General features: G+C 46.5%; 1 protein-coding gene and 1 long non-coding RNA gene across 2 annotated transcripts; both read left to right on the top strand.

The window, feature by feature from the left end:
- The first annotated feature begins 20,911 nt into the window (after window positions 1-20,911).
- On the top strand, window positions 20,912-53,883 carry LOC106923883 (BCL-6 corepressor). Its single transcript, XM_088003850.1, is given in 15 exon segments — window positions 20,912-20,967; window positions 22,783-22,795; window positions 22,797-22,865; window positions 23,398-26,523; window positions 29,086-29,142; window positions 29,690-29,864; window positions 30,923-31,210; window positions 33,011-33,298; window positions 35,369-35,694; window positions 36,778-37,056; window positions 48,595-48,761; window positions 49,676-49,821; window positions 51,490-51,567; window positions 52,468-52,621; window positions 52,720-53,883. Coding segments are annotated over 15 exon segments (5,553 nt in total). The 3' UTR covers window positions 53,051-53,883.
- Window positions 39,144-43,292, top strand: LOC148160387 (uncharacterized). The gene is made up of 2 exons (XR_015764626.1): window positions 39,144-41,085; window positions 42,954-43,292. It is a non-coding gene; the product is annotated as an uncharacterized LOC148160387 (long non-coding RNA).
- Window positions 53,884-58,459: the final 4,576 nt, after the last annotated feature.

Here is a 58,459-nt window from a genome sequence, read left to right as displayed (position 1 = left end):
CATCTTACCCCTTCTAAACCTGCCTCCCTTCCGTTGTTGGCAGGATAAAAGCAGGCCCGACTCGGTAGCCATAGTAGTTCAATGCGTCCAAGGTTGTTGCTTATAAAATATTCAGAATACGTTTAATATTGACTGGAAAGCATTTAAAAGTTTCAACTATTAAATATTCAATCTGTTCCCTTTTATATTGTTTAAAGAGGGGTGGGGGGGGACAGTTAAAATGCTTCTTTTAGTCACACAAAGATTTCGGGCAACTAGCGTTATTAGCCTTTTGGAACTTTCTATACCCGGAACGCTGCCATCTGTAACCGACAACAAACACAGCACAACACTAAACGCAGCATCTCAATATATGGTGGTGGCAGCGTCATGCCGTGTGGACGCCGTTCAATGTTGATAGGGAGAAAAACGGATGGAGCTGAATAAAAGGTCATAAAAGGCAGACGAAAACCCGAAAGAGGCTCTAAAAGAATGGTGACCGCGGCCGGAAAGACCAAACCTGCAAAAGAGCGAATCGGGGTGAAATGACCAGCATTCATTCCGCCCCAAGTAGCAGCATGAACTCTTTAAACTCCCGTTTTATTCCATCATTACTTGTTCGTGGCTCTCTGGCGTCGTTTCATCGCCGCTTTGGCAGCTAATTCGTGTTGATTAAAGCTTAGCGGTAGCTGTTTGCCTTAATGGGCATGTAGAACACGATGATGACCATTAATTTAAACTATGTGCTTTCATTTCATACGCGACTTAAACACTTGCACATTTCTTCTTCTCTTTCCGTTCTGACGGTGACCTTGAGTTTTGTGTTGTGCTGCAATCAGCGGGACTCCACATTCCGAGTTGGGATGAGTGTGAAACATCGGTTCCCAAGTAGCAGCTAAAACATTTCCGTGCAAAAAACAAACAAACATCAGGAACAGTCTATTCGTTTTGCGAGGAAAAAGAAACAGCAGTGAATTATGGCGCCTTTGTCTGGCGGATGCTACCTGTTGAAGGACAGAACACGCTGCTGCGTTACACCTCATTAAATCTAAGTTTAAATCATTGCAAAATACGGATCACATATGGAAAAGCTGTTTTTTTTCTGTCAGCTGAACCGATCCTGAAAAGGACAGCGTGGCCTTTTCCTTTTCTTGCGCACAATTAATATTTCGGAATATTTCAACTAAATATACTCGGACTATGAAACTAAAAGCCGACAAACGTCCGCGCACGAGTGTGGAATAATGCCCCCGTCCCTTTCCCCAAATTTCCAGGCGCAGGCTTTCAGCGTGCGTCGTGTTTCTCTGTCCCTGTATTTCCCCAGCGCGGCTGTTTTTCTGCCAGAGCGCAGCAGCGCAGCGGCTCTTTCAGCGCTCCGATCCGCCCCCGAAAGGGTTAAATTAATCTCTTTCTCTAGCTAGCCTCTCTCCCAACACATACACAGACACACACACACACAGACACACAGCCTGCCACCGCCCCAGATAACAGAGGGGCGCCTCTCCCCAGCCAGCCAGCCTCCGCTAATCGCAGTGGCAGGAGGGGGGGGGGAGGGGGAGAGAAGGGGGAGTGGAGTGCCGGCGGCCTCTCACAGCGCTGGGCTTTTTATTGACGCTGCCTGCATGTGTGTGTCATTGCAGCGAGTGTGTGTGTGTGTGTGTGTGTGTGTGTGTGTGTTTGTGTGTGAGTGTGGTGGGGCGCATGCTTGTGTGTGCGTGGCGGAGCGAGAGAAGCTATAAAGAGGTGTGTGTGTGTGTGTGTGTGTGTGTGTGTGTGTGTGTGTGTGTGTGTGTGTGTGTGTGTGTGTGCGTGCGTGCGCGCGCGCGTGTCCCTCTCTCTGTCTGGTGTGTCTGCGTGTGTGTGTGTGTGTGTGTGCGCTTCCCTGCCAGCAGCGGAAAGCAGGGAGAGGCGGGGAAGTGGGAGGGTGGGTGGCGAGGTTATGAGCGGAACTCGACAGAGGCCGACAGACGAGAGAGAAGGAGGGGAAAGAGGTGGAGGAGGGGGGGAAACGGGAGGAGGAGGGGGAGATGGAGGAAGGGAGGGAGGGGGGGGGCAGTCTTTCTTGTGCTGCGCTGAGAGCCGCCGCCGCTTCTCCTTCCTCTCAGATAAGCTTCGTTTGAAGGTTTTCATCTTTATCCTCTAATGAAAACCGACGCCGCTGTTCGGTGTTTCTGCCCTGCGCGTTTATGATCCCCCCCCCACCCCCTTTTCCTCCCTCCCCCTCCACTCCCCCCTGCAAGGTCGGAATAAGACAAGTGTGACTGATCGCCTTGGTTAGTTTATGTCACGGTCACACACATACACACACACACTCGCTGATTGATCGCATCGATGAATTTAGCAGCCTTATTGATCCGGGTTTGATCTATATAGGTCCGCTCCTCTCAGTGCTCCAATTATTGGAGGCTATCTCTCTCTCGCTCTCTCTCTCTCTATCTCTCTCTCTCTCTCTTTCTCTCCGAGTCTCTTCTCGCGAGCGGCGGCGTTTGGCTCGGAGCCACGCTCGCCCTGCCGAGCCAGGCTGTAATTATCCCCGGTGAGGCCGCGCTAACGCAGCGTGGCGCGCCTGTGGGGAACCGGTTAGCCCTACAACACCGGTGGGGGCGCGGAACCGCGCGCGCGCGCGCGCGCGCGCGTGTGTGTGTGTGTGTGTGTGTTGCTATTGCTCCAGCAGCTCCTATCACAGCGATTTCAAGCCCGTTCTTCCATGAATACATTAAAAATCTGAAATAACAAGAAGTCACTCCGAACTACCTTTAATCATTAAGGTGAACAAAACAGCAGAAGAGTGCGCTTTTTTTTTTTTTTTTTTTTTGGTCTTTTAAGAATGTGTTCTGCAAGCCATAAATCTATTGATTGCGCACATGCCCGCGCGTCTGGACGTGCCTGAGTGAGTTCGGGCAAGTTTCTGTGTGTGAGTTGCAGTAAGCGATCCATAACGATCTGCAGGTGGATTGTGCTGATTAGTACCGGCTGCTGTGGACTGAGCTGCGTGCAAAGAGCTTCCTGCAATCTGAGCCTGCCGACCGAGAGACTCTTTTTCTCTGTGTGTGTGTGTGCGCGCGCGCTGTGTGTGTGCTCTGTGCTCGCTTGTGTGTTGGCAGGCAGCCCATATTTTTTTTCCTCTAAACGTGAGTCAGTCGGGGCTGTGCGGTTTTGTCTCTGTTTTAAGCATATCTGACGAAACGTGCACGGAAGGTGCGCGCGCCTGTTTGCGTTTTTGAACTTGCCATGCGAGCGTGTGGGTTTGCCAGACTTCTGCTGAAGCGTTTGAATGCAGCAGCAGATGGCTGGATCGCTGAGTGTCTGTCAGCGGGGTTTGTGTGTGTTCACGCTGACAGGACAATGAAAGCGAGGAAACTGGATCCTGGCTTTTAAGCACGTGTGAAGGCAGTTCGCGCCGTTTAAAAAAAACAAAAAACAGTAGTGGTAGTATCATGCTGTGGGACTGCTTTTCTTCACAGACAAATTCCCTGGTAAGAGTTGAGATGCACGAAATTTGGTGGTGGTGGCAGCAGCATGATGTGGGGATGGATTTTTAATCAACAACAACAAAAAATAATAAAAAGAATTTAAAAGAAAAAAACACGCTAATCAGTTGAGGCCAGTGTAGAACTGAAGCGTTGGAAACCTAACACTTCACATCACTCTGATCACACCTTCACCATTGTGAAACACGGTGGTGGAAGCATCATGCTGTGAAGACGGATAAATACAGAGTAATTCTGGAGCGGAATCTGTTAATGTGGTTCAACAACAACTCTGAACATACGGCTAGTGCGACGATGGAGTGCTTTATATGAAAGTATATCTATGTGCGTGAGAAAGGCTCAGTCAAAGTCTGGTTGAGAAAAGATTGGTGTTCAAAGGTGCTCTCCTTTCAGACTGACTGAACTCGAGACAGAAAGGGTTTGGGGAATCTTTCAGTATTAGAGTGTGTGAGTCTGTGTTGACAGAGGTTTTGGTTTTTACGCACACACGCGCATACGCACACACACACGCGCGCACACACTCGGCTTTATGTATGAATCATCGACACACAATGGCAGCAAGAGGACGGGATCCCTGCTTTTAAACACGTTTCTCAGTCACCGGTATCCAGTGTAAGCGTTTTCAGAGCCACATGCTGTTCAGGGTCTGGCTTTTCTAACCGCAAAGTTCACACACACAGCCAAAAAAAAAAAAAAAGTGCAGCACGATCATTAAAAAAAAGAAAAGAAAAAAAAAAAAAGGTCTGGTCGGGCTCTCCTGCCTGTTTCTGTGCCCCTCTTACCTCCCCTAATTTCCCGTCCCTTACACACTCTCAGCAAATGTGTGTGTGTGTGTGTGTGTGTGTGTGTGTGTGTGTGTGTGTGTGTGTGTGTGTGTGTGTGTGTGTGTGTGTGTGTGTGTGTGTGTTTATTCTGAACTACGCCGGTGTGTTTTTTCGCCAGAAATCTGGTTTGCCCCTTGGTTTCTGGGAGCAATATTCATCTTAATCCAGTTTTCCGTGAGTGATGGGAAGGGCCGTCTGGCTTTAGCGCCCTTGGAGGCTGAGCGAAAAGGGGAAGAAATGAGGAAAAGGCCTGATGTGTGCTGCAACTTCTTTTTCCAACACCTCTCTGACCTTTCCGCATGATTATAGGTGGGTCATTAGCAGGAATTTTGTTTGAACCGCTCAAGGCTGTTTTCAGTAAGTTACTTGTGAGAAAGCCTCTTTTGGTGGACTTTGAGCTTGGGATTAAATTGTTGGGGTGTTTATATATATGTGTGTGTGTGTGTGTGTGTGTGTGTGTGTGTGTGTGTGTGTGTGTGTGTGTGTGTGTGTGTGTGTGTGTGTGTGTGTGTGTGTGTGTGTGTGTGTGATTTGGGTGCATTTATTGCAACACAGACAGATGGTACAAGTGGCACATGCGGAGCTGGTGGGTTGAGCTAACATGCGGATATGTAAAATTATAGTGTTATACTGAAAAACGTTTACACCAAAATAAACATAAAGAATTACAGTAAAGTTTAAGATGCTCCAGTTTCAAGTTTGTGAGGCTAAAAAGCGCTTAGCTCTTACTTTTGTTGTTGTTGTTTTGGTTTTTTGAGTCGATGTTGCTTTGTTTTAACGCCAGAATCTTTAGCATATGAAGTAATACATATAAGAAGCGGCCTCAAGAAGATACATTCTGTTAACGCTCTAATACGCCAGGGTACAAGTTACCCACAGCATGTGCAGTAATAAGAACACTGGACATGTGTGCTGATAGTCTGGTCTCGATTAAACCTTAAAAAAAAAAAAATTCTTTTTTTTTCTGTCTTTTACAAAAATGAATTTCAAATGTTGGCTAATCGCGCCCAGCTTGTTGCCGCTTTGCCTCGGTCTGAATCAAAATAATTTAGGTTCAGAGAGTGCAGCGTTTCTTGATCTTGTTAACACTGGTCTCCTTTTTCCTTTGTGGTTGGGTTCAAACTTGTATTTTTCGCTCTCAACAATGAACGGTGTTGACTGACAATGGCTCTCTGGATTATCCCCGTGTCCGTGCGAGGATTTCCACTCGAGAATTGCATCTGATTTTAATTCGGTGTTGCCTCGGGGCCTTAGGTTAAGAGAGAGAGAGAGAAAAAATAGAATATCAGGGCCATTCACTGTTGTTTCTTCCTGGCCTTGTCTTGGGTAAAGGGACTTCTCATGAATTTCCAATCACTGAATCCAATTTTTTTTTTTTAAACAAAAAAAAAAAAACAGAGTAAAGCTTTACTGTTTGTCTTTGGTGCAGCAGCAGCAGCAGTAGCAGCAGCAGAGGACTTTGCAGGTTGATTTGACGCCATCACAGCTTTTTCCAGGTATTGTCTATGAACAGTTTTCTGTCTTGGTTTGGGTTTTGTTCCCCGTCCACCCCACCGATTCCTCTATAGTGGGAACCCCCGCTGCGGAAACGTATTTACGCAGCAGGGGGTTTTCACTGGATTCACCGGAGCTAACGTCACGCTGAAAGCAGAACTGAGTATCTGATCAAAGTGAGGAGTCAAGCTCGCCAATTCAGGCTTTTCTTTTGCCTGAAACAGAAATGCAAATGAAAAATGTTGCAAACAAAAAGTTAGTAGTGTTTCTGAACAGATGTTGCCTGGAAATTTGTGGTTATTAATAATTAAATATGTGTGTAATCGATTAAAAATTCAGCTGTATGCTAACCCGATGAACGTGCCCTGGAAACTTATTTAAATACCTTAAACTGTTGGGAACGTTTTCATATTCTAGTCACAAACTTCAATATATTTTACTGGGATTTATGTGGTAGATCAACACACACACAAAAAGCAGCACAAAATGGCGGAGGTGGAAAGAAAATGATTCACCATGAGATTGCTGGCAGCATCATGCTGTGGCAGTGCAGAGGCAGAGACAGAGACGCTTAATACATGACAGGACTGGAAGAAAACCTACAAAAAAGCCTTAAAAGAGTTGGGACTTGAGGATGGAGCTTCTCCTTCAAGTCGGACAGCAACTCCAAATAATGAAATGGATTAGATTAGGGAATATGAATATTGTCTCTTGTGAGAATCTGCGGCTTTGATCTCAGAAACTATCACAGTCTGACTTCGTTTGAGCCGTTTTGCAGACCAGAACCATTTAAAAAAAATGCACAGTTTCTAGATCTGCATGGCGGCAACCCCCACAAAGCTGCAACTGAAATTGCATGAAAATATGACTTTAAAACTCCCTTTGACGCATAAAACTGAACACCACAACAATAGCGAAAGGTCACAGGTTCAGACATGTTGTACTCCATCTTGGTTTATCACAGAAAAAAAAGTGCAAAAGTTCAAAGAGTTTTAATAATCCGGTAAGGCTAATGGGAGTGGATTTTAGTTTTTCTTTAACGAAGCCCTTGTACGCACGTTGACCAGCAGTGTGAGTATATAACTCCCCCCATCCCCTCTCTATGTTGTGGTTTAGCAGCTGTGGTCAAAGTGAGCGACTCTCACTTGATGAAAGGTGAGGAGAGGGTGGAGCTGAGCTGAGCAAACATGCCCGCTAATTCACCCTGGATTTGTTTAGGTTTTAGAGAGTTTTTGCTTTAAAATCTGTGTGTGTCAGAAACTCCGTGCTGTTTCTCTGCGGAGTGGAGGTTGATGTCGGGGCGGTGGGGAGGAGGAGAGGGGAAGAAAGAAAACGGAGCTTTTGTTCTGGATGCAGGCGGACGCCCATCATGCTACCTTTCCACTGAGAGAGGAAGCCCTGCGCTCCACTTCCACCGGCCTCCTAATCCAAACTTCTGGACAACCTGGCCTTCAAGATGAGCTTAGCTTTTTTAAACGCATCCATATGCGAGTGCTCTACGAGCTTTGTGTTTATTTGTGTATGACTGTCTGGTTTAACTCCCACTTTCAACAGCTGCGGCAAATACAGCCAGACCTTCCACTGCCAAGGCTCCTTCTTACTCCTACTCTGCTTCTGTCTGCCTCCAATGTCTGTCTGTCTGTCTGTCGGCCGTCTTTCTTTCTTTTATTTCTTTCTCTTTTTTCATGTCCACCCCGCCAATCTCCCCCGACCACTCCCCCCTCAATTTCTCCAACACACACACACACACACACACACACACACACACACACACACACACACACACACACACACACACACACACACACACACACACACACACTCAAGCACATGATGCACACACCTCAGGCTTGATATTCATAGCCTCCTCCTCCTTTGCTTGACATGGGAGCTTTAACAGATGTGCCCCAGCCTTGAGCTGCCCCCCCTCCCCCCTCCTGTCCCCCGCGCTCTCTCTGTGTCTCTAGTGTTTCACAGAGATATCTTTAGGCTTGAAAGAAAAAAAAACCGAGAGAAGTAAACAGAAATTGATTTGAAATATATTCCCTAAGTGTCAGCTGAAAAGGTTGAATGTGGAGAACGGTTAAAATCTGTGATGGCATTAAGTAGTTCTGTTGTGATGCTGATCGAGGTTCTGATAAAGACAAAAAAATAAAACATTTTTTGTTGTATTTACTTAGACTATACAGAAATTTCACTTATTTGTTGAATATACAGAGCCAGCCTGAGGCACACATGAACGAATCTGCTGCTTATGTCCTCCAGGCCTTCAGGGGGCAACCAAGAGCACTCGAGTTCTCATGTATCGAGCTTAAAACTTAACATTCCTTTTACATATTTTCTTATTGAGCGGTCAGAATGTTGCTGGTTTAAACCTTTCAGCTGTGTGTGTGTGTGTGTGTGTGTGTGTGTGTGTGTGTGTGTGTGTGTGTGTGTGTGTGTGTGTGTGTGCGCGCTGTGTAACTGCTAACCAATCAATAATAATCCAGACGCAATCGCCAGTAGAAGAAATAACCTTATTTTCACAATTACTGTTTATTGTGTCCTGATTTACTACAATATAGAGAACTCATATTTTTGGTGAATCAGTTCAAAATGTGAATGTTATGTAGCTTCATTCTATACATAGTGATATATTTCCAGCTAATCTAAATGATTATTGTGTATAAGCCTAACAAAAATCCAAAATTCAGATTTCAGGAATTTGGGATATTACATGAAAACAATAAAATATATATATCCAAATAGTATGTTAGTCTACGTTGATAGAATAGCAATGTTCTGTGCACTGTCTTCAAGCAGTATTTTTCCACAAATTACTGCATCGGTGCTGCGCAGCGTGGACGTGATCGGCGTGTTGCCGAGGCATTTAAAGATGGCGGCCTTCCGGTCATCTGCGTTGTTGGCTCTGGTGCCTCTCGCCTTCCTCTTGACAATAACTCCATAGATTCTCTGTTAGGAGTTAGGTCAGAGCAGTGAGTGCTGCTCACTCGAGCACAGCGACACCGTAGCCAAATATAGCAGGTACTAGTACTTCTGGCAGGTGCCAAGTTCTGCTGGAAAAATAAAATCAGCATCTCCGTAACACTTGTCAGCAGCGGGAGGCATGAAGCGCTCTAAAATGTCCCGGTCAACAACAAGATGATGACACGGCTGGAATTCAAGCAGCCCAGAGTCGGTGGCTCTCCGCTCGTCCTTGACATTGACTTCAAATCAAATTCGAATGAAATGCAAAACCTGCTTTCATCTAGAAAAGAGGACTTTGGTCCACTGAGCGGCAGTCCGGTCCTTTTCTCACCTCGGTCCAGGTGAGATTCTTGGCAGATTGTCTCTGATTTAGGACGAGCTTCATGAAAGAGGACGTGACCTTTAGTCTCCATGGAAGCTCCAGGTCGAGTTGCAGTCCAACAGTTTGAAACTTTGTCATTCATTCTTTAATGGGTCTCACTTCCAAATGCCCTAAATGCTTGTTCACCATTGTCTACCACATTTTTTCTCCTTTCACTAAACTTTCCATCCATATGGTGGGAAGGATTGGATAGAGTACTATATGATGAAAAGCCAGTTTTTAAAAAAATATATATATACAGGTCAAATCATCACATTTCTTTTTTCTTTTTTTTCTTTTTCTTTTTTTTAAATCATATTGTTATTGGTGTCATCTACATTTTCTGAAAAATTGCATTTTGGGAGGGAATTAGTATTTCTGTAGCGAATCTATACCATATATTAATTTCACTTTTTAAATTCAATTACCGGAATTAATTAACATGTCGATGACGTCCTAATTAGCTTAGACTGGGCTGGTGTGTGAATTGAGATTAGGGACCCCCAAACTAAATTCTGCTTGGAGCTCCATACAATCACGGGCCAGATATATTTGTCACATAGCCAAAAAAAAAAAAAAAAAAAGAAATTATACTAACTTAGAAAAAAACCAACCGAGATTTGACGCTGCTTTCTAACCTCACGTCGTCTTTCATATTCAGCTTCTATTTTCTATCAAATTATCCACGTGCCTCATTTGCCACCTAATGTGTGTTTAAACCCAGCCGAGCGCTCTTTAGGACTTTCAGCGGAGCCTTCTAGGTGTGTGTGCTTCTCTCTGAGCGAGTGTTTGTGTGTGTCTCCGTGTGCGCGCGCAGCCAGTGCCGTGCGCTGGAGGCTTATGGTAATTGCGGTCTCCCGACTGGCCTTCTGGGTAGAGTCTGCGCGAGTGGGAGTGGAAGCGAGTCGCTCAGTCTCGGCAGCGTTCATCCATTCTCTCTCGCTCTTTCTCGCTCTCTCTCTCCCTCTCTCTTTCTCTGTGTGTGTGTGTGTCTGTGTGTGTGTGTGTGTGTGTGTGTGTGTGTATGTGTGTGTGAGTGCGTGCGTGCGTGCGTGCGTGTGTGTGTGTGCGCGGCACTCCCCGTAATCACACAGCTCTGTGTGCGTCCTCGGTGCGAACCGAGGGGCTCCCGACACGGGCTGTTCTCTGCGACTCTGGAAGCGAAAAGAGAATCGGAGCAAGAAACAGAAGGAGAAGAAGAAGGGGAAAGAGAAAAGAGAAACTACTCGGGATAGATTCTCTCCGAAGCCGCCTTCTTGTCGCACGGATTCCGCTGTTGGAAGCAGGGAGGGTGGGGGACGCGCGGAGCGGAGCGCAGCGACGCAAAGCGGGAGGAAAAGGGGCTTTTTCCGAGCACGGCGTGCTCCGTTCAGACCCAACATGGCGCTGCTGCGAGGTACGGACCAGCTGATTTAATTTCTCCGCCAACCTCACCTCACCACCTGTATCCTCTAAGCGGCTCGGACCGAACAGTTTTTCTTTCCTTCTGACTGGTCGGATCCTCTTTTGTGGATTTTTTTTTTCTTTCAGGTTTTTCCCCTCCGTCGCTCTGTTTCGGCGCAGGATCTTTTTGTAGCTCTATGGAAGCTCCTAAAAAGTCCGCTTGAAATAGAGAGTAAAGGATGAGAGTCGGCTGTGGACAATAGAACACACATTGAGGGGTTTATTTATAAGAATTGCCCCGTTTCGTGACAAGTGGATAACCTGTTAGACACTTTTTTTATTCTTTATTTTTCCTCCTCCTGGCCGGGATCGTCTGTCTCCAGCAGACAGGACCGCAACCGGGGGCCAGTCTACGTATACGTCCACGCACTGGGAAAAAAACAGGACAAAAGACTTGAATCGGACTCTACGGAACTTGCACCATTTAAACAGGTGAGCCGAAAACAAAAGACTAATCTGAATGTGTTTTATTTCCCCATCACCATGTGTGAAATCCCCCTTTTTTCCGGAGCCCCTGAAAAAAGAAAGAAAGAAAAAGCCAAAAAACAAAAAACGTGCTCCGCTCTTTTTTTTTTTTTCTTTTTCTTTTTTTATAATTGTGCCCGTAACGGTTTTGGCTGTTTTACATGTTTCAGTGTGATTTTCATGCGAAGAAAAAATAAAACAAAACAAACAAAACAAAACAAAACAAAACAAAAAAAACCAGACTGGCTGCTGATCGCGATGATGTGCGCAGGGACTGTGGGAGAGGATCGGACCACTTCTAAGAATAGCGCATAGGGTGGTCTTTGTGCGTTTCGGCGGGGCAGCGGCATGTGGTTGATAAACAACGCGCACACACCGCACACGCGCGCGCACGCACGCACGCACACACACACACACACACAGCCTGGGCTCCCAGCGTCCTGTCAGCCGGACGGAGGTGAGAAGGACGTCCCAGAGATTAGCGAACTTGAAAGTGGCGCCGTCCTTGGTTGGTGTTGGTGGCGGCGGTGCCTGCTCGGGCTTTTCGCACCCGTTGTGTGTGCGTGTCTGCATATGTGTGTGCGTGCGTGTGTGTGTGAGAGAGACAGAGAGAGAGAGAGAGAGACAGAGAACACAGAGAGAGAGAAAGAGTCTGCCTGTGAGGGGCTGGTGCGAGTGCTCGTGCGCGCACACGGAGCTTCTGCGCTAAACAAGGTTACAGGAATCCAGCCTCGCCCTGTACGAAAGGCAGCGCGAGTGCCGCTCCGATGAGACAGTCCGGTTCAGTTGGAGGGCATCCCCCGCGGCGTGTGCGCCCCTGCTGCCCCTGCTGCCGCTGCTGCTGTCACCGCACGGCGTGGAGGTGTTGGGGGGCTGGGGGGTGAGGTTAAAAGGGGTAGAGGGGGGAGGGGGGCTTTGTTTGGACAGATCGGACCCTCATCTGTCCCAGAGGTAGTGTGAGGCGTGTGTGGTTGTGGACCGCTCACCTTCCTGTCTATATAAGTTGATGGAAACCGCTCTGGCTGCGTGCCACCCCCCCTCCCCCCAATCTTTCCTCTCAGCTTGTCTCGCAGGTGTTCTCGGGTCTGACTTTGCGCTGCAGCGTGTTGTTTCTCTTCCCCTCTTTTCCCGCACGCAATCTCGCCCCGCGCGGAGGATTAATGGACCCCCCCACCACCACCACACACACACCACACCCCGCCACCCCCCCCCCCCCCGAGCTCCGATGCGCGGTTCCTTTTTCTCTTTATATCCAAACAACCTACTTTCCAAACAGCCATTTATCACTGCCACTATAATTTCCCTAATTGCTTGGTGAGTTTCGCGTTGTTTCCACACCAGTCTCGTTTTAAATTATCCTTTTTTTTTTCTTTTTTTCTTTTTTTTTTTTGTCGCCGTGGAGCGCATCTTGCAGCCTGAAGTTGCAGTTTAATTGAAATAAGAGCCGCAGGGCTTGTTGGATGCGTTCCAAACTGAGAGTTTAAAGCTCATCTGCAGGCTACGCATACTGCTTTCCGACGATACCGTTAAGCAGGGGATCTTTTTAAATTATTTTTTATTTATTTCTCTTTTAGGATCGGAGTCCCGGTCCAATAATTAAGGGGACGCTCTGCTCTCCTCTCCTCTCAGGGAGATCGATGCGCTCCCATATTGGCTGGCTTCAGCTCGCTGGCTGATTTTAGCAGCGACAGAAATACCTCTTCATCCTCCCCGGCGGCCAATCCGCGCAGATCAGACCGTATAGGCTGTATAGAACATCGCGCATATAACGCGCGAACAGATTGGAGGAACAGGATCAGGACCTCGAGTTTATGGGACGTTTCCAAGGAGCAGAGAGGAGGGGGGTAGGTGGTGGGTGGGGTGGGGGATTAACTAGTGGGGGGGTGGAGGCTACTTCAGTGGGCTTTGATGCAGAAAGAGAGCTTTGTTGTGTTCGGATTAAACCGCGGTCTTAAACCTACCAACCCAGACTTTTCAGTAAAAATCAATCAAACTGACTCCAGACGTAGTTCGTCACCTGAACGTGCCACCACCGGACCTTTCTATTTATTCTAGATGTAAATCGGTGTTTAATCAAGATAAAACATACCAAACGTGCCCCTGATGATATCACTTTAGGTACAACAGTTCTCTTTTTTTTTTCTCGATTTGTCCTACTTCGTTTGCCCGTTTTTAACTAAATTTCCCCGTCAGGGGTGTGTACTTGTACCCCGCACGTTTGAATTTCAGGAAAGGTTGGCAACAATGAAACAAAAGAGGAGATTTTCAGGAGCCTGGGGGGAGGAGGGACAGACCGGAAAAGATCTGGTCTCAAATCCTACGTCGAAATCTGTTTGCCCTGATGTTTACCGCTTTCCTTCCAGCTCACATCTTGTACATCACGTGACGTCATCGGCCCAGATGGACCTAAGTCGGAGTTAGGTTTTTAGTGCCCCCCACCCCCACCCCACCCCCCTCCATTTCGCTTTTAAAGTTCCTTGCATTTTGTGCAACTCGGCTTAGAAATCCATGCTTTTATCACACACTCTGTTTTGTTAGTGGAAATAAAGTACTTCACCCGACTGTGTGTTTTACTGGCGACGTGAACGTCACCTGGGAACCCTGAAATGTTGTGGCAAAACAAAGAACACGCTTCATTCCCGAAGTTGTACACTTTAATTTGAACTCTGATTGATTTGCTTGAAGCCGCCCAATTATCGGTTTTCCGCCACATAAAGCGCGTCTTCGATCACCTTCCATTTGAGCAAACCTTAAATAAATTAATTAATTAAAAATAAAAAATAAAATAAAAACAACTCACAGGGGCTCAGGCTGTTGACACCCCAAAGCACAACTCTTCACATTTTGTGTGGGCCGGGTTTATTTTTAGCGCAGCCCCGTCGGACTGTTTTGCGCGTCATTTTTCCACTGAGCGCGCTGTGAAAGTCGGTGCGGGGACTGATCTGTTCTCCAGGTGTTGGAGCACAGACGGGGAGGGCTGTTTTTACTTTCTATAGTATTTTATTTCTCTCCCCTTTCACGCGTTCGGGGAGCTCCGTACCAACCCCTGCCATAAACGGTGACTTTGATTACCCAGATATACGTTTGTCAGGTTTCATTTGTTTCTAATTTGGATGACAGGGAATCCTCACGGATCGCACTCACCTGTGGGCATCCTCAAAGTTTAGCTTCATGGGAGCTCGTCTTAATGGATTTGGGGGAAATTTCAGAAAAGGGAGGACGCAGTTTCCAGCAGCTTGTTGGATTTGCATGGTTGGGAGGGGGAGAAAAAAAAATCACCTGAAGGCAGCTCCAGCTCGGCTCCTGCTGCTGGGTGTGGGAGGGAGGGCTCATTGTCATGGTGAGTGATGTGTGACAGTGGTTGTGTCAGCGTGGTGCTCCGTGAGGACCTGCTGCGTTAAAGAGAATGGGAACAACCACACCGCCTCCATTCTAAACCCATTAGCCTCCTGTTTGTCCCCGTTTTTTCTAATCTGGGATCAATAGGGACCACGGCGGGGGGAAAATTACGCACGGGGAGAGTGCGTCGATACAATCACGGAACGGCTTTTTGCTTATCAAACCCATTGTGTTAGAATGGGTGGGCGGGAAGTGGGGGGTGAAGAGATGGGGGGGGGGAATAAATTAGTTTAAAAGAACAACCGATGTTCTGTTTTATATCCAGACGGAGTTAGGAGGCTTGTTTTTTTTCTTTCTTTCTTTCTTTTTATTGTTGCCGTGCTTCTCTCTTCTCCTTCACTCACGCTTGGATATAAAACAACAGTCTCGTCGCTGCCGGCGCTGCGCTGCGCTGTGCCGCGCTGCGCTGCCGAGTCGAGATGCGTGTGAACAAAAGCTGAGGCGCGACAGAGAGCCGCGGTGAGATCGGTTTTCCAGGCGCTGCGCTGCTCCCGGAGGAGACGTCACGGTTTGATTGAAGCTATGCTCCGTGTTGGCCTCCCGGGACTTGGCGATGAAACAGGAGAACCTCACCCCCCACCCCCCTCTTCTCCCTCCTTCCTTCCTCCCCCACACAAAGCCCTCAATCTCCCTCCTCTTCCCTCCCTCCTCTTACCTCCCTCCCTCCCTCGGCGCTCCACAAAGCTTTTTGTTTCGACGAGGTCTGGAGCGCACGGGTCACTTCCCCGCAGAGATGTGTCGGGGCCCCCAGCGCTGCTGTTTTCACCCACCGCACTGGGAGCAGGGAGCCAGAGCGCATTATTCACGAACACAGCGGCGCTGTGGCATTTTCAGATCAGAAAATACAGACGCGCATGAATTTTATTGTCACTCCCCTCCAACACCACCACCACCACAACCACCATGTATGAATGCGTTAAAACAAAAGCCTTAAGACGAATTCAGGTTTTATTGCCTGACTTCATTAAGAAAAACTCAAACCTTTTAATTTCTGTGCCACGTTTCTGCCAGTTGGACAGCGTTTAATCTTTGCTGTCAGAGCGATCTCTTTAGATCGTCCTGAACCGCACCACCCCCCCCCCCCACACACACACACCCGCACCTCACCTCACAGGGTCTAAAGGATTTAGGGTTTGGGTTTGTGGTGGAGATGGAGGAAGGCTGATTCTGTACAATCTGACCCATTTTATCTTCTTAGGATCACAGTGACCCAGTGAAACCTATTTTCACTTTTCTAGCAGAGGCCTTCTGGTTTGTATTTGTAAATGTCCCGGTGCTTCACAGAGTTCTTGGTGCTTTGCACTCCAACAAGGTTCTTAGTGGCTTTTGGAAGAGAAGCAATCCCACAGCATCATAGATCCTCTCTTATGCATTGATAAAGTGCAAAAGTGTTTGTTGTTTGTTCTTATTTCTCTCATTACTAAAGCACGTGGTTGCAGTTAAAGTTGAGCTCAGCTTACTGAATGTTTGCGTTTGTGATGGTAGGACAAAATAAAGGCCTCTTCAAACTGCTGTCTATGTGGATGGATTAGGTTTTATGGTTCCTATGGAGACTTGGTGACCCTGGACATGCCAGCAATCCTCTAGCATTGGAGCTTTGGAGATGTTTTCTACCTCTCTTCTTGCTACTGCGCCCCATAAGCAGTGCCATTACTTTATACCCCAAAGTAGCAACAAGCTACTTGATTACTAATCAGAAGAAGTTAGAAGAAACTCAACTCAAAAGATTAAACGTGCAATGCAAAATTTTGGTTAAGCTTATATTTAAAGAGATTGTTTTGTGCCACCTTTGTTAAAAAGCCAGCTGCTTCTTAAATGAGTGAACCTGCTTGAATTAAAGGTTGGATTTTCAACTTCAACACGTTTATCAAAGGCGCCACTGCCAACAAATCTGTCCGAGTCCGTCAATTTAAGTCGACCTTCAAAATGTTAAGTTCTCCCCTTCTTAATCCAAGCACCAGAAGGAAGATTTTGTTGTTGTTGTTGGGAAATGCCAGCTGCAGGGATTGGATGTGAGGAGACTACAAAGGCTGTAAAGAGAAAACCTAAAACCTCCCCCTAAGATTGCGCTCGGCTTCACCGGCCTCGCTGTGGCCTATCGGAAGATTGATTTGGCAGGAGAGCGCTGATGACATGCATACCTCCCCTCCTCTGAAGCCCGTGCAGGCACAGTCTTGATCAAGGCTCCTGGTTTGTTTTTAGACCTCGGTGCCTCGGGCATCGCTGACGAAACCCCACGGATTTTTTTTTTTTTTTTTTTTTTTTTGGCAGCGCAGTGGGGAGGTAGCCAGAGGAGTTTATTGCACCACGTAGCCTTCAAAGCAGGAATGTGCTATCTGCCGTTTGGCTGGGGTTCATGTTGGCTGCAAAGCTTTTGACCTGCCGTTCTGGGGCCTTTTTTTTATACCACCGAGTCAATAGGCTACCTATAGGGTTCACTTCGGAATTGATAAAGTATACCTGGGTTTGGCTTGAGCATCAGAAATACGGTGTGCGGGGGGGGGGTTAATTTGTTATTTCAACCAACAGTAAAGCTACCCTGAACTGTTCTCCCTTTCTGATCCTAATCACCCCAAACCTTTTAAGGTGCGTGTCCACCGCAGGAACGTTTTCCATAATATAGGGCAGGGTTGTTTTTTTTTGCCCTGTTGTTTCCGCTACAGGAACCAGGGCTAAATCAGATAACCAGGGTAGAAAACCTTTGAAAACAGCTCTGTCAGAGAGGTCGTACTTTTTGAATGTATTTGCCCTGAGCTATGAATGAAGATATTTTACCCCGGCTGTTTGATGTTCACGTTTTGAACAACCGAGCTACTTATGTAAATTACTTCTGTAATGACTGGCGATACAACGTTGGGGGAAATGTCCCTCCCTATTAGAAAGGTCTGGCCACCTCCCGTGACAAAACTTCTCCAGAAAAGGTTGGGGAGGGGAGGGGGGTAATTAAAGGGACAACTATCTTCCTATTTGGTTGTTTTCATCAAGGAGTGTTTTGCCCTGATAATGACGTTTATAACCGTTTCCTGTACTGAAAAGGACCCAGAAAACTAGTCTGGTTCCTGAAGAATAGATTGGCCCTTCTAGTTTAGAACGCATTCATCTGCCACCTTGTTTAATATATGTCGGATGTCATATGGTTAGTATTGTTCCTATAGCACATCATGACAGCGAGGCCAGCTTCTGAAAAAAGCGTCAAACAAGCTCCGGTAAATGCCGGACGACTTGTGCATGCGCATCTCTGTTACAATCGTGTCCTTTGGTGGCATAAAGAGCCATTTAGTCCCCCATTTGGCCCGCGATGAATAGAGCCAGTTCAGTGGCCGCCACCCGGGCCCCTGTGACAGCACCAGGGGTGGAGGCGGTGCGACGGGGGTGCGCACAATGTCTCCGTTGTTGTCGACCGTGACGCCGAGGGGCATGGATTGAACCGAGCACCGACTTGCATGCGGCTGTGTAGCGGGCTCCGGGGAGGACGCATGCAAGCGGCCCCCCTCACTTGTTTACAACTCGCTCGCTAATAATGTGACAGCTGAAGAGCCGCCATCTCCATCCAGCTTCTCCGCCCCCCTCCGTGCGTGGTGCGCGCGCGGGCGTGTGAGTGAGTGTGGACGCGCTCCAGCCCCCCGCCCGCCCCCCCTTCCCCGCCCCCACTTTTGGCCCCTCTGAGCTCCCATCTAAAATGAGAAACAGCTTGTCAACTTTTCACAGGGTCTTCATTGTGACGATCAGTCGGACCATTTGGCACGCGTCAGCCTGATAATCAATAACAATTAAAATTGTGCCGGCGTTCTGTGCGCCTGAGCTTTTTGCTCATTATGATGCTGGGTGTCGGTGCTGGTGAGTGTGGCCCGAGGCGGAGGGTAGTTTGCAGCCAGGCAGCACTTTTGCTCCTCGCTCGCGTTGTTGTTGTTTTTTTTTTTTCTTTCTCAGATTTGTTCCCACCGCTTTCCGTTTTGTTCACCTGCAGCGGTGTGCGCGAGTTTCCCTTTTCTCTCTCGTGTGTGTGTATGTCTGGGCGCGCGCGTGTGTGTGTGCGCGCGCGGTCGTGCTCGCGTTTAATCCATGTTTATCCTCACCCCACCCTCGTCGCTGCGGAGATTATCCTGCGTCACAGTGCTTTTTTTTTTTTTTTTTTTTTTTTTTTTCATAGCTGATCGGAGCTCTGCGCTTCAGAGAGCCTGCTGGCAGCGCTCCAAGGACAAAGAGCGAGAGGGCGCGCGCAGTTAGACCTACATTCCCCGGTCTGCCGTTATTCTAACGAGCTTTAAAACAGGACACGGCAAACGCTGCTCGTTTGCTGCTTATTTTACTCCGCTTATGCATTCCACTTGGCGATCAGATCCGCCAGTATAAAGATAAATAAGGCTCTAAATTGTGGATCGCATGCATGAGCTGCATGCGCGCGCGCTGCGCAGGGGACACACAAAGGGCCTCAGCCATGCAGGAGGAGATGATAAGCGGAGCCCGGTGTTTGTTTTTTGTTTCCACACCGCGGGTCACTGAGAGTTCAAGGCGCTGTCACCAGGTGGAAGAGACAAAGAAAAATAAGCATTGTGTTTTTTCTTTCTTTCTTTCTTTCTTTCTTTCTTTCTTTCTTTCTTTCTTTCTTTCTTTCTTTCTTTCTTTCTTTTAATCTGTCAGTTTTGGACTTATCGTTTTTAACGAGAATCAGCGCAGAAATCCAAACCTAATTACGTCCATAAAGGCTGGTGAATGCTGCAGCCCCCCTCTGCTGTTACTTCCTTCAAACCGCCGCCTCCTCCTCCCGCTGCTGCTGCTGCTGCCGGCCGTGCAGTGACGGATTGGTTGGCCCTCGGGAGTTGTTTGTTGCCCCAAACTATTCTTAGCTCGCAGGGATGGGCGTCGACGCGCTCCCTTTTCCTCCCTCTTCACCCCCCTCTCCTCCCCCCCTACCCCTTCATCTCAGGTCTCTCCTTCCTCCCCGTCCGCTCCCCTCGTGGCGCGGTATTATGTTCGGATTTGGACCCAGAAAAATCCTCAGCCACCAGACTCACTGGCTTCTAGCTGCAGGCCCGTTTGATATTTGACACCCTCTGCAGGCCCGCGGCTCCCTCTCTTTCGCTGCCTTCACAGGCTCCACATTATTGACGTGAATGTTTGAGGGTCAATATTTCCCTACAAAAACAGTGTTGCTCAAATTATCGACAAATAAGTTGGACATTTTAAATAAAAAAAGGCTTACATTTCAGCTTGGTGATTAATTAAAAAAAACACTTGTTTTGCGCATGCTCTGTTAAATTTGTTATTTACTCAAAGTTTGGGTTAAACAGGACATTATTTAAGATTACTTAATTTTTCTTTGTAGTTAATCATATGAGACTTATGTAAATTTTTTAGTTCAAAGTAAGAAATGTCGCCACGACTCCAATAAATAATAGGCTCCAATAAGAGGACTAGTTATTTTAGTTTGATGAGGGTAATAAAAGTCATCTGGCAGGTTATTAAGTAGCTGTTATACAGTTACATTGAATTATGCGCGAGGTTTGAGCATTTTTATGATAATTTATGTCAAGAGTTCGAGGAAATACTCAATTGAAATGAATATTTCATAGAAATGCTATGGTCCAAGTTTGTTTACAGGTAAAAATTGGAAGTAGGACCGATATGCAAAGGTTACACGGCAACGCAGTTAGTTTACAGGCTTGACACGGTAAGTGTCTGGTACGAAAGGAACAAACTGACCCAAAGCCCTCGTGCCTACAGCTTTCCATTTCGAAACCATGTACATTTACACATTATAGAAGTTTCATCATCATTTCTCAAATCAGGAGACGTAGAAAGTTACAGTCGGAAACAGATGAAACCAGAAAGTTTTTCCGTCCTCTTAATTCATATTTTTATTGTTCTGTGCTTTTAATTATTATTATTATTATTTTAAATCACAGTTTGTCTAAAACGACAGAAGGAACAGAATAAGTGAATGGCTTAAGGTTTAGTTTAGATTTTTTGATGATTCCTGGTGTTCTGCGCAGACTTGTCAGCGCATGAGGAGCCGTTGCCTGCCAGACTCAGACACACAGAGAAATTGTGTGCATGTGACGCTTCACGCACGCAGCACAGGAAACGAGAGAGAGAGAGAGAGAGAGAGAGAGAGAGAGAGGGAGGTGAATTCTCAACAGCGTCTGCGCTTTCGGAACGGAGCCGAAACGCACACGTGGCCCCGCGCACACGTTCATCCCGCGCCAGAAAAACTCACGCACGCCCGCACGCACAGCTCCGTTTCGGTTCCGTCAGATGCGGATGTTGTTGAAGCAGAACGGACCGACCAGAGCTGCTGGGTGAGGAGAAGTAGGGGGTGGGAATGTAGAAGCGGAGGAGGAGAAGGAGGGGTCTCTCTCTCTCTCTCTCTCTCTCTCTCTCTCTCTCTCTCTTCTCTCTCTCTCGGCAGGCTGATTAATGTGCTCCGGGTCACCGCAATAAAAAAAAAGTGGTGTGCCAGCGGCGCGGCGGCGAGGCGTTTCACCGCGATGATCGAGGAGCCGAGCTTCTCTACTGCTCTCAGCTCCGGAGAGCTCCGCGGAAGGCTCACTCTTGCTATTTAAAGCAATTGCTGCCTCTCACTTTGCTCCCGTGCAGGCTCTTCCAACCGGACTGCCTTGCAGAAATACCCACATACTGAAGGTAGCGTTCAGACTTTTAGCTCAGGGCGAGCTGTACTTTCCGATCTCCTCGCTGCTGTTTTGATGAAGCCTGTAGAAATTTGGCGAACCACTGAGGGTGTGAAGATGTCACTTAAAGGCTCATAACTGTTCAGTAATCCTGCGGTTTTGTCACTTAGCAGATTTATGAGTAACTAATTGCTGTCTTTTCCACTGGTGGCTTTTTTCTTCTTCTTTTTTTAAAGTTGGAAGCATGGCTCACTGCCCAGGGCGGCAACAGATTTAGCTGCTGAGATTAACCTGAACAAATGTATACTTGTTTTTTTCTTAACAGATCTAATTAAAGGTGCACAGACCAGTAGGCCAGATAAAATGGTGAAATCTTTTGAACTTATTCTTTGTTCCCATTTATTGAATCCATTGAAACTAAGGCCTCCCACAAAGTTCACTCTATTAACGCATCAACCAACAGCAACATCTTGGAATTGCGTCATTTTGGTTAGTTTCGAAGCTAACTTCAACATATTTCCCCAATCTCTTATCTCTTATAGTTCTTCAAGTGAAAATCGGATCCTTCAGGTCAGAGCCCCAAATAGCATGGAAGTTAGTATTGGCCAGTGGAAGCTTGATTGGTGCATTGCTAAAGTGCACAAATGTTGGAGGCATAGTGAGTAAAAATGGACTGAGGTTTGAGTAGAGAACAGCCACTGATCTGACCCAACCCCCGATCTCCGGTTTGCTCTCCCATGAGGACGTGTCATCTTTTAATCAACGTACAAGGACATCTTTTAGCAAGTGTTCGTTTATATTACCACATCAATGCGAATACAGATGAGGAAAAGGGAATCTGTCCACTGCAACCTCTTCGGTGTGTACAAATCTAAACTGTGTGAGTGAAATCACAGGTTCGGGGAGCCAGTTGTGGAACTTATTTCAGAAATATGTAGAAATATCTAATCGATTTTCTCTGGACTTATTTCAGAACATATAATAAGACTCATACACTGAAGTGTCTGACAAGAAATTCAAACTTATACAAACACTTCAGGATTCAGGGACATTTATTTGTGCCTTGATGGGTTTCTTTTTTTTTTCCTTCAATTTTTATTTATTTATTTTTTTAACAAAAGTCTTTTCACTTAAATCTCCACCTGTTTTCTTGCTTTGCTGTTTCAGCCTGAGTTTATTCCCCTCTATATGTGGCTTCTTTTCTCCTACACGCTCTACCTCCATGCGTGTTCTGGTGCGAGGGTATTGTTGATCTGAGGCTCTGTGTTGGCGGGTGGTAAATGGGCTCCCGCCGAAGTGCTCTGCGATGCATAATCTTCCCTCGCTCTGCTGGCTGAGGCAGCCGAGAGAGCAGGTCAAAGAGGGCACAGAGGAACCGGTGTGTGTGTGAGGGGACGTGACTGAATAGACGTGGCCCCACAGGGCTCAGCTAGCAAGCCCCGCTTGGGGGCCGGTGGGAGGAGGTGGGTGGGGGGTTGGGGTGGGGTGAGGAGGCGCTATAAGGATGAAGGGGTGTTGATGGATGAGAGGGGGCAGAGCTATTGTGGCTGTCCGCTTTGCATTTTCACCCCGTCATGTTTGACTGTTTTTGGAATGAAGCTCAAGTAACAACACACTGTCTGTTTGAGATTTTGTGAAATGTAAGTGGCGGTGTCATGGAATTGCGTTGGCAGTGTGTTCATGTGGCAGAGCCAAGGCGCTGACTGCTAACTGTTTGCTCATCTCCACAGGGCAACATCTGTTTCGTGATGTCGATGCTGAGACACAAACTAACCTGGCACTAAGACGAGGAAACGACATCACACAAAATATGGCAAGTTCCCGTGGTTGTCATTTGTCACTTTGAGAACAAAATACGTGGTTAAGGTTGGTTGGTTAAAGTCTGAATGGACCGTATGTAAAAAAAAAAAAAAATCAACTGTCATATTTTAAGCCTTTTTTATATTTAAAGGTACTAGCCAGACTTCCTAATTAAATCAATCAGATTTATGTTAAAAATAGTAAGTCATTTATAAAACCTGTCATAGTTAGTTCCTCTATTTGTTATAATGTAAATTCTGCCCTCATAGAAACAAGCACATGCCTTTGTTGACACCACAAAAGGCATAAAGAATCTCATCAGAGTTCATTTCCGACATCCCAATTTTTTCTTGTTTTTCTTCCTTATTTGTGTTTTTAATCACATTATTTCACTCTGAGGTGTTTACTATACAGCCACAGGAAAACATTTGAGCTTTTCGGCAGAGCATTGCATTGACTTCATATGTTTATGTCATGTCATTAAATAGTATCTGTAAGTGATTAAGCACAACTAAATGCATTTCTTTTCCCTTTCTTTTTTCCAGGTGGATGCAAGGTTGACGCCCCTGGCTGCGATGGGGCTTGACCGAAGCACTCTGATACACGACAGCCTCCGTCTCCATGGTGGGGTCGTATACCCAGGGATCAGAACCCTCCAAACGGAGAAGAGCAGAGAGACACCCACCCTCCCACTCGCATACAGTAGGGATGGTCTCCCAGAGCTAATTTACAAACCCGACAGCCCTCTGGACAGTCGTAAGCCTGCAAATGGTTACCAGAGCCTCTACAAGGGCACCCACCCAAGCCTTCACAAGCCTGTGCTGGTTGCTGGAGCTGAGGGCCTTGGCTTGGAACGGCGAGTAGGGCCCGGAGAAAAAGTGTCAGAGCTGGGGCTGGCTGGGGCAGGTGGCAGCTACCTCCGCATGCCTCTGCTGAGCCCATACCCGGAAGCAGGCATGTATCCCTTTATGGACACATCCAAGTATGCTGCTTTGAACATATACAAAGCCTCCCTGCTCACCCAGCCCAGCCCCTACCTTCCCCAGCACCTGGCCTACCCACCCTTGTGTGCAGCCCAGGGGGCCAATGTTACATCTGCTGCAGCTGTTTCTGCTGCTGAGAGGCTCTACTATATCCCTCCCTACCCTCCATCTCCCATTTCTTCTCCTCTGGTGGCCCCTCCCATGAGGATTCCTGCGGTCACAGTGACCCCTTCGCTGGTACACTGCCAAGACAAAGGGCTCGGTGTTACATCTCCGTTTTCACAGCAGCTTCATCAACCCTCTCCTCATCCTCAGCACCATCAGGCAGCCATGGAACGAGACCGTTCTCCAAGCAGGAGCAGCAGACCAAGCAGACCTCCGTCCAGGAAGGGCACAACCAACAATAGCACCAGTAGTACCAGCACCAGTGGCACCACTGTCGGGAATAATAGTCTGCCTGCTGATTCTTCCCACATGTCCTCCCGCCTCCCCCAGCCTCCCCCTCTGCCTGCTCTCCTTGACAAAGCACTGGATTTGCAAAGACCAGTTGCCAGAATAGGACAACCATCCGCCTCTTCTGCGGCTTCAATATCTGCATCCTCTGCCTCTACGCAGTCCATTGCTCACCCTTTTTCTATTAGCAGCATGGCATCAGAGCAGGCCTCCTCTGGCAGACCCAGCCCCCATAAACCCAGGTCACGAGACGGGGCCTCTGAGAACAGAGGTGCAGGAGTGGAAAAAGTACGCAGCAGGTCCCCTTCATTAGTCAATTTTGAGAGGCCAGCTAACCAATCTCAACCAACCAAAGACTCTGCAGAGAAGCCTCTGGATTTGTCAGGAAGAATGATTGAGTATGGGCTGCCTGCCAATGGTTTCTCAGTTAAGATGGACTCTGTGTCATCTGGCACCCGTTATGGACTTCCCTCCGGTCGAGAGCTTCTAAATGAAAATGTATCCCTCTCCCCTTCCTCCCATCCTCATTCTGTGGTCTGCAGCACTTCTTCAAAGGTCTCAGAGAGACCAGAAATGATCAGCACTTTACACTCATCGTGGGTTGTACCAAGCCCATCTCCCTCACATGCACAGCACACGTCAGGTTTGCCACCCTCTCCGAGGTCAAATGCAGACCTGGGCCTTTCACAAGCCAAAGGCGCCTCGCCCTCTGTCATCAAGAACAAGGGCCTAGAGAGGGTTCTCCCTCAGCAGCGAAGCTCGTCCTGTCCAAGGATTGGAGAGCCCAACCTCAGTGTTCCCTCCTCTCAACATTCTGGCTGCTCTTTGGTCAGCTCCAGGGCTCTTTCCCCGAAACCTAACGGTGAATGGGTGAAGCACAGCCCCAGCCAGTCAGCGCATCACAGAGAGGGAACAGAGAAGTCCGCCCAGATGAATAAGAGAAGTGAACCAACTCCAGACCTGTCATCATACAAGAGGCCATGTTTGGAGAATGGTCACCCTCCTCCCCACCTTTTTCTTTCTCAAAGTGAAGCTTATTTGAACCACAGCTTGGCTTATGCTAACAGATATCTGCAGTACCCCATCCCTGATGGCTTGGCGCTACACTCCGTCCCAATTTCAGGGAAAGGCCCGGTGTACCCTAACCCCGTTCTGCTTGGCAACAACGGCCTTTACTCAGCCCACTTGGCTGGAAAACACCCTTTAACCTACCCAAATCTCCCAGCTGGTCCGGGCACAGAATACCTCACTTATAACTCACAGGAGATGGCCCATCCGCTGATGCAGACACTCTCTGACAGCAAGCTGACAGACAGGGCAGATGCAACACTAAAACCCCGGGGACAGGACAGACCACGGGGAACTGTCGAAGAAGGCGGGAGCCACAGAGATCACAGTGCTGGGAAAGAGACAGGCGAAGGCAACCAAATGAAGCATGATAGGGAGGTAGGCGTGCAAGGACAGGGTGGCAGTCAAAGCAAAAACCTCCACTCATCTGCGGCGTCCAGAGAAAAGATTGTCTGCATTGACCTTGTACACTCAGACACAGATATCGAGTCTACCCCAGCAGTCTACAAACAGCCTTCTGCTGAGACTAGCAACAAGGGGAACCAAAATGAATGTCATAGCAGTCAAAACCTGACAAACACTGACAGTGAGACTAAACACCAAGCACATCTAAGCCACTCTGGACAGACCCCCAACCTGAAGGTGAACAACACTGATGGGCAACAAGAAACTTTATTTGGGAAAGGAAAGATTCCCCAGGAAACACCCTGCCTTGTCGAGGTATCAAGGACATCCCAGACTAGACCAGAGCTCTCCGACGCAGAAGAGAGCACAGAGGAAAGTAGCCCCAGCCCAGACCCTGGGGATCAAGATCAGAGCACTTTACGCTGTGCCCGCACCTCGGGGGAGCGTAGCTCTGGTAAGGACAAAAAAGATGGGGGCAGCTGCGCTCCTCTTGCACAGCACAATACAAATGCAGTAAAGGAGTGCGAGAGGGAGGCTGAAAAAGAGGACAATATTGTTGATCTTGGGGAGTCCCAAGCAGAGGGAGATGATGAAGAGGAGGAGGACGAAGGTACCCAGGCTTCATCTAAAAACTCTCGTAGGTCCAGCTTGGCCAAACGGATCGCAAACTCCTCTGGCTACGTTGGCGACCGCTTTAAATGCGTCACCACAGAGCTGTATGCTGACTCTAGCAAACTGAGCCGCGAGCAGAGAGCATTGCAGGTAAGTCCACAAGTTTATCTTTACACCACATATTGTATTGGGTTGTTGTCATGTCATGACCAGACATTTCAGACTTAAATGTGTAACCACAGAGAATAAACATCCACGGGCCACTGCCTTTACTCCCTTTGCCTGTTGAGCAAACCTTGCATGAACTTTGCAAACTTTGCATTTACGGCCCTGTAGAGAATAAATAGTCATGCTACTGTCTTGGCCATTGGTTTGATCTTCCCTTTAGTTTATCATTGGCTTGATTTCAGGCACTCTTTCAGGGATTGTCGGTTCAAAGTTTAAACAGGACCGCCATTTTTGTATGTTGATTACCGAGCAGCCATCGTAAAGGTTACTCTGTGTGTGTTTGTGACTCCGTACGTGCCTCTCCTTGTGTGACTGCCTTCAGGCTAAAGCATGTAGTGCTGACTGTGCTCTAGACAGTGGATTCAGAGCATGACCGTGACAACCTCAAAGATCACATCGCCTTTGGCTGTGCTTAACCCCAAGTTTAGGAGACATAGGGTCCTTGCAGGATGCTTAACAACCAACAGCTGCCATTTTTGAGGCTCGTTTAAAGCCGTGGTTCTCAAACTGTAGCCTAAGTGGAAATCACAGAGCTGCATTTGATGGTTCTCAGATAAAAAAAAATTATATTAGTATTCATTTAATAGTAAATAGTAAGTTTAGTAAATATGAACAAACCGGCTTCTTATACAGTTTCATTTACCTCTGAAGTCAAAACCTGGAACCTTTGATGATTTACTAATTGATTTGCCAGTGATCAGGATAACTGATATTAGTAGTACAGGAGCAGCGATTTTGCTCTTTCAAATATTGTAGCAATATGCTCACCAAAAAAAAAAAAAAAGAAACAGTACAGATCGTGAGAAAGAGCTACAAATACTCAAAAGTACAAATAAACAAAGGTCTGTATGCCGGACGGCCTTATTAAAATGAGCAGTTTGGGTAGGTGAGAAACTTGACTTTCACCATGTCTAGGGACTTTTCTATGTATTTGTCTAACTACAAATTGGGATGTTAGAACTTCTGAGCAAAAATGAAATGTCGATTGGAATGCAGTTTAAAAATGCCCATCGGTATCATGATAATTGGGAAAACTTCATATTTACTGAAGTGGTACTTAAAATAAAAAGCTTGAGAACCACTGCTCTAAAGCTGTCTGCATGCCCCCTGTCTGCCAATCACAGCCCTCCCCCCTAATCCCACCTTCTCGTTGGCCTGAGCTGCCCTGCCTGGTCTCTCCAAGGTCATAATCCTCCTCACCCCACTGGTTGACATGCCTAGTCTCCTAACACGCATCATATGACCTCTATAAAAGTAAAATTGCAACTACTCTCATCCTCTATCATCTAGGCGCACAGATTAAGTTTCATGTTGCAAGCAGTTGTCTCTGGGGTTTCATGTGCTCAGAAACACAAAGATTTTTTTTTTTGTTATTATCCACTGGCTCTGAGGCAGATATCGCAATAGGTTGCTCATGTCTGTCTATGTCACGAATGCATTCGAGAAAACGTGGTTTTGTCTGTGTCATGCTTTTTAATTCACAACTGCAACAAAGCTATCAGACTTTGCATTTCTGGGAATGTGAAAACAAAGTGAGGGCAAAACTGATTTTTGTGTTCCCAAATGTGGCAATATTCTATCTAGAGATGCACCAATCAATTGGTCACTTTGATGCGCTTTTTCAGGCTTAGCACAAATCAAATTGATGGCACTAATTTGCCATCAGAGCATCCCAAACTCTTAAACTTTTTTATGATTTTTTAACGGCTACAACTATAAACTGATCTGCATCTTCCTGGGTTTTACATCAATTTTCGGTTTAACGTGTTGAGGAAGGTGCTCTGGTCAGATGACGGGCAAAACTCGATTAGAGCAAACTAACCCTGAACTCGTCATCCTTGTGGTGAAATATGATGGCAGCAGCATCATGGTGTAGGAGGCTGTTTCTGACTGGCACTGGAAAACTGGTTAGAGTTAATGGGAGGATGGATGGAACTAATTACTGGACGAAAATCTGTTTGAGGTTAATCTTCCAGTGAAACGATGACCCTGAACGTACGGCCAGAACTATGAGATATCGGAGCATGTTTGTGTGTTTGCAATGGTCCAGACCTAAATCAAATTAGAGAACTTAATAATGTGACACAATGGGGTAGCACTCCTTTTGCGAGGCACTTTAAATTTGCACTTGAATCTAAGACCGGTGCCTTGACAAAGGGGTTGCAGTGTTCTTCTTCAGCAGGTCAGACCTTCAGGAAACCTGAAAATCGGTACGGGCTTAGAAAAGTCCGATTGGTGCATCTCTATTTTTTTTTCTCTCTCTCTCTCTAATTTGTTACCAGTTTGCTTCAGAAATGACCTGATGGCTTTGATGCACATTTGATTGACCTGTTGAGTCACTTTACTTTGTGTCATTATGTGGGACTGTGGCTGCTTATTTATGTGTGAAGAATTATGTGGAGAAACAAATTCATTTAAGAATAAAATTAAAAAAAAGATGAAATGCTGGACAGATATATTGAGCCCCCCATTCTAATTGCTTAGATGGAAGTCTTATCACGAGAGGAGAGTAATATAAGCCAACCTGCAGCTAACTGGGAGGTCAGTTCTTTACATTTCTTATCACATCTGTCTCTGACAGGCTCTGTCTCCTTTTGTACTCTGTACCGCTGCACACTCCTTCTTTTTGCCTCCCTTCTTTCCTCTCTCTTCCCCCCCACCCCCCTCTCATCTCCTCTCTCTGCCTCAGGGCTTAGATGTATATGTTTCCAAGCCATGTTTATGTTTCAGGAAAGGGAGATGCCAGGACTTTAAGGCCCAGAGCGCATGGACTCACAGTGGCTGCAGTAGTCTAACCTGTGTCTTGATGCCATGCTTGTGATTTATCTGTCTTCCCCCCTTTTTTGTCTTTGTGTGTGTTTGTGTGCGTACGTGGGTTTAATTTATTTCTTTGGCATTTTCTTTCATATTAAGACAAAGTAATTGCTGACGCAATATTTGCTTCTATAGCTGTTGAGGCCAGATTGAGGCTTAGAGAGGTGTGTGTGTTTGTGACGTGGGCAGATGAGTGGTTTTCATGGGTTTTCTCTGCTTCTTTTCCTCCTTTTTTTTTCCTTTTTTGTTTTGTTGTATGTTTGTGTGCGCACAGCGGGCAATGATGCGGTTCTCCGAGCTGGAGCTGAAGGAGAAGGAGGGCGGCGGCGGCGGCGGTTTGTGCGTTTCTGCCTCGGTAGCGGCAGCAGGACGAGAGTTGGCAGACGGCCAGCGCAGAGAGAGAGCGCTGGAGCACTGCCAGCACACCACCAGGCAGGCAGAGAGGGAGGGTGAGTAATGCACACACACACACACACACACACACACACACACACACACACACACACACGCGCGCGCGCGCGCACACTCACATGTATTTATAAGAGGACAAGACACACTCATAAAGGGACTCATGCAAACAATAGGTACGCGTGCACACTTGCAGCAAAAGCTGAGGCAAAACTGGGGTCACTCTTAAAAAAAAAAGAAAAAAGAAAAGAAATTCTCTCCTGCAAAAACACGCAGCAACTCTGCATAAACCGGGCGTGCGGAAGGGAAACGGCGAGGGGGGAGTTTTTATTTTCAAGAAGCCTTTTGTGCTTATCTGCGCAGAGAGAGAAAGAGAGAGAGAGAGAGGAGGGCAAGAGAGGAGAAGGAGGGGCAGAGATTGCGTGAGTGAAAGCGGGGGGAGTTAGCGGGTGAAAGCGGATGGGAGAGCGCAACGGAAAGAGGAGGCGAGGGGGGAGGGAGCTGGCGGGGGTGGAGAGGTGAGGGAGGGTAGTTACGTTGGCCAGGAGCCCAGCTGTGTGTTGGAGCAAGGCCGCGGCTGACGTGTGAGCCTAATTATGGCACGGAGAGGGAGACGGAGAGAGGGAGTCGAGGAGAAATGGAGGTGGGGTGGAGTGGGGTGGGGGGATAGAGTCACGCTCTGTGTGAGAAGGGCGTGGCTCGGTCATGCCGTGGGGGAAGACAGACAGAGAGAGAGAGAGAAAGAGAGAGAGAGGGGATGTCTTTTCCTCTGTGCTGGAAGTGCAAGGAACCATCAGGCCCCGCTGGCTCTGCTCCGCTCCGCTCGCATCAGATTAAAAAGTCTTTACCCCATCAAAGTTTTACTGCCTGTCTTTAAAGCAGAATAAAAGCTGGCTGGTGTTTAACCGCCACTCTCCCGCTCGTCGATCCCTCACATTTTCCCGCCCCACCCGTCGGTTTCCCCTGCCCGCTCTCGGTCTGTCTGGTTTGTGGTCTGTCTGCATTCCTGGGGTCCCCTTTCATCTTTTCTTTCTTCCCCCCCCCACCCCCCTCCCACACTTCTGACCCCGTTCTTCCATCCCGCTATGGCTCTGTTCAGGTGTCCGTCCGCTGTACGCCAACAACAGGGTTCCGGTTCTCCAGAGGTGCGTGGCGCCGAGGGACCTCGTGTCCCCGGGTCACCTGGCTCAAGACGGAGCCAGGAAAGTGGCGACGAGAGAGTCTGAGGAGGGACTGTGTATGCCTCCCACTCTGACGCCATCAAAGGAGTTTCTGGAGGAAAAGGTCGGCCTGGGCTTCGGAGCTGCCAGAAAACGCCCGCTCATCAAGGAAGAGCAGGACGACTCGGAGGACGGGGAGCGGGAGAAGAGAGCCAAGCTTTCTACGGGTGAGAACTTCACAAACGTGCCGTTTCACTCGCACTTCCACCTCCCACCTCTTTTTATCTCCTTTTGCTGCAACTTTGATACTCCAGGGTTTATTCCTGTTCGTTTGAAAAAAAAAAAAAAAACAACTCATAATTATTTTCTATAAATCAACCCTGCCTTGAAGCTACCAGGCAGACTTTTCTGTAAATTCAATCAAAGTCACATTAGATGCAGAGTCTGTCACCTACTTGTCATAGTCAGTTTTTTCTGTTTGTTTTCCTTATGATATGGCTCTCTGCCCAGGGTGGCACAGTCTCCGGGGCTCTTCAGTGAAATAAAGAAATGTGTCAGACTCACAAGTTCAATTAAAGAAGTCACAAGAGGAGCACAGAGTAACGATAAGCATGTGGAGAATCCTTTGTCAATACCCTTAAGAAACACAAAATCAGCGGTGGTTTCTGAAATGGGCGATATGGCTCATTGCCCAGGGCAGCATGACTTTAGGGGCGACTGAGTGCTCAAAAGCAATTTAATAATTTTTTTTTTTTTTAAGTTGTCAGTTAGGTTCCCAATGCTTACTTGCATGTTCTCTCTATAAAAAGCGACCCTGCACCCTCTACTTGTGTATGCACTTTGTTAGCATTGTGTTAAGTTCCTGTCTGGTTTGCATCTTCTAATTCTGTGTTTCAGTAAACAGCTGTCTAAGTTTTTATTTTTATTTTTTTCCAAATCTGGAGCCTATGTGTATAATTAATCAAAGTCTTGTTGTCTGTCAAATATTGAACAATCGCGGTTGGCCTGCTTACTTTTTGTCTTGCCAATTTTTTTGTAAACAAAACATTTAAAGCGAATGTGACCGTCCCCCGTGAATGTAAAAAAATTTGCAATTTGAGAAAAAAATTTCCGGGCAGTTTGGGATGGAAGTCAAATAAATTTGTCAAAATGTCTCAAAAGTTCCCCCTCCGTCAAAGTTTTTACAAATGCCATCTGAACAGCTTGATTGCTGTGCCTCTTGTGATGCAATCGACACCCAAGTAAACACAGCTGAGTTACCTGGGGATCCCCCCCCCACCACCACCTAAAAGTTTTGTTCTTTGTAAAATCTTACAATGGAATCCAAAACTTTTTTATTATTCTGCATTTTTAAAGTCATTGTATGTTTGTTGGTGGGGAAAAAACAAACAAACAACAGCAACAAAAAAAAAAACAGACCACTGGATGCTGTCTTTAACCCCAGCACCACCACCCGCCTCCTCCGCTTCCCACTCACTGTCATGCGCTCCGCTCTGTGTGGCAGCCAGCTCCGAGGGGCGTTTAATCCTTCCCTTTGAGCGCAGACCGCGCAAGAGAAGCGAGGAAGAGGGACAGCCATTCTTTCTCGCTTCTCTTTCAGCTCTGCTGTTCCTCCGCTGTGCTTACCCGCCCTCTTCAAAGCTGCTCTTTTTTTCCCTTCTCTTTTCATCTCTCTATTTTTTTTGCCTCATCTGTTTGGGTTTCCTTTTTTTTCTTTTTCGTCTGGCATGCAGTATCGTGCTTGCTCTCCTCGGCACTGGCAGGCAAGTCAAACACCCATCCCTTGTGTATTTCGGATTGGAGCAGCCAGTCTCGGCTTCTTTGGTCTTTATTGGTTTGTTTCTCCCTCATTTCTTTCCTCCACTGTGGAGTCGTCCTTCCTCCCTCCCTTCCTTCCTGCATGAATATTAAGCGTGCGGCTCAGACGTTGTCATTGATGCTGTTTTTTGGCGCTCTCGAGCTCGCGTGCAGCACTGTTCAGGCACTGAAACGCGAGACTGAACAACGCGCGTTTCACTTGTCGGCAGATGAGTGCGAGCAGGCCAGTCCCGACGAAGATGACGACGATGACGAGGTGCGAAAGCTCAAAGTCCGCATTGAGCTCAAGGGGCTGCGACTCAGCAAGCCCGCGGCGGGCGCCGCGTCACCCGACGGCTCCCAGTTCAAGCAGGAGAGGCCCTGGCCCCTGCCTCGGCCGGGAAACCCGGCGCAAACTCAGCGGGAGCGCAAGATCCGGGCGGCAGAGCCCGAGGACCGGGCCGCGGCGCAGAGGAACGACATCAACAGGAAGTGGGGCTGCGAGAAGCTACCTAATGGTAAGAGCGAACCACCAGACGCGCTAACCGCCGCCTTTTATTCTCCGAGTTCAGCTAGGGTAACGGAAATCTATCTTTGGCTCACGTTTCACTTTCTTGTTGAGCAGGCTGTCTTTAGGGGATTTCCCGAGAGCAGTCAGAGAGGCGAGGGGGGGGGGGGAGCGGTGGGGCAGAGGAAACGGCTTGGGGGACTCTTCCTCCTGCCAGCCAGAACCACAGGCTGAAACGTACAAGCCACGTCCCCCCCTCTCCCCCCCACACACACCACACACTTCACACACTTTTTATTAAATGTTCAACTGGTCTGCGTCAAGCTCCGTGAGGAGGATGAAAGGGAGGAAGTGGTCGGCGGAGATGCGCAGGTGCGCTGTGACTAATGTGTGATCAGTGATTTTTTTTTCTTTTTCCTCTCGAGACCAGTCACAAGGAGCACTGAATGGGGGATTTATTGGTGCGTGCTGTTGAAGGGGATGGCTGTTCTGATGAAAACGGAGGGTTTTCCCTTATTCAAAAAAAGCTTAACACAAAAACAGCCCGTAAGCCTTGATTGGCCGCTGACATGTCATTTTTGTTGAACATTTTTAGATATCGTCTCCCTGGCAACAAATGGGTTTAACGCCAAGCGTGTGGGTGTGCATTTCTTTACCATAAGAAACCCAACACTGTTAAACTATTTAAACTGTCATTAATGATCTGACTACACAAGTTTTTTTTTCTTCTAGCGTGGATGAGATGCAAAGAATTTCTCCATGTGAGCTTTTCTCAAACTTTATCTACAAATGAAGGATTTGGTGGAATTTAAAACTTGCCGAATAAAAGCTGCGCGGCGGCATGAATCAGACCGCAGACTGCAGACACTGATAATAGTTTGTCTTTCTGATTAAAATGTTTCAAGGCTTTTGAATTTTTGTGTTCGCACTTGCAAAGTTTGTTGAATAGCCAGACGTGTCCTTGCTGCAGGAAATAGGTGCTTATGTTGCTTTGTGATTTCACTGGGACTAAGTTTTGATTTTCCGTGATACAGCAACACAAAGTAGCTTGTACAAAGTGGTAAAACCAATGTGAAACATAGTGGTGGCAGTGTCATGCTGTGGGGGAAATGTTTGGTACAACACAGTATTTCTTTTTCTTTATTAGCCATGTTTTTTTTTGTTTTTTTTACTTTGATTTTAATATCATTGAAGTCAGGCCACAAACATCCAGCAACTTTTTACCCAACAGACATGAACGCCCAGTCATTAAACTCTGCTAAAAACAGAAAGGACTTTAGAAGGAGCTTTTAATGTCTGTTTCCGTTTCCTAAATCAGTAAAACGGAAAGCATTCAACCGAAAAAGTTAGAAAACTTGCACATCTTTCTGTCATTAAGGAAAACATCCGAGACCGTTTTTTTAGGACCTGCAGTAATAATTTGTTCTTTTTTTGTAACTTTGTCTCATGAAAATATTGCATGTTTACATCACACACACACAAAAAAATTACAACTAAGTGTAGCATTTTTGATTTGAGAAAACACGGCTTCTGAGTGGTTCAACTTAGTGATTTTTGACGCCCACTCCAAAACGTTTTGACACCCCTGGTTTGGGTCAAAGCACAGCCTCGTGAGTTAAATTCAACTGCAAATTTGCAGCTTAACTTGAATTGATCTCCAGATTTTCTTCATCTCGCTGTATTTTACGACGGAGAAGGGACAAAAATGTCAGTGGCTAGATGTTGAAAGTTGTTAGAGAAATCTCCACCAAGAAACTGTTTTACTGCAAAAGGGACTTGCAGAACACCGACTACTGCTTTGTGTCGGTTCGTCATGGAAAATCCTTATGAAGTACATTTAAGTTTGTTGTAACGTCATTAAAGTAAAAATGAAAAGGATGTGAATAATTTCTTTCTGTGTTCTTTTTTTTTGTAATTGGTATATTTTTTTTCTTGGCTGGGTAGACTCGTGTGCTCCCAGACAGCTCACAGTGCTCATTAATAAACCAGCAGCGTGTCGGAGACGGCCTTGCAGTACCTTTCTGTCCTCCTCCTCCTCTACCAGCTCTTACTCCCTGTTCTCCCTCTGCTCCCGTTCCAGGAGTAGCTGCTCCCGCCCTTCCCCCCAGCCAGCCGAAGGACAGGCCACTCCAGCCGAGCCTCTTCTCAGGTGACCGCGGCCTTAAGGAGCCGAAGAGGGGGCCCCCATCGCCGGCCCCGGAGCTCTGCGTGGGAGGCGTCCCTCCCCTCAAACCCCGTCGCCATAGTGACACGGACAAACCCAAGGGCAAGCGGCCGTGCAAGACCAAGCACACGGGCCAGCGAGACAGAGACAGAGAGAGGGAGCGGGAGAAGAGGAAAGAGGCCGCGCCCACCAGCCCCGGCCAGCGCTCGGCGCCTGATCTGGGATCAGCCGAGGACGACAAGGTGAGCGCTGATAGGGGGAGTCGGGCTGCGATGCGGCCGTCTGGATGTTTTGCAGCAGCGGAGTGTGTTTCTGTATGCCTGTCGGCGCCTCTCATTATGCAGCTGGGGAAGGGAGGGAGGGACAGAGGAAGGAAGTATGTTTACAATGTTTAGAGGGCTGCTGGAGCTTTGACCTCCCCGTGCCCTTTGCGACTCCCTGAGGAGGCCCCGCTCGCTCGCTTGTGTTTGTGTGTGTGTGTGTGTGTGTGTGTGTGTGTGTGTGTGTGTGTGTGTGCGCGTGTGCGCGCGTGTGCGCAAGTGCTTCTCTCTGGCCTTAATTATCGAGCGTGTGTCATCGGGGCTATTTTTTTTTGTGTGTGTGTGTGTGTGTGTTTTTTTGGTTCTTTTTGCGTGTGAGCCAGCGATGTGAGTGTCCTGCGTGTTGGTGAGCATTCCTGACAACAAAACCCCGGAGCAATTATGCATCTCGCTGCGTCCTGAGTGAGCGTGAGGAATGTGGCAGCCATGGTGGAGCACATGACGCTCATAAGGAGGAGGAAGACGAGGAGGAGGAGAAGGAGGGAGCAGAGGGGAAAATCGAGGGAAAAAAAGAGGAGTCTAGGCTCTTTTTTTTCCGCCTGTGCTGCTTCCGTCCCCCCTGCTCCTCCTCAGGCTGACAGCTGCTCCGACATGGAATTCCACTGAGAGGGCGACGCGCCGCTCGCACGCACTCACACAAGAACGGGCAGGCAGCTCCCACTGCTCTGTGAGGGCTCTGCGATTAAAGGAAAGGGGCATGGCGGCCTTTAGCGTTCAGGGTGTGAACGGTCGCTGTGAAAGATGTCTTTTTTCCCCCCCCTCTCTTTCTCATTAATGGACGGTGTAACCTCCAAACGCAATTTAGAAAAGTCTTGAAAGCTTCAGAGGTTGGGGCTACAAAACCTGTAGTTTTTTTGTTTGTTTTTTTTAAATAAAAGTGTCATGCTGTGGCTATTTTTTTATGTATTTATGCACACGTATGCATAATTCTCTTTACATTTCTGTGGTTTCATCCGCGTGCCCTTGAGTGTCCCTCACACTTTCCCTCTTCTCGTCTCGCGTCAGCCGGCCGAGCAGCGCAGCGCTCCGAGGAAGAGAGCCGCCTCTCCTAATCACTATCCCTGCTCTCCGCTGAAGCCCTGCTCCCCCGCCGCTCTCTGCCCGCCCGCCCTGCTGCCCCAGGCGAACGTCAGAGCTCCGCCGGAGGTGTCGCCGGGGCTGCACAGGACCCCCCCTCTGGAGCCCTCCGCCGTGCGCCCCATCCCGCCGGAGGCCCGGCGGCTGATCGTCAACAAGAATGCCGGCGAGACTCTGCTTCAGAGAGCGGCGCGGCTCGGATACGAGGTAACACGCTTCACTTGGCTCATCCTCCCTCCTTATCTCTCTCGCTCTCTTTTTTTTCTTCTTCCACGTTTTACGCTCTTACACTTCATCTCCCCCGAATCTCGGCCCTCTTTTCTTAAATTGAACTCATTTTCTTCCCCGACTGTTCCTTTCTGCGACTCTGGCAGACGCTACTCTGGCATTTTTTTTTTTTTTTTGCGAATCCTTCCTCTCTCACACATCTCCTATACTACCTCTTTCTAGCTTCTTTTTTCATTTGCTTTTTTTCTCTCATCTCACCTTTACTCACATTTTCTTCCTCACATGCTCCATCTTATTACTCTCCTCGCCTGCTACTCTCCTCTCTCTCAGGTTTCCACCGTCTCCCTCTCTCCCTCCCCCCTTCCTTTCCTCTCGGCGCTCTCTTTCTCTTCCTCTCTTTGTGACTCAGATTGTCGTTGGCACCCCCCTTCCCCTTCCTCCCTCCCTCTTCTCCTCCTCCTCACATGTGCACTCGCTCACACACAAACACACCGCCGCCTCCCCTCCTCTCGCCTCGCACCGCTCTCACATCTCATTAATTCTCCGCGAGGCGAAGTGTGACACACACATACACACACACACACACACACACACACACACACACACACACAGGCACGCACGCGCACAGGCACACGCGAATGAGCGCAGGCAGCATGAGGGATCGTTATACGGAGACGGATGCTCGCCAGCTTCGCTCTCTCTCTCTCTCTCTCTCTCTCTCTCTCTCTCTCTCCGGCATCGGGGAGGTTATTCCTCCGTCTTTGTGCGGAGCTGCCGATCATTCTTATTCCAGCGGCGCCACCAGGGGGGCCAAGGGGGATTCTTCTGCGTATATCGTCGCATGTAAATACGAATTTAAGGCCAATATCCGTTTAAGTGAGTTGCGACATTCATCGAGAGCATTGTTGTGTTTTTTTTTCATGTGCCACCCCACCCCATCTCTCCCGATCTGGTCACCTGTGTTAAAACTTTCTCACTTTCCCACTTGTTCTCTGCACGTTGTAAAGAAAATAGGGGAATGTGTGAGTTTTTGGATGTTCCTCGTCTAATTTGAGAGTTCTTGGCACATCGCCGGTGTTGGCAGGTCTTATAAATTGATGCAGCTCATGTCGTTCCTCTACTTTGTTTTAATGGTGCCCGACCGCAGTCTGTGTGGTTGGTTTGTTTGTTTTTGTTTGTTTTTTTAGAACAACTGTGAAGTGTAAATTGATCCAGTCCAGATTTGGGTTTTAGATGCAGATTTCTTAAGGAAACCACTGGATAGCAACTTCTTATCGCCAACAAATGCACGCTGATGATATGAACCGAGCCCAGCAACGACGACTAAATTTTCACTGTGCGATTTTTACAGAATATAAAGAGCAAGATAGTTAACCCTGCGTTGTTGTGTGTATTTGAATCAGTGACATCACAAGAGGCAAATTGATCTGATTGGCTGCACTGGCAGAAAAGACACGAGGCTAGCTCATTTTGACAGATCTTATATGGATTCTCTACCGCGATCCCTTTCACAAACCTCTGCCATATGCTTCCTGAATTTGCCGTAGAGCTCTGGAGTACGGCTCCAACGTGTTCCTGCAGCCGTGCAAAACAAAAGCAAACGCCGGTGTTGGATTACACGTGAAGAAAGAGTGGGGGGTGGGGGGGGTAGGTGGAACAAAAGAGATGGACGTTGAGATGGATTTCATCTCAACTGACTATGCTTCCTCACAAAATGGCAGAATAAATAAAAAAAACTGACCATGAGGCGTTCTGAAGGTGGCAGAACATATATATACATAACAGGAGTTAATATTTACAATAACGTCTATGTGCTTTATAAATTGCAAGCTAATTAAATTTCACTGAAGCACAGCGCTGCACGTTAGCGTCGACAGGACATGCAAAGAAGCAATAGAAAACTTGCTCAGGGCACAATTGAGATACTATTTAAAACATAATTGTCAAGTGCTCAGCCAGCCCCTCAGGTCTGTGACGCCCTGGGCAGTGAGCCATATCGACCTCATCTGCTCCCATGTGTGTTTGCGTGCGTTAGTTCTTTTTTTTGGGTGGGGGGTGGGGGGGGAGGGAACTGTGGAAACCGGTATCTTCGTGCCACGCTCGTTCCTGCCTTGCTTTATAGTTGCGCATGTTAGTTGGACACATTTATGGTGATGAGGGAAGTGTGTGCGGGTGATTATGTGTGTGAGGCTGAATGGGAGAGAGCAGGAGTGTGAATGAGAGGTAAGCACTGGGAGTATAATCGCGTTCTAATGGCCCTCTAATGTGCCGTGGTGACTGTGGTTAGCAGCGGCGGCGGCTGTTTTTCTCCCTGGCTTTCCGCGCGCTCACACACACACACACACGCACACACACACAGTCGGGATGCAGCGCAGCAACAGCAGCAGGGCTCAGTCAGCCGTGCTCGAGTGAAGCTGGCTCGTCTCTCTGATTTATGCGTCTCTCTCGAACGTTTTTTTCCCTCCCTCTCCTATATTTTTTTCTCCCCTACCGCTTCTCATTGCCTCCCCCCCCCATCCCCTTTCCACCTCCTCCTCCTCCCGCTCTTCCCTTTCTGCGCTCCTCGTGCGGACAGGCAAAGAGAGGAGAGAGAGGCGGAGGGGGGGAGGGGAGGAGAAAACCTGAGACTACACAAACAAGGCGCTGACCGCTGCGCAAACACCGCCGCCCCCTCTTCCCTTCCTCCCACCCTTTCTCTCTCTTTCTCTCTCTCTCTTTCTCTTCCCCCCCTCGCTCAGGAAGCTCGTCTCTCACTGCCTGTGTGAGATAAGCCCGGGGCAGGCCCCTGGGGCTCCCACGCACACGCATACACACACACACACAGACAGTGCGCATACAGAGACACACACCAGTTTATGCATTCTGTCTCTCCTATACACACACATACACACACACACACACACACACACACACAGAGCCACGCAAGCCTGTAGCTGCACAGAGCGCTTGTCTCTCACTGGTGTTTTAGCGCCGCGAGCTCCGGGCTTATCACACGCAGGCAGAGAGATACGAGGGCCTGCGAGACGGAGGCACACACACACACACATACACACACACACGGCTCACATGCTGATTATGAAGCATGCAAGGAAATATGCGGAGAGAAACACCCGCTCTGACCCAATAAGCACACGCACAGACTTCCCTGACGTGTTCCTCTCCATATGCTACACGGAGAGACGACTCTTCTCCTCCGCTCTCGCTGCTACCGCCGCCGCCGCTGTCGCACACCCACACAAACTCGCACGCGCACACACACACACACACACACACGCACACACAGAGACACACAGAGCTGCGCGTTTAGAATAACTCCGTGCACAGACGTATGCACGCGGACTAAAAAACGGGGATGGAGAAGCAAGGTTTGTTGGCTCAGGCGTCCCTTTTGTGTGAAAACCTGTACACGCAGCAGAACGCAAGAATTGTCGCGCGCGCGCGTGCGTGCGTGCGTGCGTGCGTCAACCCAGCGCGTTCCGTGCAGCTCCCGAGGCCCCCCGTCCCCGGCACCGTGCATATTTCATGTTCATTTAGTTTCGCAATCCGTGCCTCTGCACATGAAAGCCCACTCTCTCTGCCTTCCTTCCTCCCTCGCTCACTCGCTCGCCTTTTATTCTCGCCGCTCGCTCTGCCTCGCTCGCTGAGCATTTGAAATGCTAATGAGGAGAGATTCTGCGGATGTCTTCATCCCTCTCGCGGCGCTGATCGGGGGCCCCTCAGCTCTGCCCGCTGAAGGCTCAGATAAAGGTGCAATCTGTCATTTATTCTCCTCCGGTGAATCGCTTCTGAGCTCGGCTGTCAGATCGATGCGATCCAAGCGGAAGACAAAAGTTCGGTTTCACCTGAAGCGCCCTGTTGGACCGGCTTCTGTGACGGTGAAACTTTGAAGGGAAGTCTGTGCAGTGGCAGGGTTTGGTTAACGTAGAAAGGCGCAATTACTTCAAAGGTCATCAGACTGACGGCAGATGGTGTGATCCAAAGGAGTATTGAGGACAATCTGCCTTAAAGGCAGGGGCGTAGGAAGCGGGGGGGACGGGGGGGACATGTCCCCCCCAATATTGGAGAGAGCCACATTCGTCCCCCCCAATAATTTCACCGCAGTTGCGAAGAATTTTAAAATCTTCCACTCGCATGCTTTTATTTTGAAGGCGCACAACAGCGCATTCAGCAGAGCGCTTCCTGCCCCTCCCCCCTCTGAATGGCTCAGAGTAAAGGCAGCAGCAGACGAGTCAGAAACTCCGTTTGAAGGAGGTAAACGATCTGTTAGGAATGTTGCCATGAATGTCGCTCGGTTATAACATCTTGTTGTCAGTTTACTTTCATAAATAGAACTAAATCTTTTTGGTTAAGCTGTTTTAATTCTGGAATAGTCACATGTCCAATATTATTACTTTGTCTAAAAGTTAGCTACTAGCCATAATGATTTATTTAATCAGATTGAGACTGAAACAGCAGCAAAATTAGCCTTTTTATTATTTAAAGTGAGCAACACCTGATCATACTCGACCACTTAACATGTATTTTATATTATATTATATTATATTATATTATATTATATTATATTATATTATTTAGATATTTAGAAGAACAACAGTGCTGGAATGATGTTGAAGAAAGGTGAAGAAGCTCTGGTGAGGTCTTCATTTAGTTTATTAAAATATGTATTAACTTTTTAATTTTTAAATAAACTAAACTATTTTATTATGAGAGGAGCAGGTCAGGGAAGACATTGGAGAGCCAGGTGAAGTTTCAGAATGTGAAGATATAAAAATTACATTAATTTCAATAAAACCAGAAAGGAGAACAGGTGAAGACTGATGTCAGGTTGATTTCTTTCAACGTTTCAATATTTTTTTCCATTATTTCCAAACTATAAGGGTAATGATTAGGAGACATTGACAATAAGAAAGGTGCTTGAGGAGAGGTTTAAAATAAATTTGTGAAAATTTTTGCTACACAGTAAATGAAGTTGAGATGTATAATAATGTATACATCTGAAAATTAAGTTGTTTAAATTCTCATACTGTATGAAATTTAGTTCACATTCTGACACATTCTGACACTGTACATCACTGTAGTGTCTGTTGTAAATCCATGAATCCATGCAGGAACATCAGGCTGCAGAGAGTCAGAGGGAGGCAGAGACAGAAACACATATCCATAGATATTTTAGTTAAATGTGGCTGAAAATGACAGGAGGAAAAAAAACATTTAGGCTTTTTGCCTCAGTGTTTTTTATGGTAAGTTACTGAATGCAGGGATGGAAAGTGGGACTGAGTTAACAGTGAGGAACTAAGATGTCTGTTAGATGTGAAAAAGTATAATTTTTATTTATTTTGTAGATCAAACTGTTGCACTGATGTAGAGTTGTTCAAAAAGAACAAAACTTGTTTTTAGATTTTATTTTTGTAGGTCAAACTGCTGTATTAAGTTTAAAACTGCCGAGTCCTATTTTATGAGCTGTTTTCTACTTTGGTTTTAGAAAGAAGTAAAACCAGTTAAATTACCAGTTAATTTATATCAATGCATTTTGACCAATAATCAAATGTCTTTTGACCAAGAAGATATATCAGAATCTGTTAGCCTGTGTGTGCTACCAGAGTATTTATCTTGCTAGTTGTGAGGCAAATTCTAAAGTGAGTGTTCATCCTGGAATGACGGTCATCATACTATGCATAACTTTAATCTGATTATTGGATTGCAAATAGTAACATGTTAGAATACTTGTTACTGAAACAAGGGTCAAATTAGAGTAACGCATTACTGACGTGTTGATGGCATAATTGACACTTCTGCTCAAGCTATTTACTGATCTGTCAGGTTTCCGATATGCGTCCCCCCCAATGACAGACTCGTTCCTACGCCCTTGCTTAAAGGTATCAGAAGGTTTTGAAAAGTTAATATTTTAGAATCTAAAATAAAGTAACACTACTTTACTGTTGGAAAGATTTTAAGCATTTTTAAAGAAAGTTCCTTCTAGCTGAACGGAGTGTGGATAACCCAGTTCTGCCCCTCCCCAACCTGTTACTGCGCCCAATGTTACCGCACTTTCTCCTCACTTTCAGGAAAGCCAAATTCTGCTGTTCTGATATATAATCGGCCATAAAAAACGCTGACATGGCAAAGGCGAGTCTCTGAACTGCTTCTGTTCGCTCATAAATCACGGATCATGCTAGCTACGCATGTGATCGCTAAAAAAAAAAAAAAAGATAAAACCAACTTCTCAGAAATCAAAGAAGGCACAGAGAGAAACTCTGCATAGTCTAAACAGAAAATAATTGTAAAACGTCGTTCATTTGAAATCGTAAGCACGTCAGCGGTCACATTAGTTTTCTGTTTTCTACGGAAGGAACTACCCTCTGCTGAAATCCAGCTATCTGTCTTGTTTTGCAGCAATTCGGAACTTCTAGTTTGTGTTAATGGCAAGAAATGGTGTGTGCGCGACAGAACCCATGGTCATCCTAGTTTGTTTTCGCCCTAAATCCCCCCTTGCCAGCTGCTTTCACTGACAGCTTGTCATGGCTACATCGCAGCGTTGAGCCCGGGAAGCCTACTCAGCCTACACCCATCCCCCCTCTGTGTCGACTGTTGTGGGACCGTGACTAACTTGCTCAGCGGCTCAGAGGAGGGCTGACTTGAACCCCCCACTCTATCTTGGTCCTGACACAAGAGCTGATGAAAAGCAGTCTAAATTTATGTTTTGTGAAAGTCTACTGCTGAAAAACTGCAAAGGAAAAGGGAAGAACAACAACATATTATTCATATGACTCAGTCCTCTCATTTCCAGTATATATAGATGAGAGTTTCCTCAGATAGCTTTGACCCTCACCCACTTGTTGCTGCACACTGCTGACCAGCTGGCAGAAAAACCGGCTGCTTAGATAGAAATGAATGCGTTTGGGTCGTGAAAAGTACAGTCGTGTGTGGAAGCTAAAGGGCACCTCTCATTACCATTTCCGATACGAGCAGCTTGTGTTCAGCAGCCTGGACCCCTGAGCAGATAGCCCAACTAATTTAACCAGCCATGACAAGCTGTCAGCTTTCTATGCTCCAAGTGTTACTCTACGGTTAGCATAACAACAAAAGGGACAATATTTGGCGCAATAAGCACTTCAGAACCACTGCTAAATTTTGGGACTATTTATAGTTGGACAACAGCCATAACGATCATTTTCCATTTTAAATCAATGCTTAGCTAGTTTCCTTTTCCTCAGCGTTTGTAGTTTGCATGTGTAGCTTGGTCTTTGGCTCTTGAAGTTATTTACGTACACACAGAAATGTGAATGTTTGAACTGCACAGATTAAAGGCAAGTCCTGCTGCAAATAAACCAGAGCTGGAATTGGCTATAAGGGAAGACCTCTACACACTTTCACCGCCTATTTAGATCGTAGGATAGCATTTTTTTTTACTGGTGTTTTCCTCAGATCTATATGATATTATATAATTCATTACAACTTTGTACTTTTTTACAGACTGTAACAACATGAATCCCTTTGGAAATTATGTTTCCTGATGGGGATTTTTTTTTTAACAATATAGCCACAAAATGATTGTTTAAAAGCCTTCTGCTGCCATCACTTTTTTTTCTATTCCCACAGCTGAGTTTTACGTGCTGGGGTTTAATATTAGCACAACTCTGGTACTAATAATCGACTTATTTATTTTTTTTATTTTATTTAATTTTTTTTTTTAAATCTAGTCTGCAAATGATTTTATTTGGACTAAAGCAAAGCCTTTGAACAACGAGGCTGCAGCAGATTAATTTGTTTTCAGAGCCGGGCTCAAGAGGCCATTCAAAGAACTTAAATGGATTTTTTTCTTCTTCTTCTTCTCCACTTTGGTGTTTGCTTCGTTTTCATTACCCCCGAAGTCGCTGCCGAGCGTCGACATGGAAACGTCCAAACAGGCTTATACCTGAGAGCTGGAAAGTTGGCGAGCAACCAGGTTTAGCAGTCAGCAAGCTGTCACCCCGAGCTTTCACCAACTTCTTTTTTGTTTTTTTGTTTTATTTTTGCCTCAGTGGCTGTCTGACGTGCCACCAGAACAGACAGTGACTCATATTAGGCCCCTTGAATCACTCGTTTTGCATGTGGATGAGGGGGAATACGTGGCGCAAATTACTGCTTGAAAAGGAGGGCATTTATCACGGCAGCCAGAGGTGACTTTTCTCTCTCTCTCCCCCACCACCCCACGTGCCCCCCCCTCCCCATCCACACACGTTTCTCCCCTTTTTTCTTCTCAGCTTTGTTAATAGAATCTGAGTGGCTCAGTGTTAGATTAATTAACTGTGAGATCATCATCAGCGGCGGCAGCGGCAGCGCCTTCAGTCTCACTGAATCCTCACCCCGCCCACACGTTTCACTTTTCCGAGCACGCACCAACTTTCCTTTTCGCCGGAAAACTCCAGTCTGGCAGATGCGCTCATGCATCACCTACACATGTGACACGCATCCAACGCAGGCAGCGCCGGAAGGGGTTAAACGTCTGAGTGATGCATTGATTGCAGGGGAGCGCGGGGAAGCATTCTAGAGAGGGAGATTAGAGGACGGAGCGAGAGAAGAGAATAGAGGAAGGAGCGCAGCAGAGCGGAGGGGAGGTGGCGGTGGGGGGGAGGTTGTCTCGTTTTACTGCGGAGGAGTGTGTGTGTGTGTCTCTCTCTCTCTCTGTGTGTGTGTGTGTGTGTGTGTGTGTGTGTGTGTGTGCTCGCGTCTGGCGGGAAGCCGGGGCTTTCGTGCTAAGCTCCTCGCTCTCTCCCAGCGATATTAAACACGGCTCCGGAGGTTTAGCGCTGCGCCTCCTCCACAGCCACACGCGTCAGCAGCACAGGAACACACACACACACACACGCACTTTGGCACGCTGCATATCAACACTCCCTAGCCGTCAGTCTCTCTAACACTTGCTCTCACTCTTACACACACACATACACACGCACACACACGCACACACACAACACATGCATAGAGCGAGTGGAATCCCCCAGAGGGGAGCTTCGGCACAGCGCTCCTGAATCTCTCTCCAGCAGGCAAACAGAGTGTTGGCAGCGAGAGAAAACCAGTTGGAGCGTCTTCCCACCCTCCCCTCGTTTCTCCCCGTTCACTCTCACTCGCTCACTATTTTCTCCCACTCCGGATTTCCACTTTTACCTCCTCTTCTTCGGCATCATCTCTCCGCCCTGGTTTCACTCCTCTCTCTCTCTGTCTCTCTCTCTCTCCCTCTCTCTCTCTCACACATACACACCCCACCCTTTCATCTCTTGTTATTATCAGCTGTGGCCCCAAGGACGGCCCCGGCAGATTTCCTCCACGGATTCATTCATCTGTCATCTGCCGGGTTGTCCTGCCTCTCGTCCCCTCCGTCCTCTGCTCGTCCCTCCCGTCCATCGGCCTGTTTTCTCTCTCCACTGCCGGGTTTTTTTTCCCACTCTCCAAGCGCTGAAAGGGTGGGGAGGGAGCGTGATAAACACTTGGACTTAGATGGCTGGCCAGAATTAGCATAGAAATGGAGGCTTGGTGTCGTCTACCCAGGTTCAGATGAGCCGCTCTGGCTCCCCACGGCAACAGGACCGCTTGCAGAACGGAGTTTGAATGCATCTGGATAAACGAGCCTTGCATTCACATGCATATATAAATATTTAATAACGGAGCGTTTTTTTTTTTTTTAGGATCCTGAAACACGACGGAGGTGTGGGAGGGGGGAGGCCATTTAGAAATAGTTGATCTTTCGCATCTTTTCTTTTAGTACTTTCATGTAAAAATGTAATTTCCAAGGTGAGTTAAAAGAAAAACACAGAAAAACTAGATATTTTCCTCCCTAAATTCGCTGTTTTTTTGCTCATCTGCTCTAAATAAAAAAGTTCTCACTTTTATTTTATAATCGATGATGTCAGATGAACGTTCTGTTACCAACTGTTTTAAATTTTATCTCATCGTTTTCCAAGTCTTTTGGTTGTGAAGATTAACGTCTGGATAAGATCTTTGTTTTATTTCTCACATAATAACTTTTCGTTTTGTTTTCCTTTTTATCAATTGTTACAAATACTGACAGAAGACGTATAGATTTGCACTCATTAAAAAAATAAAAAGGGTAATTGATCTGCTTTTGGCCTCTAGACCTTCTTGGATCAGGGTTTTACTCTAAACCTGTAGTTCAGAGTACTTAAGCCCCTATTTTAAGTTATTACAAACAATATAAAGGCGTCACAGATCACAAAGTGTGCTTCAAAGAATCTGTGTTTATTGTTGAATAATCCGCTCCAGATTTAACCCCAACAGTTTGTTATGGGTTTTCAAACTGACCTGAGCTAAGCTGATCCAGATGCCTGCAAAGATCAGTGGAATAACCCTGCACCCTACCGCTGAACAGGAATCCAGCTTGTTGTCTCATCGCGATTTTTTTGTTTTTGATGAGAGGGGTGTAAAAACTTATGAGAAACTTGTCATTTCACAGTGGAAAATTCGCAGGAACAACGATCTGTCCTTTTAGTCGGCGGGGAGTTGTTCAGGAAGCAGCTCAGCTCGGCTGTTACTGCAGCAGCAGGAGGTTCTGTTTTCCCCACCACCAGTCTCAGCTGCACGTCTCTGCCTCACAGGAAAAACCCCATAAAAAACATCTTAACATATTTGTAACTCCTAAGCTAATCAATGGTTGTGCTTTCACGGTGCACAAAAAAACGCTGGTGTTTGACGTAGGCATGTTCAATGATTGGAGAGGATCTTTGATTGTATGGAAAATAGAAAATTCATGCAAGTCTGCTTACATTTGTATTTTTTTCCTTTTTTTTTTTTGCAGCTTTGATTTGGGAGTTTAAATGTATGACTTTACATGTCTAATCCAAAACAAAGAAAACAACATTTCTGCTTATTGAAATCACTTTAAGAATGCGCTACTCCGCAGGCTGCACGTTAGCAGTGTAGAAATTCTCCGTCTGACCCAAGCAGACCTTGTATCCACACGCTGCCCAGCAGCTTCCTGTCTCTCAGCTTCCTCTCTGCCTAATGGCGGCAGACGCTGCTCCCGTCCAATAAAGACCATTCTGACTACTTAGCGCCGGACGCCCAACTGTCACAGCCTTAGACCAGAGAAAACGCTTCCAGCTCTTAAGCGCCTCCATCAAATCTCTTTGTTCCGCTTCCATTATGCCGCGCTCGGAGCCCAGCCATTGTAGCTGGCTGCCACGGCGGCGTCCGGGCCCCAATCACGCTGCACACACAAACACGTGCGCGCGCGCACACGTACATGCGCGAGCAGAATCTGGCAGGCAGAGCGCAGTTGAGTCACTCTCGGGCTCCTCGATGCGTTTGGCGCCAGCTCCGGTATTACGGAGCGTTTGTGCGCCTCTGCGTATGTTTGTCCGGCGCAAGAGCACACTCAGTTCTTCCTCTCTCGTCATTCCTCTCCCACAGGAACCGTAAAGGGGAAAGGCTGTGTGTATTCTTTGTCATCACGCGTAGAGAAACACCCTCTCGCGCCGAAAAGCGCGGCTCACCGTTTTGTTTTGTTGTCGACTCTCTCAGGAGGTGGTGCTGTACTGCCTGGAGAACAGAGTCTGCGAGGTCAACCACAGAGACTACGCGGGCTACTGCGCACTCCACGAGGCGTGCGCCCGAGGCTGGCTCAGCATCGTTCAACATCTGCTGGATTATGGCGCCGACATCAACTGCAGCGCACAGGACGGGACCAGGTAAATAAAAAAAGAAACGCCCTCTCTCTCACACACACACTCAGTGCCTATTCTTCTATTCAAAACAGCTGTAGCTCTGTCAGAGTAGATGGTGAGCTTTTGTATATAACAAATTTCAATTGTTGCCACAGAATTATATATAGTTCTAGACTTTGACTGGGCTATTTCATTGGATGCATACATTTTGATTAATATAGCTATAGCTACAAATTAAAGGTCCTCTAAAGTCTTAACTCCTTCAGGTTTTTTGCCCTGTATTTCCCAACTTAGCATTGGTTTTTCACCAATAGTGCCAAAACTTTTTGGTGACATCTGAAGTCAATGGCTATGTTACATTTTAGAGATGCGCTGATCCGATATTAATATCTGTATCAGTCCCAGTATTGGGAGGGTGGGGCGGTAGAATATTTTTCATTGGCTGTTATACTCCTAATTGCTCTATAAAAGTTGTTTTTACATGTTGATCAAGCTTGTGGAGCTATTCGTGCATTTAGGTGTGCTGTACTGGGTCAGAGTTGTCAAGTAAATTTGTAATGCAGTCCATCTAAGTCTGTGTTTTTAAAAACAGAAACATTTTAAGTAAATTCAGCAGTTTTTCTGTATCGAATTGGTATTGGCCGATTCTAAACCTCCGATATCCGTATCGGTATCGGAAGTGAAAAAAGTGGATTGGTGCATCTCCATTATATTTAAGGGTATCTGAGTAAAGTGGGGCAAAGATGAAATGCGGGAAAGGACGAGGCTTGTTAAAAGCAACTCTAATTTTCATATTAAATAGTTTTAAACTGGAATAAATAAGGTGCATGTTATGGGGCAAGGCAGATTAAAGGAGCATAAATATTAATGACACATGCTGTGATTTCTCACCAAGCCCCCTGTAACCTCCGTCTGTGCATCATTGTGCGTGTGTTTAGACCCATCCACGACGCTGTGGAGAACGACCACCTGGACGTGGTGCGGGTTCTGCTGTCGTACGGAGCCGACCCCACTCTGGCCACGTATTCTGGCCGCAGCCTGCTGAAAATGACCCGCAGCGACAGCATGGAGCGTTTCCTCTCCGGTGAGTGTTGTTTACATTTTCAAACAAAACTCCAGTGTAAGGTTATTAAGGCTCAGAGAAAAGGGGAGCGCACAACGTGTATGTGGACATTTTTCTAAACTGACTTCATGGTATTGAGCGGAACAAGTGGCAACAAACCCAGAGAGAGAGAGAGAGAGAGAGTTGCACGTAATCGGCACAAAAACATAACTTTTTCAGAAAGTGGAAACTTAACCAAAATAAAAATGTTTCCGGACTTTTCTTTTTCTCTGCTCAGAACATACTGGGGTCAGATATCAAACGCCTTTAATTTCATTTAAATGAGAATAATAGTGAATTTCAGCTGCTGAGAGAAGAAGCTCAGAAGAGTGGCGATCAAGGTTAGGGCCGGGGGTAAACGGTTTAAAAGCTTGGTCACCAACCCTGTTCCCAGTGGCCCCCCCCATGCCTGCTCTCTCTGTTTGCTGTTCTTTCACTGCTCTGACCTCTGCTCAACCTGCTGGCAGGACTCCCTCTCTGTAAATCCTCCTCTTCCACCTCGGAGCAGCAGCAGCTCCACACGTCCATCTCTGTCATCTCATCTCCCCTCAGGCGATAGCCTCCTCCGCTCCGCACTCCTCTCCCCTCCCTCGGCCACCTGTTAGACAGGGATTCTCGGCTCGCCGGGGTGCGTGCTGCTGCCGCCTCTCGGCTCCTCTATCTGGTTACCTAGCAACGGCCACTGTGTTTGCTCGGCGTACGTGCGGAGGGGGAAAAAAAAAAAGGCTTCGCTCTGGCTGGAGAGCGCCTGTCGTTTCGCACGGCAGCCTCGCCGGAGTCTGACACGCTCTGTGTTTGGAGTGTGTGTGTGTGTGTGTGTGTGTGCGTGTGTGTGTGTGTGTGTGTGTGTTGCGAGGGCTCGTCTGGATGTTTATAGTTAAGTTGAGTCAACACGGATCTGTGTGCGGGACGAGAGGGACATGAAATCATGCTCAGCTGCCTCTCTCTCCGCCTGAGCGCCGAACTAGTTACGACCCGTCGCGCGAGGGAGAAAACGGACAGGTGGCGGTCGGCGTTGAGTTTTGAGGCGACGGGACGGATCGATGTCGTGAGAGCTGGAGGAGAAGGAGCGAGCTGCGCGCCGCCCTCCCTCCACCTGGTCCCACTCATCTGGAGGCCGTTAATCCCTCCAAACACACGCCAGACGCCCCACGCCTCAGCGCTGGCACGGAGCCCGGCTCTCGCTCTGCAAATGTGCGCGCGCGTGCTGAATACACACCGCGTTGCTTATCCAGCTCCCTCTGCTTGTTTGTTTCTCTCTCTCTCTCTCTTTCTCTGCTGTGTGTGTGCGCTCTCGCTCTGAGCGACTGTGTGTGGTTCTTGTTTGATTCCTGGCAGCCGTCTGTGGCCCGCTCTGAACTGAGCCGGCTCTAACCCAGCAGAGACAGTCGCTCTCCTCCCCCGCCGTACAGCCCCCGGCCTCTGACCATCACCACCTCAAAACATTTCTCTGTTTGTTTTTCTTTTCACTCTCTCTCTCTCTCGCTCTCTCTCTCTTTCTTTCTCTCTCTTGACGCTCCCTCTCCCCCTCTGTTTTACTGTGCTCTTTATCCATTTGTCTGCCGTAGTCTCCAAGGGCAATTGTATTTGCCTCGTTGCCTGTCCCCAGGCGCCCGGCTCTTGAATAACAGGCTTCTCCTCTCTCCACAGATTATTTTGCTGACCTTCAGGGCCGCTCAGATGACGACCCAGGGCTTTATTGGGAGTTCTATGGCAGTGCTGTGTGTGGTGAGTACTGATCAGCACTCTGTCTGTCCTGTAATGCTTTAAAAACGGTACAGTTCTACCGTGAGGAACCTTTTATCTTCCCTTGGCCTCGGGTTGAGTGCGTTTCCACTCTGTCTGCAGGGATGTCGCTGCTTCAGATTTGTTCCAAAACTGTGAAACTAGACCAGCCTTCATCTCAGATGTGCAGCAGTTATGGTTTAAAACCTGAGTAAAGTCACTTCAAACTAAAACCGGCCCGATCTCGACTACCGAGTACGAGACAAAAGAAAGAAGCTTCTGTTTTTGGAAATAAAAAAAATCTACAATTTTCAGCTCTAAAACTGACTTATTTTTTAAAGTGATTACACTCTACAACTTATGCGGAGTAACTTTAAAACTCATCGAAAGATTAATCTATTCAGAAGCAGCAATTACACTGTGAAACAGAAGTAAAATCTCTTAAAAACCTGAAGCGATTAACCACATGTAGCTTTCATGTTTACTCTCCTTGTCGTCTCATTGAACTTATTGAATTTATATTTTCTGGCTGATCTTAACATAAACTCGTGTTTAAACTTAGTTTCTGGGTTTAAATATCACTTCCAAACAAAAAAAAATAGCAATCACTCCCATAGCATTTTTTTTTAAAGTTAACTGAAACTACGTACGAATCTCGACAAAAAGATGGAAGATTGCTGGAAAAAAAAACCCTCAACTTGTAGTTCAGTGTAGTCAAAAATATAATCTGGTATTCTCTTTGGTGCTTAATTTAGAAACAGAAACATCACCAGAAACTACCGTGGGAGCTGGAAAAGGTTCTTGCAGTAGGAACGCACCGTTTGCTCCGTCAGCAAACCTCTTCTAATCGAGGCCATTTCTTTACGACATCGATGCCAACTCATGTTGTTGTTTGCGTGTCAGAATCTGGCGAAGAAGGCGGCGTTTACAACATCCTGGCAGACGCCCCCGGCCCAGACAACGAGGACGAGGACGAGAAAAGGGAGGTGTTCGAGTTTGAGTTCTCCGACCGACCTCTGTTGCCGTGCTACAACATCCAGGTGTCCCTCTCCCAGGGGTGAGCTTTGATCTCTGGAGCAGACGTCGCTACTTATTTTTTATAGCCTCCGCCCGCCCTCATTCCTCAACTTCTTCCCTCCCCCCCCCTTTTTACAGACCAAGAAACTGGCTGCTGCTGTCCGACGTGCTCCGGCGCCTGCGCATGTCCGCCCGCGCCTTCCGGCAAGCCTTCCCCCACATGGAGGTCGTGACGGTGGCCGAGGCCGAGTTCTACCGGCAGGCGTCCCTGTCGCAGCTCTTCTCCTGCCCGGAGGAGCTGGAGGGCTTCCACCCGGACAGCAAGGACCTGCTGGACCTGGTGGAGGACAGTGCGGAGCTGGCCGCTCTGCTGGGCTCAACACTGGAGTTCCTGGACGACCGCTGGGAGCACCCGGCGGACAAACTCAAGGACAAAATGAAGGCGGCGGGCAGGCTGGCCTCATCCTGACCTTGTTCCTCACCGAGCGGCGTTTGCTTTAGAACCAATCAGAGGTTACAGATATGCCTTAGCGTGACCCTTAGTTCTCTCGGCTTCGGCCCGGTCCCGGACCAGCACCGGTGCACTGTACAGACAGACTGACCCAACCGGCTGACTGGGCTGCGGAAACATTTCTCTCCGTTAACTAAGGATCGACACATTTCTGACTCAATAGACTTAATAATGGTCTTATTTTTATAAATTAATATATGTATAAATAAATATATACAGTATATATGATATGGAGAGCTTTTTTTCCCCCCCCTTTGTGACGTTGCTCACTGCTCCTCAAAGCTTTTTTTTTTTTTAAATTGAGCAGTCGTGCTTTCAGCGGCTGAACGGGGTGTGTGAATGTACAGCGCACTGTGCATGTTTCGTTGTACAGAATAGTTCTGAGGCTGTGCTGTTCAGTCTGATATTTGTGTTTATAGAAAGCACATGATGTCCATTTTTTTCCCCTCCCCCTAGTTCTCAAACTTTAGTGCTCGCTTGAGCCTCAGGGGCTACTTTGTTGTAATTTTTTTTTTCCTTTTAAGTATTTTTTCAGGCTGTAATTTAAACGTTCGAAACTGCAAAACTGTTTGTATAATAAAGTTTTAAGATGGTGTTGATATTCCCCCTGTGGCACAGAGCTTGTATATAACGGGGAAGGCTACTGCAGTACAGTCATTTTTTTTTTTTCTCGCGTGTTCATTTTTTTTGTTTTGTTTTAACTTTGTAATTAAAATATCCCATAATTTGTATTTATATTTTACAAAAGAAGTTGCTTTAAAATAAATATACAAACTGCAAGTTGAACCAAACTCCCAGTTTTTGTGTCATTCATTAATCTCAGATGTCAGCTTGTGATGCGTGTCAAAACCGCTTTTCATGCCTAATTACCCAGCATGTGACCGCGGTGTGAACGCGGTGCTATACTGCCCCCTCTTGGAAAATGGATGCCTGGCAAGTTATTGCCGCGGTCTTGAAAGAACACTGCCGCCTCTCTTCCGACGAGAAGCGGAATCTGTTGGTCTCAAAGCGCCCTCTGGTGGACACAACTCCAAACAAATTACAAATGAGAATAGCGGAAAATCCAGTCTCCAGAGTTGAAGTTTATTACAACAGCCTTTAATTTGGACCCAACAATAGCATCTTAAAGAGACAAAGGAGCGTGTATTGTCTACACCTGTATTGTGAAAGAGGTTTTTAAATCTCTCATGTCCTGTGTTGACTATTTTGAGATAAAAGACTGCTCAATACCTTTCACAGCCCTTTCCTGACAAAGGTTTAACTTAGAAACATGCTCAATGCAGTAGGATTTTTTTTTTACCTGGGCCTTTGAAAGTCTCATGCAGTAATTTTCCATTTCAAATAATAAAAAAAGGTTTACATGAATTCACAGTTTCACTCATGTTCTTGGTTAATTAAGAATTAGGACAAAAAAACAAAAAGCATGCAAACCTTTGTAAAGCCAAACTGCAACAACCAGAAAACCACCTCCCATTGCCTAAAGTTCCAATTAACATTTGAGCTTTAAATAACCCAACCTGCAGCTTACGCAGCTGCATCTCAACAACTCTATTGTTTCACTTTACATAAAGTCACTTGACAAAAGCCTCAGCTTGATAAGTAGATAGTGTCTTAACTTCTCTTTCTATCACATTTTTCACTTTTTCATGAGCATTTCCCTTACAAAAGCAAATTGAATAATAAAACACATTAAAAATAATGTAATTCTAAAAGGTTTGATATTTAAAAAAAAATATGTAAAAAATAAACACAACTCTAAATTTCTTAATTTTTGAGGAAAAAAATAGGTAGTAATCTTTGAGTATATTCATGTTTAAATAATAATGAAACATTTATGTTTCCAAACTCAGAGAAACTTCTGTGTATTCATCAAAAAATTTGGAGACATGCTGCACACGTGCAACAATCTTTCTTTAATTTCTCCAGCGGAACAAAAAGGTACTACTGTGTGAAGTGTATCAGCAAAAACAGAATGCAGTTTAATCATTTTGATTATGACTATTCAGAAACCATAACAGGTGGATGTCTTTAAATCTGCAACAATCTGCTGTTGTTTGTTAAAGAGGGAAGTTGGTTTAAGTGAAACTCTCATTGCTGAGTTTGGCGGTCGTACATCTTCTGCCACAGGGTTATGATTCAGCATTTAGGAGACGTGAAGTTCAAATCTTTCACTGAAATGCATTCTGCACATCAATTAAAGTGCTGGTTTGGATGAGTTGTGATGAGCTGCAGAGATCTCACAGATCCTAAATTTAATATCCATACAAAATCTAACAAGTATTTAAAGGTGGCCCGGTCAGATGGAGGTTCCTAGTTTTCTTTGAGGTCTGATCTAAACGCATTCTGATTTGCGTTGTCTTTTTCGTCTTTGTTTCAACTTTGCTTTTATTCAACAATTAAAATTTAAAAACAAAAATACATAAAACTAAAGCGCTGTACCAGAAAATAGTCATCGTTTTTGCTTTTTTCAATGCAGCCTTTGCCAGAAGTGGAAAACTTGTATGTCCCCACAAGATGGCAGTAGACCACTGAATAAGGGATACTGACAACAGGCTTTTCTCACTGGAAAAATAGGAAAAAATGGAATCTAGAAACAATCTAACTATAGGAAAAAAATATTTTACCATATCTCTCTCTCTCTAAAAATGAAACACAAAGGTTTTTGTGCAAAAGTTTGAGTTTTCAATACTTGAATACTGAATTCTGGAGGAATGTTTGAATGAGAAAGAGGAGAAATAAACTCTAAGTGAGCTTCCTTATGTCAGCAGGTGCAGATCTAGACGACCAGCAGTTGTTTGCCATCCTCAAGCTGGATGGTGGTTCCTATCCTGGTGCCAATATCTGAATGTCTAGACTCTAGACAATAATTTCAGAGTCGACAGAAAACAAAAAGAGTTTATTTTCATTACTTTTTTCAATGCCAGAAAGGCAAAGGCTACATTGGAATGATTTTCTAAAATTGTTTTTTGTGTTTTTAATTAAAAAAATAAATAAATAAAAAACTTTACAGCCTGCAAATATTTTCTATTTGAAAGCCTGAGTTGCAGAAACTGGACAATTCATCTTTGAGAGGAAGAACTGAGACTACACATAGCAGTAGCTCCTTCAATCGCTCTCTGTGGGAAAGCAACAAGGTCAAAGACACAATTATTGATTCAATTCTTTCCTATATGACAAAAATCAGAGATAACATTACAATATTAGCAGCTGTAACTCAGTCAAAAGCCCCTTCTACGAAGGAGACAGAACCAGACACCTGGCTCATGTATTTCGTCTGATAAACAACAACAAAACAGAAAGAGAAATCTAGACACGGCATCAAACATTTCAGCTGAGTGCTGTCTGTTAGCTCCCACAGCTGCTGGACAGCTAGTGAGAAGAACATTTTCAGCCATTGTGTTTTCAGTTACTTTGGTTTTATTCTTGCAGCTACATGATCTGAATGTCTGTTTCAAGAAGTTCAAAGTTGTAACATATCAATTTAAAGTTTTGACCCTTTAAAGACGGTTGTTAAATTCAACCTTTGCAAAAAAAAAGCATATTATATTAAAACGTATAAGCAAAGAGATATACTTTTTTTTTTTTTACCCTGATTTTAATTGTGGTTGTTATAGGGACAACAGCACCATCAACTGGTTGATTTTCAAATTACATGCAGGTATTCACAGAGACGTGATAGATCGGAAAAGCAACAGAAAAGCCAAATATTACGCCATGGTTGCATTAGAATGTAATATTACATTGTTATAAGTAATATAATATAATAAGCTAATTTAAAGAAACAAACTTGTTAATGTATAAATAAATCTACGCGATTCCAGAGTAAACTTAGGCTTAAAGACACTCAGAGTTAGGTGTAATCTGTGAAGCTACAGGCAGTATCTGTCAATGAACAAATTAAATACAATTTATTGCAGCACAAAAATGTTTCACTGCAAAAACTTTGAAAAAAAAATTAAGCACATTTATTCAATGGTGAAGAAAACCTACCATTGAAAAGTGGTTTTGAAGCTTTAACAAAGTCGCAGGTGTCCCAATTATTTACTTCTTGGTAACAATCTGTGGAAAGCGTTTTAATAAATTCCTCTTGTACTGCAGAGCCGTAGTGAAAAGCGAGAGAGAGAGAGAGAGAGAGAGAGAGAGAGAGAGAGAGAGAGAGAGAGAGAAAACATTTGCTTCATTAAATTTATTCAGGAAGGCTTCTGGCTGAGTAAGTATACAGACTGAGGGACTTTCTGAGAGGAGAGACAATTAGAGTCTATGAGCTGCAGCTGCATCACTTAAACCTCAGGATCTGGTTGTGGCTTCAGGTTGTGGCTTCAGGTTGTGGAAGGCATCATGGGAGGTGGTGTGGTTGTGGGTTTTAAGTTTGGTGGCAGTTCTGCTAAACAAAGGCTTCCATGGTTGTGATGAACAAAAAACTGTTCTGAATGCAGTTTCCTGTTTGCAGGGTTAGGTTTTCCCATTGAGGACATAAGCAGGGGATCTAATGACCAATGGACCAGCTGTGAGCTAAGTGTGAAAGAAAAACTCAATGCAACAACTTGTGAAGTTTACAGTACTAAGGTGTCTTTATGCCGTCAGTCTCGGTAAATTACATGAAGAGTGTTTCCTCCCTTCCTCCCAATGGATCCCATGTCGCAGCACCGTGCAAAAGAAGGTAAATGGGGGTTTTCTAAAATAGTTGCTTGCTATGAAAATGACTGCTTTGACAAACTGGTTCTGAAGAATTGGCCCAATATCCTTCATGTTGCAGATGCGGCTTTGCTTGGCAAAACCTCATGAAAATTTTGAAGATACAACCTTTAGCACAGTGTTGCAGTACTCGAGAGCCTTTGTGATGGTCTCATCTCGGACTCGACCACATTCGGTCGAGTCCAAATGAGGGACAAGGATTATAGGTCCCAAATACTAGGTGTGAGAACCACGTAATATGATTGCCCCTAATGTAAAAAGTCATTTCTGAAATTTGCATTCCCAAGATTTCATTTCAATCTCAGTTGACTAGCTCTTAACATTTATTTACACAAAGTGGGAAACCAATAAAGTGGAAGTACTGGTGCTATGGACCGACGCCTCTCACAACGTGCCATCCTCTGGGGTCACTGTTTAACATGAATAAATCTTTTAAACTGGAGCAACACTTGATTCTGTCTTAAGTTCTGGAAGGTTTTAGAGCCAAACCTTTGCTATAACATGGCATAACCATTAAGGTCCAAGGTTTTGATGGCCCTTAAATCTGGGTTATTTTATGGCTGTTAGCTTTGACTTTAAAGCTGCTGTCTAATGATGCATTCAGACTCTTAGTATTGAGACTCTGGCTTACACGGATTCATCTGTCTCGGCATGTTTCACACAGCTGAATGT

Source organism: Poecilia mexicana, unplaced genomic scaffold (assembly GCF_051168715.1).
Source record: "Poecilia mexicana isolate PSO_F unplaced genomic scaffold, ASM5116871v1 scaffold_2, whole genome shotgun sequence".
Classification (NCBI taxonomy): domain Eukaryota; kingdom Metazoa; phylum Chordata; class Actinopteri; order Cyprinodontiformes; family Poeciliidae; genus Poecilia; species Poecilia mexicana.
Note: the sequence above shows the minus strand (reverse complement) of the source record. Positions and strands in the feature narration are given on the sequence as shown.